A 72,089-nucleotide genomic window follows, 5' to 3' on the forward strand; every position below is an offset into this window, starting at 1 on the left:
GTGGCACATAATGTACAAGACTTTGTCAGCAAGTTGGAGAGATATTTTATTTTATAACACCCCTTACAAGTATTCTGTCTGCTCATTGGTTAAGAGGGCGTCACACGACATGTCTTAGTTTTGCTAGACGACGGCCGTGTGATAGTGCGTCGGTTTGCCGTGCGCTAGTCCAACGACTAGCACACGGCGTGCAGTACCCAGACGTCCCTTGTGTGTACGAGGATGATAAATTAATAGTCTGTAACCAATTCGGATTGCACGACACTACATGCAGCACAGTAAAGTTTTTGCAATCTGTATTCACGTCGTCCGTGGATTGTAGCATTCAGGTCTGTAACTTAATAATATTAGTACAGTATTAAGAAATGTTTGGGGTGTTATAAAACAAATATTGACTGATTTTACTCGTGCAATGGTTAAAACTATGACTCCCTCGGTGATCCCCGTAGCGTTCTATTTTCCCTCGGCTTAGCCTCGGGAAAATAGAACGCTCCGGGGATCACCTCGGGAGTCATAGTTGTAACCATAGCACTTGATGCAGTCAATATTTGTAAAATGCTCTACCAGCCAGGCTCCCAATGTCATCCTTTAGTAGGTGTTACCCATGTTTCCTTATTGAGTGTGAAGGGGGTAACCCTGTTTCAGCCCCAGGAGTAGATGGCAACGTGCCCCCTGGTCGCAGTTGATTTGGATGGATAGCCCAAATCAGTAAAGTGTAGCCGTCACCTTAAAGTGGCCGTCCGTGGCCTTGCGATCTCTCATAAAAAAACTAAAGATAAATACATTTAAAAAAATTCTGTAAATATGCCTTTGTTTTTGGCACAGAACAAATGTTTTGGTACCGTTATTAGTTGATGGAACAACTGCAAATGTAACCTTGATCTTGTAAGTTGCAAAAAAAGTGGGAGAGATTATGTTAATTTGCAGGTATTTTTGGACACTGGTATTGAGATATGATCAACTGTTGGTTTGTTTGTTTCATGCGAGGCACTCAAGAGTCTCATCTGGCCTGTGAAAATTCATTTTCTGTGCGTCAGTATTTTTTAGCATACACGTCCCCCGTCACCAATAAATCTGAGATATTATTCACACATGGCGTCTCTGGGAAGGAGAGTGTTTCGCAATACCGGATTATCCACCCTAGGTGACCCTGACACTGGATTCAGAGGTCTGGCCTCAGACTACCCGCAGGGTCATCTTTTGACATTATCAGCATCCGCGGCGGTACCAATCTCCTTAGAGTCGTAGGGGGGCGATCGCGATCACTCTGTTCTTTCTGCGAGGATCCCTCTTTCTCTGCATGCTCTGACTTCAGGGATTGCTGACGCGGTGAAATGGAATGCCCCAACGGTGGGCTCTCCTCAGACGACGAGGGGAGAAGTGGGTTAATGCATTCTGGGAGATTTTCTCGTGATAATTGGAGACGAGTCAATCCAGCTCTCGGTGACGTCAAATTGTAAACCCAACTGACTCTATCTCTCTCTCTAGCTAATTTTGTTGAAATATTGCTTTATAAATGTTAGAGTCCTTTTTTTTCTCTACGATAATCCAAAAGAATTTGATGCGGTTGTTTCCAGATGACGCAGGTTTCTACAAGAAGAAAAAAAAAAACTGCATTATTTACAGACTGTGAAATTACTGCAAACAAAATGTGAGGCCAGTAAGACTTTTCTACAATTGTAGGCTTTGGTAGTTAATTGAACCAAAGTGACTAAAATTTTTTAACAAAAGTGTAATTTTTGTTTTGCTAGTTTTGTGTTATTTGGTTGCTACTTTGCTATATATTCTACTACCACGGAGTAGATTTTTTGATTTTTTAGAGACTTTTCAGTTCTGAATTAACTGTCCTGCTGTTTAATTACTACCATGGTGGAAGGTAGAAAATCGTCTGGAAAAACTAGTTTTGTGTTTGTTTCTTTGTTTATTTGTTGGTTTTGATAAATTGCAAAAGTAAACAAAAGCCACTCAAATGTAAACTGCAAGAGCTGGTAAACATTAGAGATGCTATGTCAGATTTTTGGCCGATTTGACCCACAAATTTTGATTTAAAATTCAATAGGTATTTTGATGGGGTCGAGAAAGTTACAAGCTTTCATTTGAGCCATTGCTCGAAAAAGTCCGCCAATTATTAGTAGCAGTGAAATAAAGTGCTCAAAATTAGTTTTTGTCGGGATACCGACAATATATCACGTGACCAATTCTTATGTGTTTGATAAGAAACGTTTTAAATTTTTGTCATGGTTCCTGACCATTAAAATTAAAAGTTAAACTTTTTTTCGTTAGAGCGGGTGATACTCTTTGAAATACCATTCACTCAAAAAAATCTATTTTTTAATGTTTGGGGCCAAAAATCTGACATAGCATCTTTAAAGTTTTTTAATATATATGATATTTCGTCTTCAGATAACGGTAGAGAACTTCTGCCTTGCCTCCTTCTCATGATCATTTTGTTTTTGCGTAAATCCTATAACCATACGGCCAGACATGTTAATATCTCAAAACAAAAAAGCAACTGCCGTCGAATCTTGAAGCAGGTACTCCATCAAACGCTCTGGCAGTTCATGTTATTTCTACCTCTATGGTTATATTAAACAATGGTTTGAGGTTCATCATGCTCTCAGCAGGCATTGTCTTTGTTATTTCCTGTCTCGTTTTTCCAAACGACTGCAAACGTAGAATTTTATCAAATTCGGTTGTGTAGCGTCACAGAATTTGTCTAAGTGTTTTTCGGAAAAACACTTTTGAATTTGGGTGGTATGCCTGATCCAGTGTAAAGCACCACTGCAGTCTTAAAGTCCAACAGAATCAAACAAAACTTGCAGTTGGAATTTGAGCTGGGTGTATGATTAGGGTTAGGAAATACCACTACCAGGCATGTCATTTCATCGTTGAGAGGGCAAGGCCATTTTCATTTTGTAAATTTTCATAATGTGTTTGTCTTTTGAATTCCGTCCAGGTATTTATCAGGGACAATGGGTCGGCGGAATGCGCCATGGCTGTGGAATACGCAACAGTGTGCCTTATGGGATGGCGTCCATCGTACGACCGGCCCTCCGTACCTCTCTCACCTCACTGCGAAGTGAACACGAGAATGGATCAATTGCTTCCGTCCCGGATAACTTCGGCCAAAGAGGGGGTTTCGTTCTGGACATCTCCGACGACGGGACAACGGACACGGAGTCTCGAGGCGGAACATTTAAACGCACAGACGCTGCGCGCGTGAGTAAGGCCTTGATTGGGCTAAGAACCAAACGCAAGAAGGACAAGAATGGCTCCTCGAGTCATCATAAGGATAGCTCCGACAGCACGCAGGGGAGCGTGGCGTCCTTCCGTCCGCGACTCAACCATCAGGACTCGTTGAAGAGCAACGAGAGCGAGAGTCGGATGAGCTCCAGCTCGCTGCAGTCCTCTGTCATGGACAGCGACTTCAGTCATCCGAGTCACCTGCACGACGAGGAGGCCACGGGAGACATCACCGAGGTGTTCCTCGGTGAGTGGAAACAGGACAAACGCTCCGGGGTTGGGATCAGCCAGCGCTCGGACGCCTTCCAGTATGCCGGGGAGTGGCACCAGAACAAACGGCACGGCTACGGCTGCCTCACGTACCCCGACGGCCACAAGGAGGAAGGGAAGTGGAAGAACAATATCCTGGTGGCCTCGGGAAAGAAGAAACTATTTGTGATCGGATCCAAGAGAATCAGCGACAGGGTGGAGCGGGCGGTGGAAGCTGCGAATCAAGCGGCGAATATTGCCAGACAAAAAGCTGACCTCGCTATATCAAGGTAGGTCAACCAGAGCCGAAAAAAGGCGGTATCTGAAATCAAAGTTTCTCTATATCCTTATCATCTTTAAAGGGTCTCTGTATACACTTGGTAATGAATCTGAAAATTAATGGCAATAAAAGCTTACTCGGTTAGAAGTACAGTAGCTTTGGATGGTATAATGCATCTTGAGAAACTTTTCACATGGAAGCACTGCAGTTATTAGAAAAGATATCAGATTTTATCCCCCAAAATTTGAATCTGAGTAGCGTTTACCGTGGTTGTGTTCTCAGATGGAGTATTCCAATTGCAGAATCTTCCTACGTGGACATAACCAATTCCAGATTTTCAGCAATATCTCGAAAAAAAACATGGGTGCGTTCGATTAGCTTCCCCGGTTAGACCCGATCTGCCCCGGTACGTTTGAACAGCTTTGACATCGTTCCAGGGGCTCACCCCGGTCAGCCCCAAGTGCTCCGCTTGTGGAACGGGACACTGGGGGCTGGCCCGGTCACCACGAGAGGGTAAATGATCGTTCGATTAGCTCTTGTCAGGGGGTCACCCGAATGAGCACCGCAGGGTGGACCCGGGGAAGCTTATTGAACGCACCCAATATAGGATTGAAACAAGCACTGGGTTCCAATTACCAAATGCATGCAATCTCTTTAAACTTGAATTTGGTAATTATCCAGTCCTTTTGCTTATATTCCAGTGCTTATGCTTCTCTCCAAATAAAGAGGCAAGGTACTTTTTTCCTCAGTCAGGGAAAAAGTACTCCTCTTTGAGGGATTATATCAAATTCTACTGAAAAATCCCCCAGGGGACTTTGGCAACAACCAGGGACTTTGGGGCCAAATGCTTCCATGCGGCTGCGATAAGTACAATGTATCAATCGTGACTATAAAAAAAAATTATAAAGATAAAAGGCTCCCACCAGTCTGCAGAAAATCCTAAAATGGTGACTTGAGTCAAACATGTAAAAAATATCACAAAATATTTTGATATCAATATAAACCACAAGGGAAACTGACTGGGTAAATTTTGAAATGATTTTTGGGGTTGAACAAAGAATCACTAGAGTGGAATTCAAACCAACGACCTCCGGCACGTTAATCCGGAGGTCGTTGGTTCGAATCCCACTCTAGTCAATTCTTTGTTCAACCACAAAAAAATTAAAAATTTGAGCTACAAGTCCTGCAATCTTGCTGATTTTACCTTCCAAATTAGAGGGAGCTCATACCCCGAAATTGATAATAATACACTTTATCACTGATGCAATTAGTAAGTGTATTTAGTCACTTTTTTGCCAGGGATTTCAGTTGTGGCAGTCAAGTGATCATCCATGGTTGGAGGAGGGTCTGAAAATGCTTTCTCCTCAAACTTAAACTGTATTGCAGTCAGATGTTCACTTTGTACGAACTTTAAAAAAAAGTGAGCTTTTAGATTACACATAATCTTTTTGTAAATTACTTGTTTAAAAAAAAAAAAAAAATCATTGCAAGACTCAATTACCTTTTCCTTAAGGCTTCTGGCCCGGGCTGTCCATCTTCGATTATATCGTTTACTGCACCCCCCCCCCCCCCAAAGCCTTGGTTAGAATAAATGTAACAACTACGTGCTCTGTGCCTTCGTTGGTTACTCGCGTCGTTGGACGAGCGGTTCATCCCCCTGGGGTTACAGGGTGAGGGCGGGAGGGACGGTTTCAGAAATTTGATTTTGAGTGGCAGAAGAAGCCTGGGTTGATTAAATCGATGATGCGATAACCGTTTATGTATCGTGCCTTCCTGATTTTGCATGTGAAAGTCTTTAGTGAAAGCGTGCACGCTGTTTTCGTGGGCGTTGCGGGTTTGTAGAATTCTCATGGTCACAATTAATGAAAATGTAAATAACAGTAAAGACAGTGGACACTATTGGTATTTGTCAAAGACTATAGTCTTCTCACTTGGTGTATCTCAACATATGCATAAAATAACAAACCTGTATAAATTTGAGCTCAATCAGTCGTCGCAGTTGCGAGATAAATAGTAAAAGAAAAAACACCTATGTCACATGGAGTTTTGTGCTTTAAGATGCTTGATTTCGAGACCTCACAAATTCTAAATCTGAGGTCTCGAATTCAAATTCGTGGAAAATTACTTCTTTCACGAAACTACATTACATATTCTTCAGAGGGAGCCATTTCTCAGAATGTTTTATACTATGATCAACCTCTCCCCATTATCTCGTTACCAAAAGTAAGGTCTTATGCGAATAATTAATTTGAGTAATAGTGTCCACTGCCTTTAAAACTGCTTGAGGAGTTTGAGCTGTGTTGAGTTGGGGAATGTTGATTTTTCTTATGTGTGTGTGTAAGATTGACAGTAGGTATCAATGCTGTGTGTGGTATATTTCCAGACATGGAAATCAATTGACATTTATTCAAATTCAGACATTTTTGTTGTCTGCATGATTTGGTGAACAAAAACTGTTGTTGTTTTCGGCAGATGTAACGGAATTCTGCTCTTTGTATTTCTCTAGCGTTGAGGATGATATTTTCAGTAGTTATCAATGCCCTGTGTTGTACTTTGGGAAAAGGGAAATTTCAGTTTTTTTTATTCGAATTCAGACCTTTTTATGTCTGCATTTAATTCGAGCTGAAAAAAAAATGTTCATTGTTTTCGTCAGATGTAAATTTAAAGGAATTCTGCTCTTTGTGTTTCTCTAGTGTTGAGTTTATAATGTTTTCAGTAGGTCTCAATGCTCTGTGTTGTATTTCCAGAGATGCCAAATTTCAGATGTTTTATCCGAACTCAGACCTTTTTGTTGTCTGCATAAAGTGGTGAACCAAAAGAACCAATGTTTTTTTTCTCCAGATGTAAAGGAATTCTGCTGTTTGTATTTCTGCTCTTTGTTTACTCCAGCGCTGGGATATTATTTTCAGTAGTTATCAATGCTCTCTGTGTTGTATTTTCAGAGATGGGAAATTTCAGACATTTATCCATGCACAGACCTTTTTATGTCTGCTTTTTAAGCTGAACACAAATGTTCGTTGAATCCTGCTCTTTGTGTTTCCCTTAGCGCTGAGGATATTGTTGTTCTCAGTAAGCCATGTAGGGGGTTACTCTAGGTAGAAAGTCCATCATTTTACCATACCTCCTTAAAATCTGGGTCCTAGCTTCATCATAAATTTTTATCCGAATTTCCAAGCAGTCAAATTTAATAGATTTTACAAAAATAACCAGAGACCCAAATACTGGCAAGCTTAAAGGGTCTATGTACTTTTTGTAGGACAAAAACCACAATGTCCATAGATTTACATTAAACTTACACAGTTTGAAGATAATGATGGTACAAAGCTTCCCTGAAAATATTACTTGCTGAGGTGCTGTAGTTTTTAAAATTTGAGTAAAACAATGTCATGAAAATAATTTCGTCTCAGTGATCATGAGACGAAAATGATTTTAGAATGTAAAAACATATTTTCATTACATGGTTTTACTCATTTCTCAAAAACTACATGTACTGCACCTCAGCAACTAATATTTTAAGGTTCGCTTTCTACTATCATTATCTTCAAACGGTGAAGTTTAATTTTATATCTGTTAACATTGTGTTTTGTGTTACAAAAAGTACCCGAACCCTTTAAACCAAAATGTATGATGTAGTGTCTGTTGGTTTGGTAGCCCAAATAAGTTAAGTAGAACCCTCACCTTAAAGGCAGTGGACAATATTGGTAATTGTCAAAGACTAGCCTTCACATGTGGTGTATCTCAACATATGCATAAAATAACAAACCTGTGAAAATTTGAGCTCAATCGGTCATCGAACTTGCGAGATACAATGTAATAATGAAAGAAAAAACCACCCTTGACACACGAAGTTGTGTGCGTTTAGATGGTTGATTTCGAGACCTCAAGTTCTGAATCTGAGGTCTCGAAATGAAATTCGTGGAAAATTACTTCTTTCTCGAAAACTATGGCACTTCAGAGGGAGCCGTTTCTCACAATGTTTTATACCATCAACCTCTCCCCATTACTCGTAATCAAGTAAGGTTTTATGCTAATAATTATTTTGAGTAATTACCAATAGTGTCCACTGCCTTTAAAGAAACCAAGATATAATCTTCTTTGACAAGGCTGAATGTCACGAAAGCATAAAATCCCCCCTCCATCCAAGTAAAGGCAAGAACGTCACACGCTCGTAACCCTTCAATGGAAACATTTTTCACCAGTGCCATGTTTTTTAGACAATCATTCTCAACATGTCTAGTCAGTACAGATTACGGAAAACCCTCGCCAGCGACGGAGGTCACGGTTCTAGCCAATCGTCAGCTTGTCGTGGGTTTAAACGTCATCCTCAATTAGCAGATAGAGCTCAGCCAAAGAACATAACTGTCAATTGTTATCGCTTCATCACGCCCTGTCAATAGATCCCGTACGGTTTAGGGTTATTGCCCTACTCTTTATAATAGTGTCATCGTTTGTCATCATCTGGCTCTTCCCTCGGTCCATCGGAGAGACAGAAATGCCACCCTCCTCTGGAAACCCCCTCGACAAGGCCACATGGTTTTTTTTACCTTGTTGCCATGGTTACTGATGTATTCGATTCTACTACACTTGAGTAGGTATCATGTCGTCAAGCCGTCTGCATCAACCCATGTTTTTGTCATGCCGTCGTGTCGGTCGTACACATGCCTTCATGTGGTGATGTGCTAAAAAAAAAGTCTGGAACGTTTTTTTTTATTTAATGCAGCCATCCTGTTTCCATAGCAACCGGTCTGATTTGCATCGTGTGAAGAGAAGGATAAAGACAAAAAAATCTGCATGTTGCACAAATGCCATGGGCACTGTATCCCATCTGCGCAGCTACAAAGCACGGTGATCTTTAGCCGCCGACACGCTTTGACATTTTCACAAGTGGCTGGTCATGTGTACTCAGCCATGTTTGAATCTTTCTTTCTTTTCTCTTCTTTTTTTTCTTCTCATGTCTGTGTCGTTCCATCATGTACTCTGTGTGTCGATATTATACATATATAAGGACGTTGAGTCGTGTAGACTGCCCAATTACAAGGCTGCCTTGGCACGTAATTGATTCCCGTTCATTGGGGCTTGGGTGTTTTTCTTTTGATGGACGCCCCGCTGTGGTTGTACATTACGAGCCGGCTCGGGTTTATGTATTGGAAAATACCTCCATCCTAACTGTGCGCTGCTTTGTCTGGCTCCCTGCCTCCACACAGACCAAGAATAGCTCTAAACTATCAACCCCTATGGAGAGGGACCAGGCTAACTTCCCATGAGCCTTGGTTTGGTTACATATTAAAAAACAAGATGGATGCCATGATTATGGAACAATTTATGTACTTCTTAACATTTGTCAATAGGCATCATCTTTTGAATCCTTCAAAGCCATGTTAACAACTCAGTTGCTTTTTTATGCCAAGATATTTTGTAGATTCTCTTGTACAGGGCTTTGAAACTTTTGTAAAAGGCACCTTTTAGATATTTTTTATTTGTATAGGTTGTATGGATCCTGATCCTGGTACTCCAAACAAAGATATTGACAAATATAGGGAGACCTCCAACATATAGGGCTACTGTAGCTCAATTCCTAAAGCGCCGGCATGTTAATCCAGATGTCGTTGGTTTGAGTCCCACTCTAGTAAATTCTTCTTTGTTCAAACCCAAAATTATTATTATTATTATTATTATTATTATTAAGATCGTCATTTTTGTGATGCTGGAAACATTTTTATATATTTAGTTTGTGGTAACACCATGTTTGTATCTACTTGCCAGGTAGAGTTTGTTCTTAGAGAACTGTCTTGTTAATTCTACTACCGTGTAGTAGATTGTTCAGGTGTCAGGAGACTTCTCAGTTCTGAAAAGAACTGTCCTGCTTATTAACTATTACCTGGGCGGATGGTAAAGAAATAGGCTGGGACTACTACTTTAGCTTATATGATCGTAATTAACTGTACTACTGCGGAGTCAATTCTTGGGTTGGTCTCAAGCGATACATAGTATGGCATTTTGGCTGGTAATTTTTTGTTTACGATTCAACCCAATTTTTGGGGGTTTTTTTTCGCTTTAAAGTTGATGTGCTAAAGAGCTTCTTTGATTTAAAAGGCACTGGGCCTGTATATGTTTCTGAAACGAATGTATGTTCTTAAAAAAAAAAAAAATCAATAAATGTATTTGAAGAAAATGGGGGGGGGGGTCTGGTGTGGACCGACGATGTATATTGTGACCTAATTTAACTGGTCACCTCTATTATCATGCTAACCCCCACCCCCTCCAGCAGTAACACATATGAGAACATGTTATATTTCATCACTTTACACTTAGAATTCCCTATTATTCAAACTGTCGTAAACAGTGGTCACCAACTTGCTTAGTACATTCATTGTGAGTCCAAAAAGGAAGCCGAGTTCGTAGCGTTGTCTCTTGTAGAAGCAACCATTTTCTATGAACTCTAGGAGTCTACGTAAACATTTCAAGGACATGCTTACTTTGTTGGTTTGTTTGTTTGTTTTGAACACAGTGTATGCTGCAAGTGCTGTTTGTGAATTTATCTTACGTCATCCGTTCTCATTCAATATCCACCTCGCTGATTGTTAATGCTACTTCCGATAATTGAATAAACCTCAGCAATTTTTTCTTTTTTGGGAGAGGGTGACGAGGATATTTTTTGTCTCTCCTCGATCACGTTGCTGGTTACCATGGTTACTGTCAATAGTCCAAGGCAATTTCTCGTTTTGAAGATCGTGGGATGTAAACACGATGAACAATTTGTCGTCCACACAATCAGACACATGGCTGGCATCAAACGAAATGCAATTTGTGCGCCATTGTCATGCCACGAAACCTGACGTCTGACGTTACAGACCAAATAGACATTGCTCAGGGGGTCAACGTATTTTTAGAATCTTCCGTTTGCAATTGATGGATGAACAGACAGAACCTTCAGTTTGCCGATCCCTCTCCTGTGCTGAATTATGCACTGAAAGCATACCTGTGATGTTTTATGTGAAAAATTCACCATAGTAGGCCTACATCATGTCTACCAAGGGGGGGGGGGCTTGGAGGGGGCCTAGAACTTCCACTTAAAGGCAGTGGACACTATTGGTAATTACTCAAAATAATTATTGGCATAAAACCTTTCTTAGTGACGAGTAATGGGGAGAGGTTGATGGTATAAAACATTGTGAGAAACGGCTCCCTCTGAAGTGCCATAGTTTTCGAGAAAGAAGTAATTTTCCACAAATTTGATTTCGAGACCTCAATTTGAGGTCTCGAAATCAACCATCTAATCGCACACAACTTCTTGTGAAAAGGGTTATTTTTCTTTCATTGTTATCTCGCAATTTCGATGACAGATTGAGCTCAAATTTTCAAAGGTATGTTATTTTATGCATATGTTGAGATACACCAACTGTGAAGGCTAGTCTTTGACAATTACCAATAGTGTCCACCGCCTTTAAAAGCAAAGTTTATGTGGTTGTTTTTTAACTGCTCAATTATATACTGTTACATTGTACCATAAAACTAACCTGTGAAAATTCATTTCAAAAGGTGGTAGCGTTTCTCAGATTAAAGATGCTAACTATGTCAGATTTTTTGCCCCAAACATTAAAAAATTGATATTTTTTTTTAGTGAATGGTATTTCATTGAGTATCACCTGCTCTAACGAAAAAAGTTTAACTTTTACTTTTTATGGTCAGGGACCATGACAAAAATTTAAAACGTTTCTTTTAAAACACTTAAGAATTGGTCACATGATATATTGTTGGGATCCCGACAAAAACTAATTTTGAGCACTTTATCTCACTGCTTCAAGCAATGGCTCAAATGAAAGCTTGTAACTTTCTCGACCCCCATCAAAATACCTATTTTAAATAAAAATCTTTGGGTCAAATCGGCCAAAATCTGACTTAGCATCTTTAAATTGTTTTTAATCCCTTTCTCGCTTAGTGGTTGCTTTAGCGGAAGCTGTAGCCATACATGTAACTGTAGCTATAGCCACCAGTTCATACAGCCTACCATTATATATAAAGACCTCCAAAAATCACTGTCTTCTAGTTGTATTGCAGCAATCAAAGGTATGCTCACACAAACAAATATTACTCAAGAAACAAAGTACACGCGATCCATGCCGCAGTGGCTCTATAAACCGTTTGTCATTGTTTTTCAATTCAGCAAAAATCACAGAATTCAATTTCACAGGTCGGTTCAAGTATGATTTGATTGTTGATAACTTAATATAAGGATGGAGGGGAAAAGAATTACTCTTTCAAACTCCAATAATGTAAAGAGAAAAAAAACCTTTGTTCGGAGTCTGGTAATTTCTGTGATCACCAGGGCAACGGTTGAAAAACTGACAAATGTACAAAGGAAGTGCACATACCATGTGAATCAATGCTTCATTGTGAGTAGCCTTGTCCAAGGCCTGATCCGGCCTCGTTTTGTAACCTCGTTGATACCTCGTAAGCCATGCTTCGACCCCGCGGTATCAAGTACTGTTATGTGCCGTGCGGTATAGTATCTATGCATTTCGTGAAGTCAGAGCGGGCCGGTGCTCGCGTAAAGAGCCTTGGACAAGGCTACATTGTGAGCAGCGTGTGTGAGTTGAAACCAAGGACTGGAGATTTTGCCATTCAGTGTGATGTGTAATTGTTGAGGTGATCAGCGCAATGTAATATGGAGTCCCTGCGAGATCAATTGTAATGAAGGCAGTTGTGAGTTTGAACAACACTGTAGCGCTGTGTCTTCGCCAAAAGTGAAGAGTTTAGCTTTATCTCTTCGTATGAAATGTTGCCTTCGTTTAATATGTTCCAAACCCTTGAGAAAACATATTACCACATCACTTTGGGAACTTCACTGGCAACCAATTATGGACTAAATACATTTGAAGATTGCTCTTCTTGTTTTTAAATGCTTTAACAAAACTACTCCTCATTATATTACCACTTGACTGTCACATTACACTCCTCCACGATTTCTTCGGTCCACACTTGACATCACTAGCTTGAATGTTCCCTGAGCAAACAAAATTCTAGGTCAAAAGGCTTTATAACAAACGGTTACAAACGCTTTTTATAGACCAACTCGTCCGATCCAAGGCAATGTGTTCCTTTAATACCCGTATCACACATAGACGCCGCTTCTAGTACGATGGAAAAGTGGCTGATAACTTGGTCAATCTTTGGCCAAACGTGGGAGAATCTCTGGCGTGGTTTTTGTCGGGGGAGATCTCCTACATGTAGGTCGGGAAGCTGCATTCTCTTCCAGCACTTATTTTGGACGTGTTCAAAATAAGCGTAACTGGGCTGCTTTAAGCACAAAAGTGGGGCAAAGTCGTAGTGGGAACACCATTATCGTACAAACAGCATTGTGGTTCTAGCTTCATGATGAGATCTCTGTGGTTGTAATTAAAGTAGAAACAACAGCTTGGGCGGTTTTGGTCACAGTGTAATCGTAGTGACATCAAGTCAGCAACACTTACATGTGCATGTATAACGTGGAAACAGTTCAGTTGTGTGGAGTATTTAATTTGCCAAATTGCTGATACTGACGGTGATTGTGTCCCGACTAGGGTCGGGGTGATCAGCATGGTCTTCGTAATGTCATAGAGCTGTGTGATTTGGGTTTTAACTTGGAAAGAAAAATATTTAATAACACCAGTTTAAAATAAAATGTAATAAGTACGACAGAGTTTATATCTCTCAAAATGAACGAGGGAGAACTCACAAACACTCACTTCCTAACATCATATTGAAGAGGGCATGGGGCCTTGTGCTATGATACTAGGGCCTTGTGTGGTGATATCCTTTCAAGATGTGAGATGAATCCACTAGCGGAGAATGTCTGTTTATACAATAAGATAGCTGTTTATTTGATGCAGGCTTTACATTTGTTGATGATGGAGCCTTTAGACAAGCCCATTACAAATGTAATTACATGTGCATCGTGTATTTACGTCTGTCTGGCGTCCCGTCCGACCCCAAAGGCCGTACATTATATTTATATAGATTATCAATAGAAAGATTGGTTTCGTTGGTATGTGCGGAATGCAGGCGTGATGTCCGCTGCTGGAGTGATATTTCTGGACCCAATAACCTACCCCGGTGGTGCGAGGAATGAAGATGGGTCTTGTGTACAGAGCATTCAGCATATATGTCTCCTGAATCATGAGGAAAGTGTACCAAGAATTCAGCCAGGGTCAAATTTAAGGACTCTGCAGTTGTTGGACCCCATTCAAAGTTTTAGACATGATTTCGTAAAAGGGTTTTCGAAGTTGCTGGAAATTAAAAAACTGGGTGTCTAATTAAATTGTGTGTCTAAATTTAGGTGTGAAAGACTTCATCTTGATCAGTTATCACTGCTCCACAATAAGTAGTAATCACATTTACAAGCACATGTACATGCATTAAAAATATTTAAGAAAACAAAGTAAAACAACAGTGGGGTGCCCAGGAGAGCATACAAGTTTTAAAAAATAACTAAAAAATAACTATCGCCAAAAGGCGTATGTCTCCTAAATCCCCAAACAACATTAAGACATGTGCATGTAAATGACAGAAAAAAATGCGTCCAAATTTAAAGACACTGGACACTAATGGTTATTGTCAAAGACCAGTCTTCTTACTTGGTGTATCTCAACATATGCATAAACAAACCTGTGAAAATTTGAGCTCAATCGGTCATCAAAGTTGCGAGATAATAATGAAAGAAGAAACACCCTTGTCGCTTGAAGTTGTGTGCTTTCAGATGCTTGATTTCGAGACCTCAAATTCTAAATCTGAGGTCTCAAAATCAAATTCGTGGAAAATAACTTCTTTCTCGAAAAACTATGTTACTTCAGAGGGAGCTGTTTCTCACAATGTTTTATACTATCAACAGCTCCCCGTCGCTTGTTACCAAGTAATATTTTATGCAAATAATTATTCTGAGTAATTACCAATAGTGTCCACTGGCTTTAAGACAGGGTGTCTAAAGGACGCCCCTTCGGCTAAACTAAAACACCATCTTCTTCATGCCAGGAATATTTAAAAAAAACTTCAAAAAATCCTGAAGTGTTCCAATATGGTTAGAGAATTATATCAAAATTGCGATGTGCTTTCTCTCTATATAATTATAAAGCTATTTTGCAGAAAATAGTCACCGATGTTGCCTATAAATACAGGGCTTAGGAGATGAGTTATTCATCTGATAGAGTTTTACAATCTGCTTAAAATGCAAAAAGGCTGACGTAAACCAGACATTCATGATGAGGTTTTGATTTTAGAGTTTGGAATTTCTTAATCAGACATTTAATATACTTGTTTAAAGCCATTGGACACTTTCGGTACAGAAAACAAAATAAAAGTTCACAGATTTACAAATAATTTACAGGGTTTACAGAAGGTAATGGTGAAAGACTTCTCTTGAAATATTATTTCATGAAATACTTTACTTTTTGAGAAAACATTAAATCAATATTCTCGATAGCGAGAATTACGGATTTATTTTTAAACACATGTCATGACATGGCGAAACGTGCGAAAACAAGGGTGGGTTTTCCCGATATTTTCTCCCGACTCCGATGACCGATTGAGCCTAAATCTTCACAGGTTTGTTATTTTATATATAAGTTGTGTTACACGAAGTGTGGGCCTTGGACAATACTGTTTACCGAAAGTGTCTAATGGCTTTAAAATAACATGTAGAATTTAAACGCATTTTAAGATCTGCCTGATTATCAAAACCAAGGCACAAATCTTATGAGAGATCGCCTGACATCACAAGCTACCCAAATCAACTGCCACCAGGGGCACGTAACCTGCCACCTACACTCCATGGGCTGAAACAGGGTAACCCCCTTCACATAGTCTGTAAGGATTTAGACATGCGTATCATCCACTAGGAGCCTTGTCCAAGGCTCTTTACGCAAGCACCGGCTCTGAATTCAAGAACTGCATATATAGATACTGTATCGCAGAGACATACGATACTTGATACTGTGGGGTGGAAGCATGGCTTGCCGAGGTAACAACGAGGTTGTACGAGGTACAACAACCTCGAAAAAACACGCTTCGACCCCACGGTATCAAGTACTGTTATGTACCGTGCAGTATAGTATCTATGCAGTTCGTTAATTCAGAGCTGCAGGCCGGTGCTTGCGTAAAAAGCCTTGGACAAGGCTACTTAGTAGCCAGCTGTCGATTTCACAAAACTCTTCCAAACTTAAGACTAATCGTAGGACTTAGGATGATTCCCAACCCTGCACTGAGTTACCAGTCCTAACTCGAGATTAGACGAGTCCTAATTCTTTGTGAAATCAACCCCTGGCTGGTAGAGCAGAATGCACAATACCTTCCCAACTTTTTATGAAGCAATTATGGTTCACAAGGGCACAATTAGTGTCATGACACAGGGATTCAATCCCACACTGTGCCCAGGCACCCTCAAACAAAGATATTGACAAAATAGGGAGATGCCAACATGGGCTAACTAGCTCACTTGGTCGGCAGTACATTAATCTGGAGGTTGTTGGCTCAAATCCCGCTCTAGTCAATTTTTCTTTGTTTGTTTAAAATCTACCCAGTCAGTTTCCCTTGTGGGTTTTTTATTTGATAAAATTTAACTACACCAAAGCAAATGTGTGCTGAAAGACTTTCACAAGAAGATCAAATCCATATTAAGCGAAGGGACAGCCGGTACCAACCGCATATCTTGGCTGCAGCACTCGCGAATGGACATCCCTCAGAAGTATTCATGCATGAATTATTTCTCGGGTTCAAATATTTTTGGGTTTGGAACATTATCTGAACCATATCGCTTCAAAGGGAGTCCTTTATAAAATAAATTATACTATCAATAGAAGCAGTGCTCTATTTCTACATTCCAATTGTTCTCGCCAAGTAAGTTTTTATGGTCATTAAAGCCATTGGACACTTTCGGTAAACAGTATTGTCAAAAGGCCCACACTTTGTGTATCACAACTTATATATTGAATAAAAAACCTGTGAAAATTTAGGCTCAATCGGTCATCAGAGTCGGGAGAAAATAATTGGAAAACCCACCCTTGTTTCAGCACGTTTCGCCGTGTCATGACATGTGTTTACTATAAATCCGTAATTCTTGCTGTTGAGAATTGATAATTGTTTTAATGTTTTCTCAAAAAGTAAAGCATTTCATGGAATAATATTTCAAGAGAAGTCTTTTACCATTACCTTCTGTAAACCCTGTAAATTATTTGTAAATCTGTGATTATTTTTTTTTCTGTTCCGAAAGTGTATAATGGCTTTAATGTGTGGAGTGTGTACCAATCTACATGTATGGCTACATGTACCTGTACCTGTAAAACTACCAGTGCTTCAAGTCTAAAAACAACATTTTTCATGAGCCATATTTTATCAGTTACAGTTTAACTGCGCACTGCTGGCAAGATTTAGATTGATCGGTAAAACTCAATTTGATTTAGGATTTGATTACTATTAGTACACGGCGTGTTCGCTCATACATGTATGCAAATATGGTATAAAGCAGTGCGTGTAAATCCTTGAGTGAAAGATGTCACAATCTCCGCCACAAGAGGGGGCTATGTAAGTTTGCTACTGCCTGCCCTGTTATTTAGCCCTTTATGGTGGACTCTGTAGGAGTGCACCATTTGGTTTGGGTGTATACAGACAGATTTACCAAACCCAATAGTGCCATATGAATGGCTACAGGGTTCACTCCACTCAATAAACCCCCTAGCATACAGTGCAAAATGCCAACTTAAAAAATATATATATAAATACTTAGAAGTCTCAGGGCATTTTCAAAAAAGGGGAAATTATCCATCGCCTCTTAAAACTTTTATCCTCTGCTCATTTTGATATGGGAAGTCCCAAGCCCGGGATGCTGACATTTGTGGCGCTTTCTTAAGTTACGTTTGTTACGTTAAGATAGTGTGGCATTTTTACTGTCATGCGCCCTCGAACAGGCTGGTCCTGGAGAGAGCGCAAGATAAATTCAATGAATGATTATTGTATTGTTATTTATAACTGTAATTCAAATTGTGTGGTCTCCTTTCAGGGCGTCATATGCCAGAGAGAAGTCCGAGATGGCAGAGGAAGCAGCCTCAGAGTCTCGAGACGAGGGCAGCAAGGCGAGACAACGATCCAAAGAACTTATTGCTTCACTCCCACCAAGAGGTAGGTGTGTCCAATCAAGTCTATAAGCTGTGCTTTCCTTTGTACTGTAGTGCCTTGTCACAGGAGGAAACAGGCCTGTGTGCTTCTTTTATGAAAGGGCAAGGGCACCAAGGCATTTTCGCTCCATGGTAAAAGGCACCCTATGAGGAAATTGTTAATTTCCATAAGAGCACTTTAAGGGCACCAAGGCAATGACCAGGGGGGCATGAAGGCAATCATCGCCTTTATTGCCTTCGTGTAATGTAGTATCAGGCCTGAGTCAACTTTTTTCAGGCAACTTGGAGTCAACCAATTTTCAGTGCATGCTACAGAACCACTTTGGTACCAGATGTGTAATGTTTTGAACATTGTCTTACGATTCCCAAGTATAGAACGTGAACGCGTGAATCATTCTTCTTGCCTGGACCAGGTTGTTTGTAAATTGCCTCGTATGACATGGCCCTATGACTTAAGAACATCCCAAAGTTCAGAGGTGAAAACGTAATCATTTTCTTTGTTTCCTTCGTGTTTTGGGGTTTTTTTTCGGAGGGGGGGGGTTTGGGGGGAGGGGTTAGTTATTCTTGTATGAGGTTTTATTGTTCACCTGTTACATTTTAGTTAACATTGTTCACATGATGTTATTGTTAACGTAACCTCCATTTAAATTTAAAAAAATAATCATAACAGCCAGGCGTTCTCAAAATTTAGTTACAAATTGTTTCATATTCCACATTTTTGTCTTTTAAACCGTAATAACTTTGACAATCTTACTCGCAATTTCTCCAAAATGTTGGGTTGAAAGTAAAAGAGATCTGGACCCAAATTCATGACTCTGCTTCCCTTAAGCCGATAATCGGCGCTTACAGAAGCAGGGAATTCCGAGCTTGCATCAAGTAGATTTCAGGAGTTAGCGGGAAATTTTTGTTGTGTGTACTCCGAACTGCTTGGAAACCTTTGCTCACACAGTTAGCCCAGAAAAATTTGATGTTTGCCCAGTAATGTTGATCGCAAGCGCAGAATTTGGCGGTAAGCAGAGCCATGATGGAATTGGGCCATGTATTGAACTGGTTGCAGACATTGCCGTCAGCTCTTGTCAGTTCCCTGTATACCCAGTGATAAGACTATTTAAGTTTCATTTGATAAAATGGTACCAGACTGATTCACTTTGACACAGGTCTAAAGAAATGAATTGCAATTTAGAAAAAAATAAAGTGAGCTGTTATACAGTGGCAGTGGACTTAGATTTCTAACACCCCTTTCAGACGGGCACGCAAGAGTCACGCCAAACCAAATAGGTTAGAAGTAACTCCAGGTCGACCCAAATAACTATTTGTTTCAGACAGGCGAACTTAACATGACGTTTACAATGGCTCGACTCATGACAAGATTGACGTCTGAAACCAAGGCGCTTCAGAGTTGTTTGCCGGCGTCCAGTCACTCCAAATTGTTTCAGGTGTCAAACTTTTCATGGACTTAATTCAGAATTTGGTTTGGCGCGACTCTGGAGCGCCTGTCTGAAACAAGTGTTAGTTTACTTTGTCAAAATTACTTTCACTATGTGAGTAATTAACTCAAAGCATTGCAATTCTATTCAGGCATAATTGGCTAGCTTAAAGACACTAGACACTATTGGTAATTGTCAAAGACTAGTCCTCACAGTTGGTGTATCTCAATATATGTATAAAAAAACAAACCTGTGAAAATTTGAGCTCAATCGGTCGTCGAAGTTGTGAGATAATAATGAAAGAAAAAACACCCTTGTCGCACCATGGTCACACGAAGTTGTGTGCTTTCAGATGCTTGATTTCGAGACCTCAAATTCTAAACTTGATGTCTCGAAATCAAATGCGTGGGAAATTACTTATTTCTCGAAAACTACGTCACTTCAGAGGGAGCTGTTTCTCACAATGTTTTTTACTACATGTATCTACTCCTCCCCATTACTCGTCACCAAGTGAGGTTTTATGCTAATAATTATTTTGAGTAATTACCAATAGTGTCCACTCGCCACTGCCTTTAATCACACCATACAGAGAAATGACCACACAAAGTCAATAGTCAATCTTGCACACTTTCTGTTGAGCCTGTAGCCAAGTTTGAAAGTTTTTAACTTTTTTTTTCTCTGCCATGGCTGCTTTGACATCATCCGTAATGTGTACTCAAGATATTCCGCATCCCATGCTTCCAGCATTGCATTTTCAAAGCACATTGCAAAGAAGTAAAGAACTAAATTAACACAGAGCTGCTTTGCCTCCGGTTTGGTGATGAAATCAGGCATGATTTTCTTCTACTTAAAGTTAATTTCCTATTTTTGTTTGCCCTTTTTGAAACAAAAACTTTTTTTTCTTCTTTTTCAAAGCCTGAAAGTCTCCTAAGGCATACATAGTATGTTTATGTAGGTCGGCTCTTGTACTCAACGAAATACTCCTACTGTGTTTCCCATGACCCAAATATCACGTCTGTATTAACTTGCCACCAAGGACCACATACATGTATCTAGTAAAACATGTTATGACAATGAACTAGCTGATCATGCTCTACTTGTATGATCGTCTCGAGGTGTGAATTAATTGCACTGATTATTTGTTGGTTGAATGTCTTTAGTCGATCCTCTATTTAGCATTGCTTTGCAATCTGCTGCTTTCTCTTTGTTTCTAGCAGCAAGGTTGTTCCAAGTATTGACAACACTGTAACGGTTTATTGTATTCTTAAAGGCACTGGACAAATTTGGTAATTGTCAAAAACTGGTTTTCACACATGGTGTATCTCAACATACATGTATGTGTAAAATAACCAACCAATATGCAAATGTGGGACCTACATATTGGTCACAAAGTTGCAAGAAAACAATTATTATTTTCAAGGCACTGGACACTATTGATAATTAACTCAGAGTAATTATCTGCATAAAAACTTACTTGACAACAAGCAACGGAGAGCTGTTCATCGTATAAAACATTGTGAGAAACGGCTCAAACGTAGTTTAAAAAAGAACAAAAAATTTGTGCAACAAGGGTGTTTTTTGTTTCATTATTTTCTTGCAACTGCAATGACCAATTAATCCCAAATTTTCACTATTTTGATATCTTATTCATATATATGTTGGGATACACCAAGTGAGAATACTGGTCTTTGAAAATAACCAGTAGTGTCCAGTGCCTTTAAGATGGGTTGTCAGTATTGCCATAGGGATTTGTATTCTGAAGACACTTTGCTTAGCAATTTAGACTAATGCGCAGTTAGGCTATAGAACAATCTTAATTCTCAAATTTGCCCAAGGCCTATAAAAATTAACTGTCTTCCCGACACATTAAAACAAATTAAATTTTGAGAGAAAAAGCACCTCATGGTGGCATGAAAATCTCACATTAGGCCCTCAGGCTCAATTGTTGACCTTTCCATAGTAAAATTCTGAGAATTTTCTGATAGTGCCAGAGCTGCTAGTCTCATATATTAGTCTTGTCCCAAGATGTCAGTGATTGACAGTGGATAGTGTACTGCCCTTGGTTGTAAACCGCTATAGTGCGCCTTCTTAGGGCATGTTTTAAACAGCCAATAAAGGATGATCTCATATATATAGGTATTACAGTTTTCTAACAGCTGCAGTCCATCCAGGAAACATAAAAAATATAACGAGTCTCTTACTTACCTCACGTTAAAACATGGTAAAAATGGGTTTTCTCCAGAGCGCTCCAAGCCAAACAAACCCGCACGACAAAGGAATCGACGCGCTATTACGATTTACAACCGAGCTCAGTACACTATCCACTATCGATCACTGGCGTCTTGGGCAAAGACTAGTCTCATATTGGTGGTATATTTATATTGCCTTTTAAATATCTTCCAATAGGTCAAGAGGTAATCGATGTATTTATGGTCATTACGGTTGAAATCAAATCATTTGTTTCTTGATGGGATGCTTTAATTTCACACAAAAATGCTCTGAGAAGTTTGAGGTTTTACCAGAGCTACAATGTATTCTCATATTGGTGGTATCTTTAACATATCGTCCAATAGGTCATGAGGTAGAGATTATTTAATAGTCAGAAAGGTAAAAGATCAAATCATCTTGTTTCTTGATGGTCATGCTAGAATTTGCATCACAAAGAAGTTTCTGGTTTTGCCAGAGCTATTCTCATATTGGTGGTATAATATTACCTTTAAAATATATCCAAATGGGTTACAAGGTAATGATGAATTTAGTAGTTTAGATCAATTAAAATTTGAAACTTTGCATGGTGGAAATACTTTATGGAAAGGTTTGCGGTAACACCATGTAATGACTATCTCTAAATGAGTTGAGGTGGTTCTGATTCTGAAAAGAACTGTTGGTTTCAACTCGACATTTCGATCAGTATGCTCTGATCGTCTTCTGGAGAAAATTTAGATCAAAGAGTCATTTCTGGATGGTCATGCTATAATTTGCACCACAACAAATGCTCAAAGAAGTCTTCCTGCTGCATGCTTCTTTTCTCTTTCTCTTTTTTGGTTGCCTTCTTTATTTTCTTCTCCACCAACATCTCCCAGGCCTGATTTTAAACTGTTGATGTTCTGATTGCATTTTTTTATTTTTACTGCCTTTCTCCGTTGATGACAAAATGTTATCGCACGTATAGGTAATGTGTCAAGAGTAGCCGGCTTTGGGTGCAGGACCGCCAACGTTCGCTTTGCCAACTCTCTGTCGCCAGATGGTATTTATGGTGGGCTCCAATACTCCTCTACCTCGTTCTTTTTCTTTTCTTTCCCCTTGCCCTCGCCCACCCCTTCCATCTTGGCCCCCGACCCCTACTGCTTCAATTTTGCAAAAGTACTCTCATTAGGAAGGTACAGCATTGTAGTTATTAGTCAATTCATAATCAGTACAAAATTTGGTATCCGTAATAAATGGATAGTTTGCAGGGCGTATTTGAAGCACTCGTGTTTTGAAAAACAATAAAAGTTGTGGCAAACAGCTAAAAAGAAAACTTACATTTCATATCAATAAGTTCCAAATTTGTACAGTAACAGTAAATGCTGGTTGGTTTGCATTTAAAGCACCTGTATTTAACAAGAAAATGTTTTGATAAACGTCAAAAAGAAAACTTCCTTTTTGCATAATCTGGTTACAATTTCAGAAAGCTGTTTAAGCGGATTTCATTGCTGAGTTATGTTATCAGCTAATTATAAGTGAATTGAGACAGGGGACAAGTCACTTATGTGTGGCGTATTGGTTGGTATGGTATCGTAGTTTTGTTCAGCAAGATACTTTTTTTTTTGCTATGAAAATATCTGCTCTTTGACAAACACTTGATGAGCTGAGCTTTGATGAAGTATTTTGTTAGATTTACAAGGTGCTTATTTAAAACTTGAGGGTTTTGGAAGAATAATTCATTGTTGAAGAAAGACTTAGACAATGCTGTGCCTTCTTTGTTTAAGAGATGGTCTACACACCTTAAATCTCAGATCTGGATTTTTGATTGGTTGAACCTCCTTGAACAGTTGGTGGCAGCAGACACATTGGTCCTTTTCTCTCTGCCGTTATTATGTTCACTGTAGCTTGCACATGCACAAATTGTAGAGATTGAGTGGAAATGAACCAATATGTCTGATGCCATGCTTTTGTAATAAAAACAACTTATATAGAAAATCCATACAATCAAACCAACTAGATTGATTATTTGCAAGTTGGGAATCATCTGTTTCGCAAAATAATTATGCTTGCACCTTTACTCTTTCAGTGCCAATTTTAACCTGAAATGCTCAGCTTTATAAGTTTTGTTTTTTGTTTTTTTAAACCCCAGTAAGGCTTTCTCACCAAACAAAATGTATCTTGCTGATTGGTGTTGCCATGGTACATCCAAAAGTCAATAGTATTTCTTGAGTGATAATGCCCTCTTGTGATAGCATGGGTCATACATTAACATTTGAAGACACATTTTTTTTAGCACCGTACATAAAAAAGATTGTACATGTACAATAATGTCGCTTTCGGAATGCAAAAATAGATTGTACATTGGCACTGAAAGAGTTTAAAAGAATTCAAATTTCAAATGAAAACTGTGGTGTAGGACTCAACCTCAAGTGTTCAGTTCATACATATTCTTTGATAGTATTGTTCATTTTGGCACCACTAAATCACTGTGCCATAGACAGTCAATCACCTTTGTCAGAAGTCGGAGAAGTTTTATGACTCTTTGAAAAGTCATAACCGTGGCTTATTTTTTTGATGAAAGAAAATCATCATCTTTGTTGTTGCTAATCTCCTGTTCTCATTTGGAGTTTGCCTTTTTTAAAGTTTTCTTTTCAATGAAGCCAGATCTGAGATTTAGGGTTGTGGCCATGTGACCCTGATGAAATGCTTTGCATGTGGCTTGCATAGTTTCAGACAACTTTAGGACTAAGTAGGAATCATAGAGCTAAATATATTGACTAGAGCGCTAACTTGCTCTGCGTTTTGATGCCACCCTGAGCGCAGAAATTTTTGATGTGTTGTGTGACTACGGAACGATTTTAATTTTAAGAAAACACACATTACCGCGATTTCAAATTCGGCATGTGCGCTTTCGTACGCGACCGCCCATTCGCGCACGTCTGCACTACGAAAACCTTAAGTTCGACTTGATTGACGTACTAAAAAAAGTATACGCGCCTTTTAAACATGACGCACATGACGCTCGCAGTTTTGTACGCTCATCAGCAGATTGTGCGTTCACATTTGCTGCATATTTTGGTTCGATGACACATAGAAAAGAACAAACGCACTATCATGCACTATCAAAAAATGTCAAGCTTTTGTATTGGTTTGTACATAAACATGGTTGCGCCCACACGGCTTCAAAACCTTAGTGCGTGTATAACGGGGAGTTAGTGCTCTAGTCAATATATATAGCTCTATGGTAGGAATAATTCTAGGGCTGTCAAGTGCAGCGTTTGCACTTATGTACTATTACTTTTTTAGGTTAGATGAGACGAGTGGCAAAGGATTGTTTGATAGGATTTACAATGATGCATCGAATGGCAACCAACATTTTTCAGGAAATAATAGACCTTTGTTTTTGAGCAGCCATTTTTGTGTTTTTAGGGGGTACTGCCTTTAACCATCATGGTTATCATGCGTCAAAGCCAATGTTGAATAAAGTTCATTCCTAATTTCTTTTTTATATTTTCCAAAAAGAGGAGGCATATATATAATACAGAAAAGGTCATTTTCATTTTTTGGTTAGAAATGAAAAGGTTATAATTTTATCCCCTTCTTTGAGAAGAAAGTGAATTTAATGTTTCTATAATTTGTTATTTTTGATACTTTTTTTTTTTTTTTTTTTTTTTACAAAAAAGAAACTTTTGATGAAAGTATTGATGAAGATAGCTTACTTAATTTGTTAGTCGTTTGGCCAAAATGTCATGATAACTTATTAAGATTTAAAAGAGAGAAATTATTAAAGTATTCATTTCGGCAGGAATTATTCCAGTTTGTTTCTCATAAATGACCAACCATCTAGCAGAGCAAATGAACAATAATCTTTCTCTCCTGCATTTACATGTATTTTGTACAAGTACTTGCAACAAAAAAAAGCATTTAAAACCAGTTCAACTTTTCATCCAACCGTTTTCTTATACATCCATTCACTCAGCTTTAAACAAGTAAGACAAGTTTCATTCTTCACTTCTAATTCTTTAACACACCTAGATCTTTTGTAAATAGTATGTGTGAATTTGTTGTTTACATTGTATAATTATATGTACTTTTCTGCTAATTTTCTTACACCAAGCTAGCATCCACTTTTTACTACTATCCTAACAGTCAGGCATGCAACTTAACAGCTTTCATACATATTTTAATAGATTTTGGTTTTACCCTAACTTTGATTGTGTGTATAGCACTGTATTCTCAGTTCTTTTCCAAGTTCTGTAAAAAAACAATTCACTGGCAAATCCCTCGAGTGGGATTCAAACCCAGGACCTTTGCATTGCTGGAATAGATTTCTTACCACTTATTCACCGAGCTAGCCCGATTGCTAGAGCATAATATGCTAGAGGCAGTTCAAGTCCTGAATGCTGCGTAACAAATTTACAGGTATTGACTTTATAGTCAACATCTTTAAATCGTTGGGGTACCCACCGCTAAGACATGGGATTCAAACTGCACCAAGCTTCCAGGCAACCTCGGTTGTCTAGTTTAAAAAGACATCTGCTCTAGAATTGCAAAGGTTGTGGGTTCGAATCCCACCTGACTAATATGCCTGTGGATTTTGGTTTTCACGGAGCTTAGTAAAGTACTGAGTTAAGCCCGGCTCATACTTCCTGCGAATGCGAATGCAAAGCAAATTTTGGTGACGCAACAATCGGTACACGCTCATTTTCCCATTTTCCCTGTAACGAAATTCGCATTGCACGAAGCATTCGCAGGAAGTATGAACCGGGCTTAAACAGTGCCTTCCACACATCAATGTATTGGTAAACCCAAATAATAAACCTCTTCAGCTGTTTGGCTGATTTCCTCCTCTTGGGTTCCACAGCAGCTGTACCTTTAACGGCAATAAAAAGCACCACACAAAAAAACTGTGCCTGGCACTTGTTGTTTTGATGACAAACTGTAGTTGCATGCCTGCGTGTGACACCGTAACTAATCTCTGCGGTATACACACCGCGAAGGACGGCACTAAATTATGATTTTGTTATTACTAACTAATAACACTTTTATTAATTTTAGCTGTTCCTAAGTAGGAGTTGAAACTTAGCATGGGGGGAATATGATATGGACAAGTTTGCGGTAACACCATGTAAGGAATCACTCTAACATGTCCCTGTTCAATTATACGAGGAGAGCCACTCTCTGCATAGGGTTCGAACTGCCTCAAGCTACCGGGCAGCCTCGGTAGTCTAGTTGGTAAGACACTGCTCTAGAATTGCAAGGGTCATGGGTTTGAATCCCACCCGAGTAACATGCCTGTGATATTTGTTCACAGGACTCGGGAAAGTACTCAGTGTACAGCGCTAACACACATTGGTCTATGGGTAAAAACCAAGATTAAAATTAATAGAGCCACTCTCCTTGCATAACGGTCAATGCTGAGGTCATACGCTCCCTTTTTATGCACCAGTTTACAAAACATGGTTTGAGGGTGAACAGTCGATTTTAGGCGAAGACAAGGGAACTTAGGTTGTCAACTACCAATACACCGAGGGGAACCGAAATTGACTGTTCACCTGAAATAAACCATTTTTGTTTTACTATACTTCATACATATTCAGTTACCAATGGTTAATGTGGAATAAAATGCATCCAATATAAGTTTTCCTTCAGTTGGATGTCGCTTGGGCGATGTTCGCGTATGCGTTCCACACCTGGGGAACAGTTCCATAGTCGTAAAGCGCACTTGGTAGACAGCAAAGATAGCCACTTGCACGTGATGTTGAATTGACCAGTGAGAATTTGACTCTGCGTCATGAATATGTATGAGATATAGTAAAAGCAGCCAATAATATGCCTCCTTTGGCACTGCTTGAGAGTGTGGTGTCACTGTCAACTAGCATTTTTGCAGAAGTCGTATAAAAGCTGCATGTGTGCATGGTACAATTTATTCCTAAAAATCATCAAAATTTGAAATGATGTAGTTCCACGACTAACAGCTGTTCCCATTCACTGCAAAGTTTTCTTGGTATATTTTAAACCTTACTACTAACGATTTTTTTTTCTGAATCATCTAAAAAACTCAACTGTTTCCTTTTGAATGTGTACTGTATTAAAGTCTAATCTGTAAACTTTCCACCAACAGTTATGTGGACTGTGGGATAACAGTAGGTCAACAAGTGAACGCAACGTATCGGATAACACAAAGTTGATTTGTCACTAAATTTTGAAGACAAATAGACCGTGCAAGTCTTGCGCGTATTCTTTGGACCACTTCGGTCCTATTAACATCGCTTGAACACATCGAAAGACACAAATTCACAGATTTTTTATGGGACCCAATGTTTGAACATCACAAGACGTGCACAGTCTATTTTTAATAGTTTGTTTTAAAAGACGGAGAGTTCTCCACGTTCACCCTTCAGTGCAATTTGGCATTCTGGAAAGAAAATAGCGAATTTCCCTCTTCACATGTTTAGGGTTTTTATTGAAAGTCAACTTTCTATAACCAAGTCCTCTGTTCTTGGTACAGACAGAACCAGCTTTTCAATATTATGCATTGTTTCATTATTAGTTGTCTCAAAACACCACTGTTTTGTTTACAGAATGTTTGTGTGTCTGTTGTTATTCCTGATTGAGTCAATGTCGTTGATCCTGCTCCTTAAAAAGGCAGCCAGCTCTAGCATTTAACCCCTCCATACAAAGATTGTTTTCTTTCCAAAGCAACTGTTTCAAATTTTAACTTTTGTACGTTTTTGTCCTTCAAACACAGGTGGAACTGGAGACATTAAGCTGGATCGGAAAAAGAGTTTCTTCGGCCGACACCTAGGTGGCTTTGATAGGAAGAGCCACATGCGCGGCACTATTATTGAAGTCAAGCAAGAGCCCAGCTTCCAGACGCCAACTCACTCGACGGACAGTAAAAACCATCCAAGCAGACTCGCCAACGAATGGGATGGGCGAGGTTCAAATCCTTCATACGAGTCGTCGACAATGCGGGAAGCCCGCTCGACCGGTAATCTATTTGATGGAAGCCCGGTACCGAGGCGAAGGGTGCAGTCATCAGAGCATCCAAGTAATGGGAACCATTCCTCGTTCAACCCGAGAAACCACCACCCCCAGGGTGAAGTCGGGGTGCGGTTCAATGGTTACCATGACAGCGAGTACAGCGGCTCGGAAGGTTACTACGATGATAGGCAACACCGGAACCTCCCCGAAAAGCGCTATGGCGAGAGAGGCTCCGCAGAACTCACCCCAGACTCGGGGATAAGCACGACGTCCGACTCGGACCGACTCCGCCGCGCATTGTCGGAGCGGAAGCACGGGCTCGCTAATAAGCGTCAACTGTCGCGACAAGAGGGGATGGAAGACGACGTGTATGACCATCACCAGGGCCAAAGTAGGGGTAAGGGCCATGGCCCGAATGTGAGCCACGGGCATGGTCAGTATGACGACTACGATAATTACAATGTTGACGAGCTCGAGGAGGAGCTGCTCTCACAAGCTGCCTACGCCAATGCAAGATTCGATGAGGAGGAGGAGGAAGAAAAACTCAAACAGCAAAAACAGAAACAAAAGAGCAAATTTAACAAGGAAGTGAACCTTATATCGGACATGCCGCCGGGGCATGTTCGCACATTCGATGGGAAGTTTCCGGCGCGTTGTAGCATCCGGTATCTACCAAAGTCCTGCAGCCGAGACGAGGATTGGACCGATCCTGATCTGGATGCTGATGGTGCTCTTGCTGTTCAGTCAGGGAAAGTGGTATGTCAATAAAAAAATTCAAAAGAGAAGAGACTTGGTCTCGACGTTTCAACTGGTATACTCTGCTAGTCTTCAGGAGAGCAGTGTACAAAAACGCTTCACCCCCATACATGCATTGGAAATCTGGGCCCATTTTCATAGAGCTGCTAAGCACAACAATTTGCTAAGCATGAAATTTTTGCCTTCATAAAAACAGGTTTTCCAACCAAATTTCCATGTGGTTTTCAGGATAAGCCAACAACAGCTGATAACCAGTAACAGGCAATATTCATCAAATGGAAATTTTGTTGGTAATCCTGTTTTTATCGAGGAAGAAATTTCATGCTGAGCAAATTTTAGTGCTTAGCAGCTCTTTGAAATTGGGTCCTGGTGTGGTTGTTCACTGTGATTTATGTAACTAACCAGTGCCCATTATAAGTAACCAATATTGCTTAGAAATTTTCTGTTAAAGGAGTATAAACACAATTTGTAATCCACCATATACATAAACTGACAAATCTGTAGAAGTTGCTTGATCGGCCATCTTGGACACGAGAGAATAGTGAAAAACAAAATGCAATTTTGTATTGCATCGATGCCAAAACAAAATGAATAAAACGCTCACTGAGCGATTAACTCCAAACGCGAAATTAGATTATTTATTTCCCATCAAATATGTCATTTCAAACAAAAATATTTCAAGGAATGTTTTCTACTATCATCATCATTGGACCGTGTATGTTTTATGTAAATCTGTGATCTTCACGATTTTTGTTTCTTACCAATTCTGTAACGTTCCTTTAAGCAAAACTAAACAGGACACCAGTAATGTGGGCATGCTCAGAACTACCTAAACAATAGAACTTTTTTGCAAATACCCATTTCGCAAGCGTTAATTGTTGAGTGAAGTGCATGCTGGTCTAGCTAGGGATCAAACTTGAGCCCTAGCTAGACCAGCATGCACCTCATTCAACACCTACAGCGTGCGTATTGGAGCAAGTTGGAGTGCGCACATTTAGTCCACCAGTGGTCGACCACAGACTAGCAACGCACATGCGCAGTGACGTACTCACCCGAACGAGTCTAGTCAACCTTCCACCTTTTTGCTAAAGTGTCACTGGTTCCCCTCTGCGGTTAACACATGTAGAATGGAACATACTGTTGGGACCAGTTAAGAAACCATGGGCTCGAGGCTGGTTCCAAATGGTCGACCACAGTAGTCAACCAATGGTCGACCAGCCTGGGTTCGAGTCAAAATTGTCAAACTTTTGTTAACCATTGTGCACACTCGAACTTGCTCTTGGTATTTGCAATAAGGTCTATGGAAATTTACCTGGAAGCTGCTGCCACCTGGCATTCCAAAGTTCCCATTGATAATAATAAACTAATGCTGTTTTTTTTCCAGAGCTGGTCTGCAAGTCGTGGGCTTGTCCTTTTGGTGCTAATTCTCAACATCGGCTTTGCTATTCTGTTCACCAACCTCTTCCTTCAAATGGAGGAGGAAGAGGACACCTGGGAAGGCTGGCCTTGAGCGAACAACCCTTAACCAACCGCCTGATTGGATGCCGCCAAGCATGATGTCACTGTGGAGCAATGTGATTGGACGACGAAATACCCTGCTCCTGTCGTCGTCCGTGCTCCTATAGCTGGTCAGTGGTTTTGATTGGTCAGGATCAGCTGGGAACAGATCGAGCAACGGGCATCATCAATTGCTGCACTGTGATTGGACAACTTTACACCTGGTCCTCACCATGGGAGAGCAACAGAGGGCGACATTTTTCATATAAATATTTGTATTCTTGGTTGCCGTGCAGGTTTAAAACAGAGATGTATGTAGATGACTTCAATGCCATTTGGGGCTGCATTTGAATTTTTTTTGTTATAAAACCTGAGTGTTTATCAATGTGTGTGAGATGGTGTGGCTTCGAGAATTTGTGTTCAATTTCTTCAACGTTAAAGCAAGTTCGAGTGTGTACCATGGTTAACTAAAGGCCGGTTTATAGTCGGTCGAGCGATGGTCGCGCGATGGAAATCTTGCGGGCAATCCTAAGACTGGGGCCTTAAAACTGTGTCTTTTTATGATCGCGCGTCAAGATTTCCATCGCGCGACCGACTTTAAACCGGCCTTAAAGGTTGACTATTTTTACTTGAACCCAGGTTGGTCGACTCTTGGTTGACTACTGTGGTCGACCAATTGGAACCAGCCTCATGACCATGGTTTCTTCACTGGTCCTAATAGCCTGTTCCATGCTAACATGTGTAAAGCGCAGAGGGGAACCAGTGACACTATAGCGAAAACGCGGAAGGCAATGGAGTGTTGAATACAGCGGTAACGATGGTGACTAGGCTTCCAATCGAGTCGTTCAGGTGAGTGTGTCACCGCAAATGTACGTTGCTGGTCAATAGTCGACTAAATGTGCACACTCAAACTTGCTTATGTTGGTTCTCTTTTTTACCTCCTTATACAGATTCTCTTCGCGACAAATATGGCTCTTCTTTGTCAAAAAAAAGAGAAGTCAATACATTTGACTTTTAGTAGAAGTGAGGTTTGTCGTGCGTAGAAATAACTAACAAAGCATTGGAGAGACGGGTTTTATATATCTTAAATGAAAAGAAGACAACAAAAAAACGATAAAGGGAATTACTTTGAGTGAACATGGGATCTTTTATCATGTAGCCACCATTTTGTATTACTCCCATTCAAAATGTACCCAAACAGAAGCTGGAAATGCAAATGGTCAGGTTCCTTATGATCTTATGATATCTTGCCATCGGAAAGTCAATGGGTAGTCAGGGAGTCATAACTATTATGGCTGCCGTGGGAGTTTATGATTTCTAGTTCCTTCCCCTGTGTGTCTTTTTTCTTAATTATTTTCAATCAAATGTTTAAAACACAATACAAAATACTTTAAAAAAATCAAGAAGCCATTCTTTATATCAGATGTAAAATAATTGCATATAAAATCAGTAGTCAAATTTTTAACAACTCAAAGGTATATTCTACCCACTCTTCAACTCAAAATTGGCCGTGGGCAGTATTCGTTTATTCTTGCGCTTCTCCTTGGGCGTATATTTATATAGTAAGGCTTTAGACATAATATTTTCCTAGTGTGGCTTGGGGCAATATGTATTTTGTTTTTTTAATCATAGGTTGGCAGGGTGCAATATATTTATGTTTGAAGGATTGTCTAACTTTAGAGAACTTAATTTGTCTCTTTATTCCCGTATTCCGGTTTGAGTCATATCTATTCGAGCACTCAACTATTCTGCTCACTGTTTAGACATTTTCTCTGGTTGTTTCTACAGAACAAAAAAGACAAGTTCCGTCTTTTTCAACTTCATCCCCCCTCCCCTTCCCTTCCAATCAAAGAACTCATACTGTACCTGGGGATTTTGGAAGCACTTTCTTACATGGTTTGTCATTGGTCTATGGATCATTACTATCAGAAGGCAATGTATAGTGGCATGATGAAGAGCACAAAAAAAAAAAAAAATTCCGTCAATTAAGAAATTTATTGACAAGTTTTCACTGATAGATTTTAGTATAAATATATACATATGTGTGTATTAATAACAAAACACTTTTTGGACATATTTTTATCGATGTATATGTTTTGTCCGTTGTGTAGAATTAGGCGTGGTTTAAGTCTGCCAAATTTGATTGATTCGTTACTGCAATAGCTTATTATAGTGTTATATCTTTAACAAAAGACGGGTTGAAAATCTGATTCAATGCAAACTCATGGGTTGTGCACATTTTAAACCCACATTGAAAATTATGTGTGAGTTAAATTTGAATAAAGTCTGGTACCTTGACTTGCTATGCAACAATAAATCTGACCATTACAGGGTTGCTTTATCAAGTGGTTTTCAGTAAGCTTTTGCATAGCAACTACTTGTTGAACAAAGACTGGTACCCTTGTGATTTCATATATTCACCGCCTTTATTAAGACCAAGAATAAAATAGAAAAGGGAAACACAAAAGGTCTCCATAGGAGAGTTCTGAAAGGCCGGGGTGCTCCTTAAGGAAATTTGTCAACAAAGTTAGAGATTCTTAACTACAGGACCAAAGGAAAGAGCAAAAGTTACCGAGATGCAAAAAATAGAACATAATTTGTACATTTATGTATGTTGGTCACCATGCAACTATGCAAAAGCTTTCCCTGGACATCCGACATAGAGTTATGGTACTGAACCATGTGGCGGAGGGTTGCAACACTACCTATGGGATTCAAATTTCAGCGTGTATCTGTGACACACCAAGTCATTAGATCAGACATTATTCAAATTGAATAGCGTATTCATAGTATTTTTGTACAGCAATATTATTTTTCCCATTAAGATTATAATAAATCATACTTTTGTTGTCTGCATGGTGGCCCAAGCCCTATATAGACCTTTCTTTTGTTGATAAACAAACCGCCTGGTTGGCATGGTCGGCCGAATGTTAGTAACCAAATTGTTTTAACCAAATTCAGCATTTTCTGCAAACTTTCAATTAAATAAAATACCTCTCATAATTATTTGTTTTGTTTTTAACAAAATCAACAAATTTAGTTACATTGTTACCAAAAATAGCGATCTTTTCTTAATTTGCACTTACGGCTTTCAATAGTTTTCCAATCTGGTTTGGCAAAAAACTCGGGCTGTGACGCTGCAAAAGAAAGGCCTATAATGTGGAGATGAGGCTGGAGTGTATCTCCTCTCAGAGTTTCTGCTTATAATTCCCATCATGGGAACCAGACAAGATGGCTGCAGTGTGAGAGCATTTTACTGGTAAATACATTGTACATGCTAAAATTGTTTTACCCATTTCTCAAAAACTACAGCACCTCAGTAAGTAATATTTTAATGGAAGTTTTCTACCATCAACCGTTAATGTAAATCTGTGGACATAACGTGTCCTACAAAATGTACCCAAAAACCTTAAAGTGGTCAGGATCAAGAGTTTGGGGAAACACAAGTTGTTGTTTTTCACCTAAGCAATTTTGTGTTTATTTTGTTGAGTTGTCACTGTACTACACTATTTGATGAGATGTGATTTATTTTTCTGCTGCACCTTAGAATGCGCAAGCCCCTACAAGTCCTTCAACTCAGCGTTGCTAAATTCTATAGAAAAAAGACAAACTTCACAGCCAGGAACTAGAATCCAAGATAACCTACAAGTATGTAGGTATTCATTTTATTTTGCAAAAATTTTGTCAATGTTGCTTACTTTCACAGTTGGAATCTAATCGTGTTCTTTGCCAAAAATGATGAGTGTGTTATCCATGCACATCATCATCTTCGAAAGCCAAATTATTTTGCAAATCTGAAAACTACCCACTGAGAAATGGTTTGAGATAAGTATTTAAACATTGGAGGTTTACGTTGGCCTCGGTTGATATCAAATCTTTACCAAGGCTGATGGACAAGGACAGGGGTGGGTGAGACGGAGGGCCAAATCAAAACCACCCAAATATCCTCCAAAATGCTTATATAAACAATGGGAAGCGTTGGTACAACCATGGAGAAATACACAACATGAATCTCTTATTAAGGTGTTCATTTGGGTCTTTTATTGTCTATGGGCAAAGATTATAGAGCGCCGGATGCGGAACTGAAGCTTTATCTATTGTTGGAACGTGAAATACGCATGGGCGCCATTTCAGCAAGTGAATGTTTTGTTTCCCATTGATATGAATGGTCATTGTCTGCACTGATCTACTGTTGTATCAAAGGAGTTACTTGCCGAAATGGCGTCCAGTGGGATTTAACATTCCAGCCCGAGTTCCGCATCTTGCGCGCTATATAATCTTTGCTCTGTGCCTGGGTTTTAGTATGCTCTTGCAACCCGTGGCTTAAGTTTGGTTTCTATCAGTCGCTGAAGGATTTGGAAGGATCGAGTGACTGGGTGGTTTTGGTTGATGATGAGAACGTTTTTATGGAGAAGTGAAATGGGTAGGCCTATGGTTAAAACCATGTCATTGAACTGATTGTTTTGACAAACCATAAAAATGTACTACTGGGGCCAATTTTATAGAGCTGCTTAAGCAAAAAATTTGCTTAAGCACGAAAATATCTCGCTTATTTTACACATGTTACTGGCCAAAATTTCATGCCATATACATTGCTTGTGACTGGTATTTAGCTGTTGTTTACTTAGCATAACAATTGAGTGGAGTCTTGGCAGGTAATCTGATTTTACTAAGCAAGGATTTTTTCGCTTAAGCAAAATTTTGTGCTTTAAGCAGCTCTATGAAATTGGGCCCTGGATATAATATAGTTCTTACACACATCGGTGTAAGGGTAAACCAAATAATATTCTCTATCCCCGATCCAAGTTTTAACATCTATGAAGTCGTTGTGGTACCCGCGTGTTAAATGTAGGATCCTGCCTCTAGTTGAAACTGCCTCTAGCTACAGGGCAATGTCGGCGGTCTAGATGGTAGGACATCTGGGATGGATTTCACAAAGAGTTAAGACTAGTCTTATCTCGAGTTAGGACGAGTTACGAGTCCTAACTTAGGACTAGCTGTACGTTTTTGATATCTCTAAGGACTAGTTCTAAGTTAGGACTAGTCCTAACTCTTTGTGAAATCGACCCCAGCTCGAATATGCCTGTGTTTTTTTGTCCACAGAACTACAAGTGCTTACACACATTGGTGTAGGGGTATGAGCAAATAATAATTGTTACCCCTGTTGCAAACTTTACATCCATAAAGATATAACTCATTAAAGCAGTGACCCTTTTATGAAATCAAATATCAGGAAACGTGCATCTAAAAAAGAAAAAAAGAGAATTCATGGCCCAGGGATATGATGCAATTTCTGATAAAAAAAAATAAAAAATGAGGTGGACATTTTCCGAGCAACCAGGGCCAGGTTTCGTGAAGCAGTTATAACGCTGAGAATGTCTCAACAAATATCTGTTTTAGTTGCCAACATGAACAGGGGACCTACCAGGCACAAACAAGAACTTGATAAGGTGTTTCAACTGGTAACCCTTTTCTGGTAAGCAGGTTATGTTGGGCTACTTTTTCTGCTGCATGAAATTGTGCCCGGGGATCGAGTGTCAAAACTACACTTATCCATTACAGTGGTTTAGTTATAATTAAAAAAAAACACTTTAAAAAAACTTAGACAGTTTATATGAAGTTATATTGAGTATAAATATATAATATATGAAGTATATATTTGGCCCGAATTGAATATTCTCTGTAAAGAATACAAAATAGTTTAAGTTTGCTGTGCGGTTTACAAAGGATATTTTGGTTGTATTTATGACTGTGTGCTTATTTAAGGCAAAGTATACCTTTGGTTTTTGGAAACATTTGATGTTTTAACCCTAGGTTGTTGTAGGTATACTCAATAAAACTAACTTATGAAAATTTCATTTTAAAACCGCGTTATGGAGATACTGCTGAAAGTGTGGAGCAGTTACGTCCACCCAGGAAGAATAATCCGTAATTGGAAAACACAATCTGAAAAAAAAGTTTCATGTTTTTGAATATATATCTAAAACCACGTTCCTTTTAAGGGAATCGTTTATCTAAAGGTTCAACATTTTCAACCGGTGCAGTGCTTTTTACCTAGCAAGTTTCTGTGGTCACTAATGTTTGGAGTAATTACCAAAGGTATACCCTCCCTTTAAAGTTTTGGTGTATCAAATGACAATAATAATATCAGGTAAAAACCAAAATTGGTATTCTTTATCCCCGATGCAAATTTAACATCTCTTATTATCGTTGCGGTACCCGCTGCCAAAACATAGGATGCAAACTGCCTCTAGCTACCGGGCAACCTCGGTAGTCAAAATGGTAAGACACACTCTAGAATTGCAAGGGTCATGGGTTCGAATCCCACCCGAGTATGATGCCAATGATATTTTTTTCACAGGACTCTGGGAAAGTACTAAGTATACAGTGCTTACACACATCGGTGTATGGGTAAAAAACCAAAATTAATAATATCACTGTTATCACTATGGCGGGATCTATACTGCAGGAGTGAATTTTCAGGTTTAAACAAAAAAAAGTGGAAAATGTTTCGGACATGGACAACAAAAAGTTGACACAGAAGAACCATAATTGGTACAAGGGGCAGGAGCCTTCACTGGTGCAATGTCTAAATGCTAAAATTGGGATGTGAGCAATTAAACACACCTCCACCATAGTACTTCAAATTTAAGTGATTATACATCAAAACAAATACAATGTTGTTAATTTAATACTTGAAGTTAAATATCTGGTGTTAATTTCCCCACATTTTTTTTTTTTTTCACAGAGATTTGCAGCTTTAAAAACCGTTGCTTCGCTTTTTGCAACTCACAGTTCTGTTCAGCGAACAAACTTTGCAAGGCTATACTAATTTTGTAAGACGCTGGTTGTGTGTTTTATGTGAGAAGGGTGTGTTTGAGTGCACCATTGATCTTTACCTTCAGTTATTAACAAGCGAAAAGTGTACACTGCTTACACCGTTAGTGTGCTTGCTGCTTCGAAATCACTAAGAGCACTTTTTTTTTCTTTCTGTCCGCTAGAAAAGTAGATTTCTCTGAACTTTTATCTTGTTGCAGCCATCTTGGGATTTTGTTTCGTCTCCCAGCATTCAAATCGGTGAACACTTTTGAACACCTTTGACCTGCCAGATGTACCTTTGACCTGTCACCCCATTCACACGTGTGTACACACTACACTTGATTGCATGCATACACACATTGACACCATTAGTTGTTGTCCGACACTAATATTGAACAGAGAATCAACATTAAAGACAGTGGACATTATTGGTAATTGTCAAAGACCAGTCTTGTCACTTGGTGTCTCAACATATGCATAAAATAATAAACATGTGAAAATTTGAACTCATTTGGTCATCAAAAGTGCGAGATGGTAATGGAAGAAAAAAACACCCTTGTCACACGAAGTTGTGTGCTTTCAGATGCTTGATTTCGGGACTTCAAAATCTAATTCTGAGGTCTCGAAATCAAAATCGCGGAAAACTACTCGTTTCTCGAAAACTACGTCACTTCAGAGGGAGCCGTTTCTCACAATGTTTTATACTATCAGCCTCTCCCCATTACTTGTTACCAATTAAGGTTTTATGCTAATAACTGTTTTGAGTAATTTCTTATAGTTTCCACTGCCTTTAATACATTTCCATGAATGTGTCTGTGTTTCGCCCTTATTCCAGCTTGGCCTTACCTGTTCCACTTTTCGCAAATTGAACAAGATACTGTCGTATGTAATTTACTCCAATTGGGTTACATAAACAAAATTACTAACATGCACTTGTCAGCTCCAAGCTGTATTGCTCACACCATTGGCATCAAACCCTCTGCCCTCCGTTTATGTTTTGCTTCCATTGTACTAACTCATTACAAATACTGATAATTGTTACGATCCCCTTGCACAAATCAACGTTTTGTTTTGCCAATAATGCACTTCGAATCTCCCAAATGACTTCTCATGATGAGCTTTATTTTAACTCCACCAGAGTGAAATCCTTTCCAACCTCGCCACCATTTTACCGCCATGTTTCTTTCATTGTACCTGAAAAAGTCGTACTACTGCAGTGTGGCCTCCTCCATGGTTTTTACCCTATTGACCCATTTCACCTGACGTCATCATCAGAATAATCTTGGATGCGCCATTGTGGTGGTCAATGTCAACGTGTGTTATTCAGAGCATTCTTTCTCTATATGTTCAGTGAAGTGCGCATTTTAGGCCACGCGACACGTAAACCTATTGACCACCAACATGGTGAGCGTGGCATCAGTTGCCGCGTGTGACGCGCGTGCAAGGGGGTCAATAATGCATTATAATGCCCCATTATCATACCATAATTAACATACCCCTGATTTTCAAGTAAAATGTGGCCCGTTGCCAACAAATTTCCGGATTTTTTTGTTTACTTCAATATACCAATATTTCTTGAATGCTGTCCCACACTTAAGGACACAATGCTGAAGTACTGACACACTTTCGAATATTGTTTTCCTGTGTTATGGGATTTGTGTGACGTGTTTGCCAAGTTTTTTTGTAGAAATATTTTATGGGGGCAGGTCACACAATTGTTTTTGTATGGACATAATGTTTGAAATGATCATAATGAGACGATAGATTTTTTTTTTTAATCCAATCTTGGTTTTGAATGTTTTACTTTAAACCCCAAGTTGTTGAAACGTTGTCTTGTTGCCTTGAAAAGTTTTCTCAAGTTCTCAATTTCAAATTGCTTTGTTGCATTCTGCTGGAAGATTCTAGAAGAATCATCGATGCATTGAAGCTGTCAAAGCACCAACAATAATGCTTTGCTCAGAACAAATTTGCTAAGCGAAAACAGTTTACTAGCCAAAATGTCATATTAATGTACATTATAGATTTCCGCTGGTTCCTTGTGATTTGTGCATCAGTTTGTCACTGGGTGCGTTCGTTTACCTTCCCTGGGTCGACCCCGGTGTGTGGCGTGTTTTTTTTTCCAGGACGAACGTGGGTAATTATCTGCATACGTTCGTCCAGGAAAAAAAAACGTACGCACCGTGCATTACCTCAGAGAGGGCGCTGTTTGGGGGCTTGTGATGTCTTAGGCAAGGGGTCTTTTTGATAAAGCAACTTTATCTGTGGACATCATTGTCAGTTTAAACATTGTATATGGTTTTTGAATTGCAGAAACATACAGACATGCAACTTTTCAGATGATTTCCTTTTTTCTTTTTTCTTTTCTTAAAACAGTGCCATAGAAAACTGAAAAACACTACAAAAGTTTAGTGTGATCGGCCATTTCCTATTTTCGTGCAATTAGAAAGTTGTGTGAACATATCAATTTCATGCCTTGTGCTTAGCTTTAGAAAGTCGGGTCAAACTCTGTTCAAACTGTGCTCATTCATGGATTACTGTACTTGTATTTATTGTATAACAAGAAATTGTTTTTTATATTTAATGTTTGTAATTTATTAAAATTCTGATGATGGTGTTGTAAACATAATTGTTGAGAATGCTGGTCATAGATGTGCCTTTCAACAAAAGAACCAAAACTATAAACTCAAGTGTGAAGCTTTATCATTTTTCTTTCCAGTGATTTTCGAAGGGCACACTTACATAGAGCTTTTCAGGTTATCACTCAAAATTATTCACTCGCTTAGCATAACGGATCAGGATACCAGTCACAATGTTGTACACGTATCATGGCATTTTGACTGGTCAACCCTTTCCAGTGCTAAGCACGTTCTTGTGTTATAAGCAACTCTGTAGGTAGGATCCCAGGAATCATGCCTCCAGCGTCACTATTACACTCTAAAATTAACCCGGGTTTGGGTCCAAGGGGGCCAGACCAATTTCTGGGTCAGGTTGACCCGGAATCCGTGTCAATGTGTCCCGGAATCGGAGTCGAAAACCCCGCCTTTAACCAAATTTCTGGCCACAATGACATGGATTCCGGGTCACATTGACTCGGATCCGTGTCTGGACCCGTGGGACCCAAATCCGGGTTAATTCTGACCCGGGAGTTTTTAGAGTGCACGATCTAGCTATAACTCTTAAAGTTTTCTCTGAAAATGATATATATTTTTGTATGTTTTGGGGTTGCTATTGCCTCACAAAATGGTCTTGTCTGTTTGTTTTTCGGTGTGTGCTTGTTTCTTTGTTTCTTTGTTTCTTTGTTTCTTTGTTTCTTTGTTTCTTTGTTTCTTTGTTGCTTTGCTGCTTTGTTTCTTTGTTTCTTTGTTTCTTTGTTTCTCTGTTTCTTTGTTTCTTTGTTCCTTTGTTCCTTAGTTTTGGTTTTGGTTTCGAACAAAGTGACGAAACACCTGAATCGCCACTGTTGCTAAGAGGCCATGTATATGGTAGTAAAACGTGTTCCATCTACTATTTTAAGCACTTTGGTTGAATAGATTTTCTAGATGGCATATAGGATGCACCGTATCGTCTCTTCTTGAAATCAAATTGACTCTTCACTTGTTCTTATGAATGTCAATGTGTATACTTCAGGCGGTCAATAAGGAGTGAACTGGCCGCTTTTCACATTTTCCCGCGTTTTTTGTAGGCCTTTGTTAGCTTTTGGTACTGCAGAGTTGTTATAATCGGTATGCCTCTCTTTTACCATTTTCTATACCACCCAGTTGTGCACATTATTTGAACCGTAGTTGAATTTTAATATTTGATTTTAAATTTGATTTTAATATCTTGACAGAAGTTTGAGCATTGATGGGAATTTGAGGGTTTCCATTATCCGCCTGCAATTCAAAAAACAGATTACCCTAACTACTGAGTTTGCATCATCAATATTTTGAAAACATAACATGCCATAACACACCCCAATTTGATTTAAAATGAATAAATTGGTATCTGGGCCCGATTTCATAGAGCTGTTAAAGCACAAAACGTAGCTAAGCACATCAAAATTATGCTTACCAGAATAAGGTTACCAGCCAAACTACCATGTCACATGTACAATTTGTGACTGGTATCCTGCTTATTTTTGTTTATAGCAGAAACGTGTTGAGCACAATTCTCTGCTCAAGCAGCTCTATTTGATCCCACTCTCTAAAACTTCCGGATCAAATTGACCGGATTCTGGGGGGGGGGGGGGAGTGGGGTCTGATCCGTTTCTGTGTCTGGATGACCCGGATACTGGCCAGAATCCGGGTCAAATGACCCATAATGTGTCTTTATTCTGTTCGGGGTCTGGATGGCCTATAAACTGATCTAGAGGGTGATTTTGACCCAAAGTTTGCAACCCATTTTCACTACTTCTGGGTCACAGATTCTGGGTCAAAATTACCCAAAATGGGTTCTATTCTGTTCTGTTCTTGGTCTGGGTGACCTGGCTGATCCGAAAGGCGATTGGATAACAGATTCCTGGTCATAAAGACAAAAAATGGGTCTATTTCTGTGTTTAAGTGTGTAAGGGTTTTCAACAATTATTGTGTGCTAAAGTTCACAGTGAATTGGTGACTTTGGAACGCTAGGTGGCAGCAGACTTACCAATTAAATTGCCATTGCTCATGTAAGTTAAAAGCACAACACACATAACTAAGAACCATGGATTTTATCTGGTGAGTCGACTGCCACCTAGTGTCCCAAAAGGTCTCCCATATTTTGTCATTAATATTTGGGGAATTGCTTTATACACAGCGTTAAAACTGTTTATCAAGAAGATTATTTTGTATCTAGGCCTTCTGCTATTATATAGAGACTTTAGAGTAAAGAACTCCATTGTATTTATTAACATTTTTTAAGATATACCAAAATGAACTTCATGTGTGGATTGTTTAATATAGTGACACGCTTTGCTTGTTCATTAAATTTTGTGGCGGATTTGAAATGCATTCATGGCTCACTGTGTGCGTTTCTTGTTCTCTTTTCCCCCAGTCGTATTCAGTTTATAATTGGGGTTTTGTTTTTGCTAACAAAACAGGTGCTGGTAGTGTAAGCACTTTATGTAGTCCACCGTATTATACATTTATGTACATAAACTGACAAACCCGTAGAAATTTGATATCAGTCGGCCGTCTTGGCCACGCGAAAAAACGTGTCAAACCCGATTACACATTTTGAATGACTTAAAGGCACCTGGAAAAAGGATTGTTTTCTTCTTTTAAACATAAGAGTATATGTTTATTAACAATAAAACAATTTTTTGAGTAATTGTTTGTCACGATTTATATGTTAAAAAAATTAATTAAGTGCTTGGGGGGTTGACTCCGCCTACCCCTTTTGTGACGTAGGAAAAGGAAGACTTTGCCTCGATCAAACATAAACCCCCCTCGATGCGTAGATAAACACACGTGCAAAAGTACATGTAATTCTAAGACGTGAGTTTGTACGCTGCGAAAAGGTTTTTTTTCTGGCATTTTCCCGGCAATGCCGACCAGGTGTATTGCTGCTGGATGCAGCAAAACAACTAAAGATGGGGTCAGTCTTCATCTGTTTCCTGCAGATCCCAAGTATAGGCGGTTGTGGGCTGCGAAAGTCAGATTAACTAGAGCAAAGTGGTCCGATCCGACGTCTTTTTCAGCGCTATGCAGCGAACACTTCGAGCCGTCGTGCTTCGAATCCGGGATACACCACTCATTTGACATGACGAGAAGAGCCATTCTCAAACACGACGCCGTCCCAACACTTTTTCCAGCTAGTGGGAAGTCGAAGAAGGTATCTGAAAGACGTGACGAACCCAGAGGAGCATTTGCTAAACGTGAAAAAATTCGGGTAAGTTTGAACTTTGAGGGTATGTTTTTAGCTTTTGCCAAGTGACACGATTTTTTGTTGGTACCGCATGCGATTCACCGTGCGTGCAGGTCCTATGTGACCGTCCGCACATTATACAGTGCGTGCGTGCAGTGTGCTCCGTGGCCGTATTTCTATAATAATACGTAGACAGACCCACATCTTACAACCCATTTGGTCACTAAAAAGTCGCATAGTTCAATAAAAACAGCAGCAATAGCTTTTGTAAAAACCACTAGGCGTTCAACATGTTCAAGTTTCAATGTACGTATGTGTGTAAAATCGTGTCTAAATTTGTTTTGATGTGCCATGTTCCCAGACGTAATGTACGGGAGCCTGACTACAAATTTTCTCTTCAAATATCGTGCCTTGAATTACGTCACGAACAGCGCCCTCTCGGGTCGGGGCCTACTCGTAAATTTGTAAATACAATCAAAACTAATATTTTTAAACCTTAGTTAACTTTTTATTCACATTCCTCTCATAAAAACACATATTTTAGTGACAAAAGCTTTATTTCAAAAAAATACCACTTCCAGGTGACTTTAAGCCCGGTTCATACTTCCTGCAAATGCGAATGCGAAGCGAATCTTGACGTCACAAATTCGCAACGAATAATTCGCAGCAGTTGAGCTCTGCTCTACTCCCTTGTGAATAATCGCTGCGAAAGGAGGGTGTGACGTCAAATTCACGTCAAATTCGCGTTTGCATGAAGTATGAACCGGGCGAAAGGTTAATATATCAAATATATTACATTTCAGACAGAAATATTTCAAGGGATGTTTCTACTATTATGCCTAACCAGACTGGAGTGTGGCTGACGAAATAATATTTCCTGAAAAGTTTTTCAATTTTTTCCTTTTTTTTTATATTTAAGAATTCCCTTTTTAAAATATCTTTTAGAAAAATAATAACCCACTAAAAGCACTACGACAGTGGCAATTTCGACGACAGAATAAAATCTAGAGACGAAGCCGTTTCGAAAAGGGTCAAATTGCAAGTATTTGCCATCACCTGCGATGATATTTGCCATCACCTGCGATAGTAACCACTATACGTCACGTGATGACGTGTAACAAATGGTTGTGCAATCGGTGCATTGGGTGGGAAATCCTCGTGACACGATTTTGTACGTTCTCTCACGTGGTTATTCTTTCCATGGTATTTTTTAATCCACGGTTTTTGTTCCGGCTCTGGATAAATGCACCGTCGCCGTACGTTTCAAAGACTTCGATGGAGCATTTTAGTTTCGAAAAGGGCCTAACATAAGAGAAACATGTAATGCGGTGTTTTGGGTCCTTAGTTATAATTAAACTACATGTAGTAATATCAAGGACACCAGCACCGTGCGCTCAGACGTAGTTGGCCTACTAAGCGCGGTTAGGTAAAATTATTGTTACTATTATAATGTTTTCGAGTAGCTTTAGCATTTTGCTACTCAACTCAGAACCAGACAAAGCCGGCGGTCGTGTGTTTTAGCAGTAGCTTTGTGTGTAATATTATCTTTCAGGGATTTGCTAAGGTAGTTTCTGCTTAATGAGCCAATAAAGGATGATCTAAATATTTTAATTATTACCTTTTTATGGCCAAATAGACATCGTAGATACCGGTTAATAACCATTTTTTTGCATTTAGTAACAAATAACTCGAGTCAAAAATGCATCCGGCCGCGCGGCTTTTTCAGCCGAGAGTCAAAAACGGTTTATCTATTATAATGACCTCATGACGCCAGTGACGATATTCCCCTAATTGGTGTGAACACAGTTCTCCAGTTTTTTTTGTTATGTTTCCTATGGACTCCAGCTATTAGAAAACTGTAATATCTATATATTTGAGATCATCCTTTATTGGCTGTTCAACATCTTTATCAAATTGGGCCCATGTGAAAGTCTCCATGTTTTCGAGGCCCGGCTGTGACACTTTGTCATTTTGTCCACTACTTTGTCTTCATAAAATATCAAAGGATTTGCTAAGCAGTATTTTCTGCTGAATAGCTTTATGAATTTTGGCCTAGGTTAAAATCTCCATGTTTGGGGTTACATTCCGTTGTCTTACTCCGTCTTTGGCTCTTGTTGAAAGCCTCCACGTGGTTTTAAAACGTGCATCACTCTGCATTACGGGTAAAAAAGAAGTGGAACGACCAAACTTAATGAATACTGTATTGCTACATTCAGAATTTAAAGGCCTGACACTATTGGTAGCCTAATTACTCAGAATAATTTTTATCATAAAAACTTACTTGGTAACGAGTAATGGAGAGCTGTTAATAATATCAAAACATTGGGAGAATCGGCTCCCTTTGAAGTAACATACAGTTTTTGAAAAAGAGGTAATTTCTCACTCAAATAATTAAAGCCAGTGGACACTGCAGTATTGGTAGATACTCAAAATAATTATTAGCATAAAACCTTACTTGGTAACGAGTGAGGAGAGGTTGGTAGTATAAACCATTGTGACAAACGGCTCCCTCTGAAGTGGAGTAGTTTTCGAGAAATAAAGTAATTTCCCAATAATTTGATTTCGACACCTCAGATTTAGAATTTGAGGTATCGAAATCAAGCATCTGAAAGCACACATCTTCGTGTGACAAGGGTGTTTTTTCTTTCATTATTATCTCGCAACTTCGATGACCGATTGAGCTCAAATTTTCACGGGTTTGTTATTTTATGCATATGTTGAGATACAATAAGTGAGAAGACTGGTCTTTGACAATTACCAATAGTGCCCAGTGTCTTTAAAGACTTCAACCGACGTCTTTTTTATGCATCTGAAAGCACACGATTTTGTGCAACAAGGTTTTTGTCACTATTCTCTTTTAACTTTGATGGCCTTGTTTATACGGTTGGGGTTTTCCAGGCTTGTGAGCTACATTGATCAAGTTCACTTATGAGGCATTATTCGTTTCATTCCCAGAAATTACATACTATAACAAACATCTTTACTCACACTGTTGGTATGGCTACCAAAGCCCCAAGTAGCGTCATAACGTAGAATACGACTGTAGCTTGCCCCAGTTTAATTGCTTGTGCATATGCATAACTCTGAATGGTGAGGGAGCAAGCAGCTGTGATGGTGTACACCAGCGTGTAAAGTGAAAACAAAGCTCCTACAGAAAATGAAAACATTCGAGTAAAAAAGAAGTACCAGTTTGTTGACGCCTGACGTTAGTGGCGATTTGTTTCTTCATATTTCGGTTTGTTTTTTAACACTTAAAGGGACACGTTGCCTTGGATCGGGCGAGTCTATGAAAAGCATTTGAAACCGTTTGTTATGAAATACATTACGGTTAGAGAGTTGTTATACAAATAGAATGTAACGATCCACACAAAATATGCCTCAAAATTGCACGGTTTTCCTTATACGTAGTGAAATAACATAGCACGCCAATTTTGTGGAGTCAACAAAATTACCGACTGTGTTAGTTTGCAGTCAGATCATTAGTACTTTTAAAACATATTTCTAACCATATGCGTTTTATAACAAACGGTTACAAACGCTTTTCGTATAGACAAACTCGACCGATCCAAGGCAACGGGTGAAACAAATAAAATGTGCCAGCACTCACTAAATTAAAGGAAATATATTTACCATGTTTATTACTATCAATAAGTCTGGTGAGTAGAGCAAGGTAGACTGGCTGCGACACGCTGTTGAAAATACCTGCAAGGGAAGCTAAACAAGAAAGGTCGAGACACAGTGTTATGGCAACCAGTCAACTCGCCCCCAAGCAAAGTCGCCAACTACAAAGTCGCCCCAGCAAAGTCGCCCACTACAAAGTCACCCCCAGCAAAGTCACCCCAGCAAAGTCGCCGACTACAAAGTCACCCCCTCACTTACAAAGTCGCCCCTTTCAAAGTTGCCCCTGAAAATACCGCCCCCTGACAGAGTCGCCCAAAACAAAGTCGCCCTCGACACTGTCGCCCCCTAACAAAGTCGCACATGGTTGAGGAAGCCCAGAAGGTTAACACGCAGGTCCGACTGATACAGGAGTAGAGGCTCACGAACTTTGTGGACGACTGCTGGGGGCGAGTTGACTAGTATTCAGTGTTATCACCCATTCATGTTGATGATTGATTGAATTGTTTTTGCGATGCTGTTTTATTCTTTGTTGACATTTCAAGTGTGTTTGCTGAAAACGCAATTGACATGCGGGACCCCAATCCTAGGCGTGATTTGAACCCTGGATCACTGAATACAGAGTGAGGTGAAATGCCGGTGGGGCAGAAGTTTCTGTCCCCCGTAGGCCTACGGCAAACTGTGTACAGACTACTTCTGCTTTTGCCCTCTTTAAAAACATCCCCTTTAGCCCATGTTAATTTTCCATGGGGGAACAGAATCTCCGGGGACAGTTTTCCCTGTGAAACCGGCCAAGATACCTCTATGTTACTTAGCTTGAGAGCCCAAAATGTTTACACGCAGGGCTCTATTTCATAAAGACTCTTTATTTTTTGCATAACAACTTGCTAACCACAGAAATATCTTGCTTAACAGAAACAGGTTACCGTGATCCATATTAAATACGAAATCTAAAGTTCCCCCCATCCCCACCCCCACCCACCAAAAAACCTTTAACTTTAAACTTTTCAACATAAACCAACCACTTAAAACTGAAAGCCATATCAGTCAACAGAATCCAAAAACCATCGTGGACAATCTTTAGCCAGTCAGCTAGCCAGCACGTAGCCTGAACATCTGACGTCACACTTCGGGCTTGTGAATTACGTCAGAGCATTTAGCCCACGTCAACTTCATCCATAATCACCTTTCGCCTAGATAAACGCTGCATGCAGCAGGCGACCGAGAGCGCACTTGCCAAGCAAAACATTGGACCAATCAAAACACAGATATGGAAAGCTTACATCACTGCCCGCTTATCCCATAAAGTCACTGTATCCAATTACTGGTTCTTTAAAACCAATAGTCTAGCCAGCATGCACACTCCGACAGACACGAGCCTTTAATAATATATAAAACATGTTATATTTGTTTTATTATACTTCATACATAAATCAGTTGAAATAAATTTAAATAAAATGAGCCATGACATGTTTGTTCATGCGATGGATGTCGCTAGAGCGATGTGTGCGTCAGTACCACGATCGTAAAGCGAATAGCGCCCGGGGATGACGTCGCACAATAGTAATGCGCATGACAAGTAGTAGAGCTCCCGGGGAGCTACTACTTGTCATGCGCATTTAACACTTGCGTGAATACTCACTTGCGCTTGGTAATTAGCAAAATTAACACCCGGCACGTGATGATGAATTGACCAATGAGAACTCGACTCTCAGTCATGAAAATGTATGAGGTACTATAGTAAAGACAATAGACCCTTCCCATGAAATATGTAAATTGCATAAAAAATTGCACAAAGCGCGTGCGCACTTACGTTTTGGTTGGCAAAATGAGGGAACATCGCGCTGTTTTGTACACGGCTAATGGGTGCGTGACGCAGACGCGATTGCGCGTCTGCTTAGTGCACAACTCTATGGCGTTTGCCAACCAACGGGGTCTGTACGCATGCGTGAATGTAATTAGCATCATGGGAAGGGTCCATTAGTTGTCGGCTCATAGGCCGTATCCGAATTGGCGGCTACAGCTACGGCTTCGGCTTTTGCTTTAGTGTGCATCCAAGGACGTCATACACTTCAACGCACGATGACCCGGAAATCTAGCCGTATACGCCGCTCTTCATATTATGCATGAGGTACGTCACAATGCTTACTCAAAACGAGGCGATGGGCGCAGCCACTGCAAGTGATGGGGAACGTGCGCCTATAGCCCAATTTTGGGAAGGAATTATGACGTCATGCATAAGTATTAAGAGAGGCGTATAGCCGTAGCTAGCGGTAGCAAGTACAGACACGACTCCCCTCTTACCTCCATATATCAAAACTGCATTTGTTGTAGCGAGTGCCGTCATCAGAATCTGCGCTGTTCCAGAAATAATGCTAAGGTAAATTGCCCAGTAGTCGGACAAGCATAGCCCCAGGAGCCACACAATAATAGGGCACGCTGGGAATAAAGAAGATTAAATAACTTTGGTTAATGTTATACTTGATGTTTAAGCACTGGACATGCACCTCTGGTATACCTATAAATGTCACAGACCAGTATTCAGATTTAGTGTATCCCAACATCTGTGAAGATTTGCACTCAATTTGTCATTGAAGTTGCGATGGAATAAAGAACATTGTCTGTTCGTCTTCAGGAGCAGAGTATAATGTATGAACGGACTCTCGAGACCACACCGGCTCTTCTCAGAGCCAGACTCACACACAAGAGATTTACAAAATGGTGATATTATGCCCACAAATTTACTTGTCTGAAGTTTCTTCCTATTTGTCCACACCATGCAAAGCTTCAAACACTACTGTTCATTATGGTGTTCTAAAGACGACAGTGAATGTGCGTCGTCTTTAGAACACCATACTTTACCAAGTAAGTTTGTAAGCTTACAATTACTTTGAGTAATTAGTGTCCAGTGCACTCGAAACAACTTTTTACGGCTATTACGTAAGCATTCAATTAAGACACTTCGTCCATTTTGATTGGAAACAAGCAATAGTTGGCAGGCAGCAGACTTACCGATTGAGCTCGGGACCTGATACACGGCCGCAAAGATTCCTACAAGAGCGGGAGACCAGCAAAACGGCTCCCCAAGCCCGTAAAGATTCACCGTGTTTTGGAATCCGAAGATATTCAAAGTAACTAAAGCGTAACAGCCGAAGATCACTACAATCCTCCAGCGCCGACCATCGGTGACAGTGTCTGAGAAAAGAGAGCGGACTCCGAGAATGCTGTCCCTGACGACGTCTTTGACGATGGGTTTCTTTAGCGCGGATTCACAGACGAGATTCGGAGGTAACATCCACAGGCACGACGCCATGCTGAAGCACGTGGTAATGAGATACACCACAGTGAACGAGGTTTTCTGTAGCACGAATTCAATTACCAGAGGAGCCACGCCTATGACGAGGTACTGCATCCCGTAAATGCCAGCTAAGGCAACCTCCCTGTACCTCAGAGGAACAATATCAGTCGTATAAAGCATGATGATGGAGTGCAAAAACACAAACCCACCACAAGCACCACTAAATGCACTCCCAAACAGTGCATAGTAGACAGACACCCCAGAGTAAGCGGTGAATAAAAAAGTTCCCTCCATAATACAGGAACCCACGCATCGTAGAAGCATCAATGGCCGCCGCCCGGTGAAATCTGACAGGATGACCAATGGGAGTCCAGTTATAACGGGGATAAAGTACAGTAAGGTGTTCTCGTAGGTGGAAAAGATCGCCGTTTGCGACTGGATTTCCCGGAGTTCTGTGTTGCTGTGGTTAGAGAGAGCGCAGGCGTTCACCCCAACCGGGAACGTGAAATTGCGCTCGGCGGCAAACTTGGCGCGTGCGAATTGAACATCCAAGGTCATTGTCATGCTCTCTGGAGTAAAGATGAGCAACTGCAGCACCAGTAACGATGTCATACTACTAGCCCAGGTAGATCCTGTGTGCTCCTCGTCGGGTATAGAGGTGCCCTGAAGAAGATTAGTGTCCTCTCTATAAGTTGATGGGGATTTCATCTTTCAGCGCTGGCCTAGTGTAATGTTCCAGCAATAAAAATGGCATCAATGTCACTTGGGTTAGCGGTTGCAATGGGACGGTGTGGTGTTTGTGTTTTCCAAAGTACACTTCAAAGTAGCGCGTGATATAATTACAATAGCTCTATGCATTGTATAGTGCTAGGAATTATCGATTTCTACCACCAGTATTCCAGATCATTGCATTTACTGCAGAGGGGGAAAAATGAATAATTGGTGAATGACACAACCACGGAAGCTACCGCCACCGTACAATACGCTTCCGTACAAAAATAAGCACAGTGGCAGCCTCGCTATGTGCAGCGCGCCGTATCGATACCTCTCTCATTGAAATGTGCTAGCATAATTATAGCATGTTATTAGCACATTTAAATTTGCCATTTCCAGGGGTAATGTTCGAGCAAGGGATGCTGGGGGAAAAATGGCGCGGTGAGATCGATCACCCATGGGAACGAGGTTGGCACAATGGTTATTAAAATAAATTCAACTGGTTGCGTCTGCCATGTAACAGTACATAAGTTGCAGTAAAAAAAAAAAAAACAAGCTACCACCTGTTTTTACTTCCCGTGGCTTTGGTTTGATTTCCGATTTATTCGTTTGTTTGCCCTTGGGGAAAACTCACAAACAACTTTGATTAAGCCTACATTATACTAAAAAGTCTATTCCTAGCTTAAACCACATCATGTAGGTCAGCCATTCCTTGTATTCAATTTCTTGTTTAAACCAGAAGTAAAATTGACTCAAATGAGATATTCTATTTGGTTAAAATTCGTGAAAAAGTGGTGGCAGGATACGGAAATCTGCCCAATTTCTACTCTTTTCCAAATGGCAAATAATCATGCCTGCAACAAACAAAATACACAGAATATGTATCGAATGTTTTTGCACTTTATGCCCGATAATTTCTAATCCATTGGTTTTTTTTAACCGTTCTATTGTTTTATTTATATACACTAAAAAATAACATGTGGGAATTTCGTTCACGTTTTTGATACAGCGCCGAAAATCCGGAAACAATAGTAGTCAGGCAAACTAATATTTACTAAGATTACATAATCTAAACAGCGTTACTGCAGTAACGCCCCAGAATCTAATTTGGGGCCATACCAACTGAAACATATAATTATCCACTTGGGGTGAAATATTATCAACCTGCATGCATTTATACAACCTTTAGAGTATTTGTTAAACGATACCTTCCATTTTGTAAACTATTGAAGACACGATATGAGGGGGACTTTGAATGCAATAGAATGCAGGACTTGCAGTCACACGGTTGTAGGTTCGAATCCTACCGAGCTAACCGCTGGTTTTACAATGACTGTATAGACAAAGAAGCAAATTGTCGTCTACAGAATACTGAATCACATTTCTTGATTGTTGGAACTTATGCCACATAAAAAAATTGTTGATCGTCCTTTTTTTGTTGCGGATGGGGGATGGAGGGAGTTTTTTATATGTTTTTTTTTTAAGTTTTGTTGACATGCCAAATATGAAATCAAGAATAAAGAAATCATCACAATCACTATAAAGCAGAGGGTTTGTTTGTTTGTTTGTTTGTTTTTGATGTTTTCAATAGTTTTGTCAAACAAATTTAACTCCTAAATGGCATTTTCTTTAAACTTTTTCAAACAACTAAGCACAGTGTAGCCCAAGTAAACATTTGAAGAATTGTTCTTGCTTTGCCAACATGGATAAAAACCTTCTTTAAACATCTTTTCAAACCTGTACATTTTGAAAAAAAATATCAGCTGAAAATTCTGGGCAGTAAAAGTATAAAGAGATATAGGCCTACAGACATTGGGGGGGGGGAAGGGGAAAAATGGGGAAATGGGGTCGGGGGGTTTTGAACGGTCGGGCGGGGACGATCAACAATTTTTTTGTATGTGGTCTTATAATTATTGCAATATCATTATAATCACTGCAAAAAGATTTTATATTTTCTTCAATTGAGCTGTGTGGAAACACCCAGTGGTTGAACCATTGAGGAAGAAATGGTTGAACTGAATGACTTGCAATCACAAGGCTGTGGAGTTGCCCCCATTGTCAATCTAACCACCGGTTTCACAATGACTAGAATAAGTTTGTCGTCAAGTTACTGAATCACGATTGATGGACTTGTCAAATTCATAATCATATACGAAATCACTGTTTGTAAGCAAAAGATTTGCTGTTGCCAGCCCCACCCCATAAATCACACCGAACTATACATTGTAGTTCTTACCTCGTTCTGAAAAAAATGTAGTCTTGGTGCAAGACGTTGTTATATTCACACTATCACTCAATCTCGATCCCCCGCTCGCTACCTCCTCACCGTGCACATTACTATCGTCGTGCAACAAGCCTACATTTCAGAATGTAATGAGAACGATTTCGGTGTGATGGGTATTGGTGTTTGTATCCCCTTTCGAGAGCCCTTAACGAGAAACTCATACTATAAACAAACCGAGAAACAAACCATGATCAAAAAGACTGACTTACTCAGCTACTGTGCAGACGTTTGCGAGTACAGATCATGGGGCCAACTTGAAAATCTCTGACAAAAATTCGCCCATGTGGCTGTATATAGGCCGCTCCAATGCGCTTACCGCGCACCCAAGAGTGATTAAAGTATTCCTCCAAACAAATCCACAGTGGTTGTTTAAAAAGACTACGCTTATGTACACGATAGCGCAGCAACCAACAGTGTAGAAATGTAAACGTGGCTAGACCTTGTCCCCCCCCCCTTTATAGAGGAATATTTACCATCGGACATGTACACAATTTGTCGTGTTGAACGAGCTTTCCTTTTTACGTCAAGGCTGCGCTAACGGGAGTCATTGTAAAACGTCAGTGGTGCAGGATAAATCCTAGCCTGTTGTTGGTGTTGTAGACTGAAGCTATGCACTGGCCGTTCGTTCGTTTAGCTTCCCTGGGTCGACCTCTCGTGGTGATGGCATGCTCCCTCAGGTCACCCCAAGTGACCTACTCCACAAACAGGGCACTGGGGGCTGACCCGGGTGAGCCCCGTCAAAGCTATACCGGGGCAGACCGGGGTCGACCCAGGGGAGCTAAACGAACGCATCCACACAGTGATCATGGTTCCATCTTCAATAGTCTACCGCAGCTAACATGTTTTTCCATCCCTGATGAGCAACCCGATCCACTGTTGTTGAGATAAAAGTAAATATTTCAATATTGCCAGCAGTCGATTTCACCAAACTAACTTATTAGGACTAACCTTATATGGACTTAATGCAAGTTAAGTTCCGTATCCATAGAAGTTGGGACGCATTGAACCTAGGACTCGTCCAAACTCGAGATATAAGATTAATCATAGCGTTTCGTGAAATCAGCTGCACGACTGTTGTGTGATACTAGCTGAAGTTTCACAAAGCTGTCGAGTTGGGTTACAGGGTGTCGGAACATGGGTGTCGGAAGGTTGAGTTGTCGGAACACAGGGGTGTCGGAACATAGGGGTGTCGGAACATAGGGGTGTCGGAACATAGGGATGTCGGAATATAGAGCAGTCACCGTCGAGTTGGCTATGAATAAGTATACTCGATTGGTTCTGCGGCAGCCGCGGTCCAGCACATCAAAATGTCGATACTTTTTTTCCCCATAACCCTTATGGCACACATAGCTTAATAATTTACTTAAAGGCGCTGGACACTATTGGTAATTGCTATAAACAAACAATTACCATAAAAACTTACTTGGTAATGAGCAAATGGGGAGCTGTTGATATAGTAGAAAACATTATGAGAAACGGTTTCCTCTGAGGAAATGTTGTTTTTTGAGAAAGAGGGAATTTTTCACTCAAATAATGAACGACTTCAGTCGATTAAGTCTTGTATAATGCATCTTAAAGCAGACAACAGGTGTGTTTCACATATATTCAAATATTCTATTGCAACTACTCGATGAACAATTGGGTCCAAATGTTGACAGGTTTGCTACTTTGTTGGGAAACATCAAGTGTGAATACTGGTATATGACAATTACCAAAATGTGTCCAGTGGCTTTAATGCTAATTCTTTAAACAAAATCACTAAACAAAGTAATTTGTTTCCTGCGTTTTATTGGCTATCCATCTACATGCCCCTTGAGCCACGCCCGTAACAAATAAGAACAACACTCAATTGAAAAGTGCCAAATTGTATAACTGGTACAAGCAGAAATAACTTTATTGTTCTTGGCTCTGTAGGTCAAAAAGTATAAAGGTAAAAGGAAGAATTAAAGGAAACATTTTTGGCATCCTACCTTTTTGAAAAGAGCGAGGATGTGTGGTCTTTTCTGGTTGATCCATTTTTTTGTACAAAATTTGCTGCCAGGCACTTTTATGGAATTTTAATGAATTTTCTATAGATTTATAAATATTTGTATTTGATATGGTATTTGATGTGCTATTTTCCTTTGTTTATGACGTTTTTGTCCTTGTAACCCTTTTGTGCCTTAGTTATTTTTATTGTCTGAATTGCCTTTAGATAGTGATTATTTTCGCTTTTTGGTTATCCGCAGGCTTGTTCTCTGTGTAGTCATATTTGTGTTGCCTATTCTTCGTATGTACCGTTTGACTGGAAATAAATTAACAAATAAATAAAAAGCGGCTATCCCGGTTTACAAACTTAGGCCCTGTGTGCCTATTACTTTGACTGTTTTCAAGGTATTTTACCCACTACCAAAAGTTCAGAGTCAGTAACCCCAATAAACAAATAGGACACTCCACAATCCCTTAAAGACACTGGACACTATTGGTGACACTATTGGTAATTGTCAAAGACAAGTCTCCCCACTTGGTGTATCTCAACATTATGCATAAAACAACCAACCTGTTAATGTCAGCTTAATTGGTCATCCAACCAAGTTGTGAGATAACACCCTTGTCACACCAAGTCGTGTGTTTTCAGATGCTTAATTTCGAGACCTCAAATTATAAATCTGAGGTCTCGATATCAAATTCGTGGAAAATTACTTCTTTCTCGAAAACTACTTCACTTCAGAGGGTGCCGTTTCTCACAATGTTTTATATTACATCCTCTCCCCAGTTCTCGTTACCAAGTTAGGTTTTATGGTAATAATTATATTGAGTAATTACCAATAGCGTCCACTGCCTTTAAAGTAATGACTCTCAAATCTGTCTAAAACATAAGTGAGGCTTGTTCCGGGACACGGTGTGCTGCAGTTCCTCCAAACATCATCTTAGAGAACAGAAGATCAAGCCGACACAACCAGACAAATCAACATAGCCACACCTACAGGCAACCATTCGCCAGAGTTGACTGCTATCTCTACAGCCCTTTCCCAAGAGCTGTTAGGATTTGGAACAGGCTACCAGTGGCTGCAGTCACTGCAACCACTCTGAACAGGTTCCAAAGAGAAGCACTGCCAGCTATAAGAGGGATGGAGCTACCAATCCCTCTTAGGGCAAATTGACATTATCACCACCTTATAAGCACTATCCTGAAAGCACAAGCACAGAGCACAAATGGAAATTGCAACCCACCCTCTCCAGGACAGCAGCAATGCTTATGGGAGAGTACAACAATACAAGATGCAAGATGCAAGATGTATACAAAATGAACACGATAAAACATTTGTATTGTTTTCTTACAACACAAAACATGAACTCCACTGCCCTCTTGTTTAGTTTTATACACCTTTTATGAGCAGCAATAAAAGACACTGGACACTTTTGGTTATTACTAAAAAATAATTATTAGCATAAAAACGTATGAGAGCTGTTGATAGTATAAACAACATTGTGAGAAACGGCTACCTCTGAAGTTACATTAGATTTTGGGGAAACTGGTAATTTCTCACAAAAAAAAAAATGTTTTCAGCTAAAGCCTTTAATATGCATCTGAAAGAACACAAATGCAACAAGGTGTTTTTTCGTTCATTGTTTTCTTGCAACTTCGAATAACCATTCAGTTCAAATTTTCACAGGTTTGTTATTTTGTGCATATTATATAAGATACACCAAGTGTGAAGACTGAGAAGGTAAGTTTTGGTAATTACACTTTTGGTAGTTTCTCATAATATAATTGTTAGCATAAAAACTTATTTGTCAATGGAGAACTGTTTATAGTATAACACATTATGAGAAAAGGCTCGGAAGTAACTTAGTTTTCGGGAAAGAAGTAACATTACACTAAAATATTTGAATTTGATTTTGAGGTCTCCAAATCGTGCATCTGAAAGCACACACAAATTAATTCGTGCGACAAGGGTGTTTTTCTTCCATTATTATCCCTAAACTTCGACAATTACAAAATCATAACTTCTGAATGCAGGTGTTGTGTTATGTTTTACTTTATCCATTCAAACGTCTGATTAAGTAGTTTAACTAGACTTCGATTGTATGGTTCGTAAAACTTCTTAAGTTTTTGAAGGACGTCTTCTGGGATCGTTGGGTGGGGCGGTCGTTTGACGCTCTTCCAGCACGTCCTGACGGGCTTAGCCAGGCAGCGGAACCCACGATTCTCTTCGGTGAAGAATGAATCCTCATCAAAGAAACTCTGGACTCCCAAGAAGTGTTCAGTTTCTTTGAGGGCCGGCAGGGGGTCTTTGACGAATGCATCCCCATCGATGGCGAGAAGACTACTCCGCGGGAAAAAGGATAACCAGTGAGCTAAAGAGTTATTGTAGACTGAGAGGGACACGAATTTACTTTGTGGGTTCACCTTACCGCCTGCCGCAGTCAAAACTGACTTCTCAAAGGTATCCCCGAGATCGTATCCGTGTAAGGGTTCAAGTCTTTTCGGTGAGAGCTTCCCGCCCGATGCCAATAAATACCTGGTCTCCATGAAGTAGTCTGAGATGGCTCTTTTGATGGGATCCCTGAGTATGATGATGAGCTTAGCACGCGGTAGTAACCTGTGAACTCGACGGTGGACGCCCAGTGGGTGGTAAGCATAGTAGATGGGGGTCTTTTCAAGAGTGATCTGCTGCTTGGAGCTAAGCGGCATCATCTTCTTGTAGAATGTTTCTCCGTAGTGGTACACCGGCCTGTTGAAGAAATGTGGCTCCCCGTCTGCTGCGGCAATCTCCGGGTGGAAGCCCAAGAACTTCTGCAGTGCCGACGTCCCGGACTTTTTCGTGCCGATAATGATGGCCCCGGGCAGCCGACGCTTGCACTGCCGTTTTACAATTTCGTCATACGGCAAGTTAGCTTTGACAAATGTGTTGTTACCGCATTCAGTGGAGTTCAAACAGTGAATGTACCGATAGCAACAAGTAACACAGGAGGGGAGGGGTGCAACTAAATCAGACGTCACCTGGAGACCTCGCTGCAGCCCTTGAAGACGAGTTTTTATAGACACCAATATATTATGATTGGGAATCACATCGGCTGAGAGAAAAGGTACAGTCACCAACGCTATGTTTGCAAAGACGGCTATTGCTGCTAACCGTTTTGCTAAATATTTCACACGCATCTTCTTCTTATATTTATAATAATAGGGGGTTGGGTGAAACCTCAATGCAATGGTATGTTGACTTTCCGGTCTTCTTAAAGGCTTTGGAAACCACTCATCCGTCTAGGTGAATCAGCCTCTGCTATGCACTGCGTCACTTTGTCCGGTGTTTGAGTATCTGCGAAACGGATGGTAACAATAATTTTTAGGGACTGAAACTGTCAATCAGAATGTACCACAGCAGAAAATTAACTTTAAAAGGGGGGTGTAGTGGCATCAAGAACAAATACTTGCTGTATAAAGTACATTTATTTATTTATTTTGTAGGGACAAGATGTATCACAAAGTATGCCCCTGCCAGGATATTCTGATGGCCTACTCGTTATACTACGGACAAGACTGCTCGTCTTAGTACATTTACACTACTTTTCTTTTAAAGGCAGTAGACACTATGGGTAATTACTAAAAATAATTACAAGCATGAAACCCTACTAGGTAACGAGTAATGTATATATATGATGATTTTAAAAATAGGTATGAGGGACCTGTGGAAAAAAGGGGGGGGGGGGTATAATATATATCAAATAATAAACCACAAGGGAAACTGAATAGGGTAGATGGCCTTAGCTTTCGATCCAATCCGGACCTTCTTCAGAGGCATAAAACAAGTACAAACAAATACATATCCATTTATAGAAAAAGAGAGGGGGAAAGGGATTAAGGAAAGGATCCAGAAAGAAGCGGGAAAATAACAGCCAATCAAAGTTTCTATTTCAGAGACAATATTGGTGGCTATGAACCAATAGGAGTGAAGTGGCGAGGACAAAGGATGTTAAGAATGAAAGGATGGGTTACTGGACCATAAAAGTGGTAGAAGTATTGTATACATGTATATATATAATTGTTTTTTAAAAAATGTCATAAGCAGCCACATGCTGAATTACAACAATTTACAATAAAAAGGGTAAACAATACAAACTTAGATTAAAAAGTGGGAGAGGTTGATAGTATAAAACATTTTCCACGAATTCGATTTCGAGACCTCAGATTTAGAATTTGAGGTCTCGAAATCAAGCATCTGAAAGCACGCAACTTGGTGTGACAAGGGTGTTTTTTTTTTTAAATATACTCGCAACTTCGACGACCAAATGAGCTCAAATTTTCACAGGTTTGTTATTGTGTGCACAAGATGAGATACACCAAGTGAGAAGACTGGTATTTGACAGTTACCAATAGTGTCCAATAGTGTCAGGACCAGTGTCTTTGTATGTGGTTTAACAGGGTGTAAAACGGCCCCAAATCCACTGGTGTGTATCACTATCAATGAGGAACGTGTACCTGATCTCAGCTTGCGTCCTGTCGGTCTTTGGTATTGGTGTCCGAGAAAGAATTCCCACGGTGTTTTTCCTCAATATTTTTGTGTAATCACAAAACCACCAAAGCTATCGGGTATGCCTATACCAAAGGGAAATCCGTGTAGTCATGTGTTGAAGTTTCATAAAAGTGTTTGGATTGGGTCCGGATGGACTCTGTTGTTCAAACCATGGAGCTATACAAATAAAAAATAAATAGTTTCATGGTTTAGTTTGTTCCGTTTTACACGGTCATTCATGCGTTATGTTTAGGTGGAAAACACTTCAGTTGAGGTGCAGTCATGCATGGAATGTATATCTAGTGTTGTATTTTGACGTTATTATACCATAATATGTATTTGACCTTTTATACAATAAGCTTTATCTCATATCTCTTCAGTCCCCCGACGGTGACTAGGGATAGAGCAAGCTATACTAGAAACGTTGAAACCAATTTAAGGACTCACTCCGCGGTAGTACAGTTTATAAAACGATATTAGCTATAGTAGTACCTTCCGCCCGGGTAGTAGTTAAAAAGCAGGCTGAGAAGTCACCCAAACAATCCGAAAAATATACTCTGCTGTTGTAGAATATATAGCAGGACAGTTCTCTAAAGAACAAACTCTACCTCATGGCAAGTAGATACACTCAATGGTGTTACCGCAAACCAAATATAATGAGTATGACCTTGTACATTCCAGGACCCAATTTCATGGCTCTGCTTACCGCCGAATTCTGCGCTTACGATGACGATTCCCCGCTTACGTACAAGCGCCGAATTTCTGCGCTAGCCTTGAAAGCGTAGAATGCCTAGTAACGTGGAGTACGCACGCACAGAATCCAAAATTCGCCGCTAACCCGTGAAATACGCTTGCCGAATTCCGTGCATCCGTAAGCGCCGATTCTGTGCTTACAGTAAGCAGAGCCATGAAATTGGGCCCTGGTCTCATGCACAAAAATCCAAGAGTTATAAAAAAGGTACCAGCTGAACTTATTTTTTAGATGTGCTCCCTTTATCGTTTATAGAGAATTTGATAACACACTAGACAGTACAACGTCCATTAATAAATAAGGGAATCAATGTGTGGTGAAGAGGTTTTCAGTTAGTGGTTTAAACCCAACGAGGCCTGGTTTTTGATAATTTTACCGAGACGAAGTCGATGTAAATTATCAAGAACAAGGCCTCGAATTCAAGGCATCTAAAAGCACACAAGGGTGTTTTGTCGTCCACGATTCTATTGCAACTTTGACGACCAATTGTGTTCAAATTTGCATAGGTTTGTTATTTCATGCATAATGGTGAGACACCAAGTGAACCGCCTTTAAAGGCAGTGGACACTAATGGTAATTACTCAAAATAATTATTAGCATAACAAGTTTTTTTGGTGACGAGTAATGGGACGAGGTTTATGGTATAAAACATTGTGAGAAAAGGCTCCCTCTGAAGTGCCATAGTTTTCGAGAAAGAAGTAATTTTCCACGAATTTGATTTCGAGACCTCAGATTTAGAACTTGAGGTCTCGAATTTAACCATCTAAACGCACACAACTTCGTGTGACAAGGTTTTTTTCCTTTCATTATTATCTCGCAACTTCGATGCACGATTGAGCTCAAATTTTCACAGGTTCGTGATTTTATGCATATGTTGAGATACACTAACTGTGAAGGCTGGTCTTTCACAATTACCAATAGTGTCCACTGCCTTTAACAATGGAGGTCTATTTCTACCTCCATGCTTTTAACAAAACATACCTATGAAGTTTGATTGTGTTTCGTTGTTCGTGAATGCTTGGCGCCATAACTTCAGACCGGTGCAATCATCCATGGGGTAGTTCTACAATAGGGTGCCCAACAGAGGACTCCAACAACAATTTTTATGATTTTTGTTGTAGAATGTTTTATGAGGCAATGAATAAAAAACAATCACATACATTTGAAGTATTTGACTCACATCATTAAACAATTATTATCGTCAATACAATAAAATAAATATGCAAAGTTTATACACAATAAGTACAATAAAAGAAATATATATAGATAAAATAATAAAAAATACTACATAGTGCATGAAAAATTCCCATTAAAAAAACGCGCACAGCAGATGGTATAAAATTGTTTTTGAAGCTCCTTGTATAGGCTTACATGAAGAAAATTCCCGGCCCAAAAATATGTAAACTATGCAATAAAGTATGCGACAAAGAGCGAGTTCGAGCGAGGCACCATAGTCGACCATTGGTTGATTTTGCCTGGAACCCAGGATGTATTTGATTTTAAAACAAAATTATCATTCTACACAAGAACAATTAACCCAGGGCCCAATTTCTTGGAGCTGCTTAAGCAGAGAATTTTGCTTAACATGTTTCTGATAAGCAAAAATAAGCAGGATACCAGTCACAAATTGTACATATATGACATGGAAGTTTGGTTGGTAACCTTATTCTGCGGAGCATAATTTTGATGTGCTTTCTTTGTGTGCTTAAGCGGCTATATGAAATTGGGCCATGGAACCATCTACGGCTTATCCATGCATTCCAACAGGTTGCCTTTTTTTTTAATTTTTTTTTAATCAAGGCTAGAAGCCACTTTTGTTCTTCTTTTTTTCTTTTTTATCAAGGCTAGAAGCCACTCTAGGTTAAGGGCTACAAGAAAACATAGACATGCAGAAACTCAGTGGAGCTGAAGGTGGGAATTGACATTCCTCTTAAAAGATGGAAGATCAAAGGATGAAGGGCGGAAACATTCACCAGGCAAGGAGTTCCAAAGAGGTACTGGAGTTTGGTAGCTCTTTGTTCTACATCTCGGCACAGCCACAGCATAAGGATGAGAACAAGCAGAAAGCCTGGTCTCGCGCTCAAACACCCTGACATGAGGAACAAGGTTGGATAGACTGGTGGAACATTTACCATGGAAATATCTGTAAAACAGGCAGAGGCTGATGGCTACAGACCTTCGGTGAGAAAGGGGTTGAAGTGTAGATCCTAACTCTTGCCCTGCCATCAATTAGAGTCCTACGACCTCTGGCTGGCTCGGGATTCTGTGAGCCCAGTCTAGCTCTCACCATCACAGTGTAAAAACCAAAAAAATGTTGTATTAACTCTTTCTTTTCGTTTTCAAATAGTTCTCTCGCACATTGCACCGTCGACCAATGACGTCACCAACGCACCATCCAAGTTTAAGCCGTATCCGAATTGGCGGTATACGGCTGTTGCATGAGTGTCCCATACTTCAACGCATGATGACGTAGAAATCCAGCCGTAGCCTTTAGCCGCTGCCGGCCTTAGCTTCCTACGTGAGCTGTAGGCCTATAGGGATTATTCTCCTTTTAAACTATTTCTGTGACGTCACTCTATTGTTGAAGATTATTTTTGTTACGAATATACACTTAAGTGTAGATTCGTAACATAATCTACAGCTGAGTGTAATTTCATTATAGTAGTTCCACTTGAAAATTACTGTCTTTCTAAACTAAAAGATAGGATGAAGTGCAACAAACATTGGCTAGCTGAATATGTCTTTCATTTTACAAAAAACTGGTTTCCCAGTTTAGAAAAAAACACATTAGTAACACAATTTATTGTTAGCTGAGCAACTGACTTTTTTTTTTTTTTTCTTTTTTTTTCTTTTTTTTTAAATTTATTTTATTGATATCCAACAGCGGAAAGCCGCCACTTACAGGAATCGTTGTACCCGATAATGTTGCATAATGTTAAAATACACCAAGTGGGAACGACTGGTCTTTGACAATTACCAATTGTGTCCACTGTATTTAAAGTATACGAAATTAGATAGACCATAGAGTAAGGATAGACCAACTATTGTTGTTACAATAGGGCAATAGACTCGTGCATACTATACGAATCTACACGTCTATCGTCCATTCTCCTTCACCTATTAAGAGACCCAGAACCCTGGAATGTCCTTGTATATACGATGGTACTCCCCTAGAGCTCTATGGTACTCCATGCATGATTGCACCTCCACATAAGTTTCTCCGTCGCCTGAGCTCCTTTGGAACTATCCTCTTAAAGCTTCATGGTTGAACAGAAGACAACACCCGAATCAAATCCCCCACCTCTGTTATTTCTACCTCCATGGTTTATCATTATGCCTTCAACCTTCACCATACGCGTTCAGTGCATGGGTGCAGTATATAGGCATACCCGATATAGCTTTGGCGGTTGGCAGTGATTAAAAACAATTAATGAAAAACCACCTTTTCTCGTATACCAATATACCAGAGACCGACAGGACGCAAGCTGAGATCAGGTAAGCCTACAAGTGTTTTTGTTGATATATACACCAGTGGCTAGTTTGGGGCCGTTATAAATACACCCTCTAACGTTTAGTGTTAAAGGCACTGGCCACATCTGGCAATTGTCAAAGACTATCAAACCACCTACATATATGTTTTAATAGAAAAGTTCATGTGGGGTCAATGTACTGTCAAGACGAGCAGTCTTGTCCGTAAACGAGTATCTGAGAATATATTGAATGGGGCATATTTTATGGTACTTCCCCCCCCCCCCAAAAAAAGAAAGAAATGTACTTTATTCAGCAAGTAGTTGTTCATGATGCCAAAATGATGTTAGTAGTGCATTCTGATTGACAGTTTCAGCCTGATATTATTTGTACCCTTCGTATGCAGATAAAATACTCCAGCACCGGACAAAGTGACGCAGTGCGGCCGAGGATGATCTAACAAGACCGATGAGTAGTATCCAAAGACTGTAAGAAGACCGGACCGTCATAATACCGTTGAAGTTTTTAGCCCAACCCCCAAAACAAAACAAAAAGAAGAACAAGAACAAGATGCGTGTGAAATATATAGCAAAACGGTTAGCAGCAATAGCCGTCTTTGCATACATAGCATTGGTGACTGTACTTTTGCTCTCAGCTGATGTGATTCCCAATTATATGGTGTCTATAAAAACTCGTCTTCAAGGGCTGCAGCGAGGGCTGCAGCGAGGTCTCCAGTCGACGTCTGATCTAGTTGCACCCCTCCCCTCCTGTGTTACTTGTTGCTATCGGTACATTCACTGTTTGAACTCCACTAAATGCGGTAACAACACATTTGTCAAGGCTAACTTGCCGGATGACGAATTTAAAAAACGACAGTGCATGCGTCGGCTGCCCGGGGCCATCATTATCGGCACGAAAAAGTCCGGGACGTCGGCACTGCAGAAGTTCTTGGGCTTCCACCCGGAGATTGCCGCAGCAGACGGGGAGCCACATTTCTTCAACAGGCCGGTGTACCACTACGGAGAAACATTCTACAAGAAGATGATGCCGCTTAGCTCCAAGCAGCAGATCACTCTTGAAAAGACCCCCATCTACTATGCTTACCACCCACTGGGCGTCCACCGTCGAGTTCACAGGTTACTACCGCATGCTAAGCTCATCATCATACTCAGGGATCCCATCAAAAGAGCCATCTCAGATTACTTCATGGAGACCAGGTATTTATTGGCATCGGGCGGGAAGCTCTCACCGAAAAGACTTGAACCCTTACACGGATACGATCTCGGGGATACCTTCGAGAAGTCAGTTTTGACTGCAGCAGGCGGTAAGGTGAACCCACAAAGTAAATTCGTGTCCCTCTCAGTCTACAATAACTATTTAGCTCACTGGTTATCCGTTTTCCCGCGGAGTAGTCTTCTCGCCATCGATGGGGATGCATTCGTCAAAGATCCCCTGCCGGTCCTCAAAGAAACTGAACGCTTCTTGGGAGTCCAGAGTTTCTTTGATGAGGATTCATTCTTCACCGAAGAGAATCGTGGGTTCCGCTGCCTGGCTAAGCCCGTCAGGACGTGCTGGAAGAGCGTCAAACGACCGCCCCACCCAACGATCCCAGAAGACGTCCTTCAAAAACTTAAGAAGTTTTACGAACCATACAATCGAAGTCTAGTTAAACTACTTAATCAGACGTTTGAATGGGCTAAGTAGCCCATTATGTCATGGGTTTCCTTGAAATTATATTTAAAACAAATGTGTTGCTACTTTTATGCCATTTACCTCAAGACGGTCACGTCTATGTCTTTGTATTCCATACAAACATTTTTTAGTTCAATTTAGAAATTCATTTTTTGAGTGACGTATTCAAATTGTGATTGAATGAGTTGGTGACGTAATTTCAAATGTCTCAGGGGTTAGATTGTTTTTGAACCATGCATTCGAAGTATATTTAAATTAGTAATCAGACGGTCAAATTGGTAAAGTATAACCCGGCTTATCTAGATTTGAAATAATTAATAAAAAATATTGCCCCAAAATATCCAATGCAACTATAAAAATATTTGATGCCAAACACAAGACGGCCATGTTTGCCTTTGTATTCCCAGTATTGGTTAATGTACATTTGGTTTGCGGTAACACCATGTGTGTATCTACTTGCAAGGTAGAGAACTGTTTTGCTTAAAGGCAGTGGATACTATTGGTAATTACTCAAAATAATTATTAGCATAAAACCTTTCTTGATGACGAGTAATGGGGATAGGTTGATGGTATAAAACATTGTGAGAAACGGCTCCCTCTGAAGTGCCATAGTTTTCGAGAAAGAAGTAATTTTCCACGAATTTGATTTCGAGACCTCAAGTTCTAAACGCACACAACTTCGTGTGACAAGGGTATTTTTTCTTTCGTTATTATCTCGCAAGTTCGATGACCGATTAAGCTCAAATTTTCACAGGTTTGTTATTTTATCCATAGATATGTTGAGATACACCAACTGTGAAGGTTTAGTCTTTGACAATTACCAATAGTGTCCACTGGCTTTAATTATACTATCGCGGAGTAGATTGTTCGGGTGTTCGGGAGACTTCTCAGTTCTGAAAAGAACTGTCCTGCTTTTATTAACTATTTCTGTTAACTATTCAAGCAGTAGGCTTGTGTCTCGGGATGACTGGAAGTGGGTTCCAGAGTGAATGTTTATCTGATAAGAGTCACAGTGAAACCGGTGAGTAAAATTAAGAAATTTTGACTAATTGGAAAATTATTGTCATGCATTCATTTAGATGTGTCGTGTCATTTGAGCTAAAATTACAAGGGACTTATCAAGTTTAGGAAAAGTATTGACGAAAGAAAAATTACAAGAGGAAAGTCCAGCCTTTCCACATTGCTGTGCTTTCCTCGTATGTTTTTCTTAATTGATGGAACAAATAAAAATGCTGGAATTAGGCTTACCCCTTGCGTTTTGTTTTAATTTGGGGCTAAAATTGGATAAAAATGCTGTACTTTAACCCAACTGAACAACAATTAAAACAAACATTGAAAGGGGGCAGGTGGTTCACAACGAGTTTTTGCCCGTTTCGCATGCAATTATGTCCTCTATGCACTACTATCCGGGGGACATTATTGCATATGCAATAATGTCCGCCGGACGGTTTTGCATATGCAATCGTGTCCGCCCAGACGCTGCTGCATAATGCAATTGTGTTCGCGCGGACACATTTGCATATGCGATTGTTTCCGGCCCGTGCAAAACCGTCCTTGCAGTAAACTAAACGCCCTTGGTCGACGGAACACGTTCACCATTTTTTTTACAAGCTAAGTGCATGTCATGAATGACATGGGAAATGTTTGGCCGTTTGGTATTCGCTGCAATCATAAAATACGTGAATATTCATGCTGCATATACATAGGTTCAGTGCATGCACGCTCGCTTAAGGCCGGTTTATAGTCCGGTCGCGCGATGGTCGCTCGGCCTTTAGGGTGCGTTCGTTTAGCTTCCCTGGGTCGACCCCGGTGTGTGAATGGGTTTTTTTCCAGGACGAACGTGTGCAGATTACCCACGTTCGTCCTGGAAACAAAAAACGCCACACACCGGGTCCGACCCAGGGAAGCTAAACGAACGCACCCTATAACTCGGCCTTTACGCGTGCAAATACATGTACAGTCATGTACATGTCCGCCGGACGGTTTTTGCATAGCCCGGACACGATTGCATATGCAAAAGTGTTGCCCGGAGCGGACAGTATTGCATGGCGGGCACAATCGCACAATCACGCTGAAATTGTTCAGCGTGATTTTTTACACACCCATTCAAGCGCAGTGAGCGTTCATTTTTCTGTATCGGGTACGAAAAACGCCCCCACAGATAAGCTACCCTGGGCCAATCTTACAAGGGTGCTATTTGGGGCAATAATGAATTGGCTATATCAAGTAAACTATTAACAGACAAGATGGAAGGCTTTGAAACAAGTCTACATGTACACGGTTCATCGTAGTAGATTAAATAAGGAGATTCACAAAATGTCTTTTCTATTTTGGTGTTGAGGGTTAAGTGGGTACACTGTGCGACTGATGCGCCACAGTCAGGGAGACAAATTAGTGCACATCACAATGGAAAAAGTTATATTATAAGATACACGCTTTGTACCGTACACGTGAGGACCTTTTCTATCTGGTGATATGTACACGTTGCATGGTTACGTATCGTCTGAAATGTTAGGCATTACGCGGGTACAGTGAACGAGAAGTCTCTCCATCTAGGGACGTAACCCCTCAACCCAGAAATGTTTCTCTTATTTGTTTATTTTTATCCGGTATTGCCAATGGGTGGTATTGATTGGCTTTTTAATATTATTATTATTTGCCTTTTTATAAATTTTTGTTTGTCAATTTATTACTGAAAAGTCTGTCAGTTTTCGCGAAAGAAGTAATTTTCCACGATATTTGATTTTGAGACCTCAGATTTAGAACTTGAGGTCTCGAAATCAAGCATCTGAAAGAACACAACCTACGTGTGACAATGATGTTTTTTTATCTCATTGTTGTTATCTCGCAACTCCGACGACCAATCGAGCTCAAATTTTCAAAGGTTTGTTATTTTGTATGCATAGTTTGAGATACATCAAACGAGAAGACTGGTCTTTGACAAAATTACCAATAGTGTCCACTGTCCAGTGTCTTTACCCCCCCCCCCCTCCCCCTCCCCTGTCATCGGCTACATGACACGACGAGTGTAGTCGGTCGGTCACACACATTGCCTAAAATCGACTCGCACACTTTGAACCATTTAAATGAGGAATTTTTCTACAGGTGTGTTTGTACATGTTGTATGGTCACACAATGCCTCAAATAACCGTCATTATGCGGGTACACTCCACGACTAAACGCACAGCAGGTAAGGGGACAAATCTGTGCACATCACAATGGGAAAGTTTATATACGCAAAATACACACGTTGTACCGTACAAGTGTGGACCTTGTAAACAGGTAATGTTGTGCACGTTGTATGGTCACTCAGCGCCTAAAAAAACACTCATTGTGCCGGTACACGATACTGTAGTTTGACTACAGTGTGCGGAGACAACTTTGTGCACATCATAACGGAAAAGCAAAATTCTCAACATCCACACGCTGTACCGTACAAGTGTGGACCTTTTTAACAGGTAATTTTGTGCACGTTGTATGGTCAGTCAGCGCCTAAAATAAAACCCATTGTGCCGGTACACGATACTGTAGTTTTAGTACAGTGTGCGGAGACAACATTGTGCACATCATAACGGAAAAGCAAAATTCTCAACATCCACACGCTGTACCGTACAAGTAAGGACCTTTTTAACAGGTAATTTTGTGCACGTTGTATGGTCACTCAGCGCCTAAAAAACACTCATTGTGCCGGTACACGATACTGTAGTTTGACTACAGTGTGCAGAGTAGACTTGTGGACAAGTCGTTAAATCGGCCCCACTCGTTGAGATAGTGGTCTCGCGAGATCACTGCTCTCGCGCGAACTGATGGCTCCCCGATTTCGACTCCTCATTGTGAGGAGTCAAAATCGGAGTCGAAATCGGGAAGCCATCAGTTCGCGCGAGAGCAGTGATCTCGCGAGACCACTACCTCAGCGCGTGGGGCCGATTTAACGACTTGTCCACAAGTCTATGTGCAGAGACAAATTAAAGGGACACGTTGGCTTCGGGTTGCGCTTTATTGGGCGTTTTTGGGCTATGACAAGCGTTTGATGTAAAATGATTACGGTTGGAAAGATGTTAAAAAAGTAGAATATAATGATCTACACAAACATGCCTTAGAAATGCTTCGCTTTTGCTAACTTTCTCGAAACAAAACGCTCCGCCATTTATGGGGGTCAAGATTTTGACTCCCATAAATGGCCGCCAAATTCACTAGTCTTATTTCCAGTCGCAGCCTTTGAACTATACGACTGAGCAATTATTAACCATTTTACGAACCCCATTTGTATCTATCTCTTCCTCCATGGTTACCAACAACAAAAAACAGTTCATGAACAAAAATAAAAGGGCCTACCTTGAATTAACTTTTTATAAATCTATCTAAGCAGCAAGTTCAGCCCACGTCCCGGGGCCGAGCGGCTGCCGTCCAGCGGGCCATCATCCCCCGCGGCCAGACCTCCCCAGACGCACTGAACTCCCCGTTCTTGCTCGTACGATGTAGGATTTTAGCGGGGCCAGTCTAGTAATGCGAATACTTTGTACACGAAAGAATGTCTAGTACCCGTTTTACTAATACTAATAGTGCATGTGATTCTGTAGTCGTGTGTCTCTTTTTGCCTCGGGCCTTTGCAGCAAAAAGACGAGATTATTTAATACCAACTAGCGAGTGGAGTTGGAACAAAACTACAGCTAGAGAATTCATCCTCTCATAAAACATCTGCTCAGACATGTCGGAGAGGCGTTTACCGTGTTTACCGCGTAAGTATAGTATGCAATTGCGAGTCACATATACCCCACAGTTCGTTTTTAGATACAAAATTACAGGGACTTTACTTATCTGTCCTTTCTCTATGCTGTTTGCATGTACATGTAGAGTCACAGGGCAACAGGACAGTGGTGTCTATCTAATACTAGTCCATCGCCATAGGATAGATGTCACTTGTCTTATTTGCCAACATGATCCTTTCTTCGGGGTATACATTCATTGTTTTATAAAATAATGTTTATGTCTATTATGGGGATGTAATTCCTTGACCTTGGTCTTGGACGGTACTATTTGAGGTAGCTCCTGTTTACATTGCTCAGAATCATTTGACAGCAAAATTTACTGTGCGATGCATCTGAACAGGGAGCACATACTGCAAATGGTAGTTGGCAAGGAAAGCTAAAATAAAGTAATACTCTTGTCCACAAAAATGAAGCTTCCATAGGCCCTTTTCGAAACCACGGCTTCGGCTTTGGATTCGGCTTCAGTGTCTGAATCCCTACGCAAAGCACGCTCAGTATTGTCCAAACATCTGCGGGGCCAAGCTAGCCCGAGCTGAATCCAAAGCCAAAGCCATGGTTTCAAAAAGGGCCATAGTCTAGAAGAACTCTTCTCAAAAATTACAAAACAAAATCAGAAACGGGGAACAATTTTATTATTTTGTAACATTTTTGTATTGATACTTGATTGCCAGGTCACAGTGAAAGTTGGGTGGTGATGTGATTATTGAAGCCGGTATGGACAAGAAAGAGTACACGTACATCAAAGAAGTTTTCCAAGCACGGTTAGATGACAACCAGCTTCTTCACAGGACAGGAAAACTCTGCTAATTAGGCCTGGGCGACCAGTGAAAATTACTAATCGACTAGTCGCACCTCCATCCAATAGTTGCGACTACGACACTAGTCGCGACAAATTTTTAATTATCACGATGCACTGTGGCAATGTGTGCCGCAAGCACAATATAGTCTAATTCAAGCGGAAAAGATTGAAGATTTGTGTCACTGATGTCTGACTGTGTTCTGTAAGTAAATTATGTTGTCATGAATAGTAATGAGCGACTAAATTGGTTCACCAAACAGGTAGACACAATTTTTTTAAAACTATTTTTGTAGCACGTTTAACCGGATAGTTGAAAACAATAGGCCCGACTCGACTAAGGATTCAATAGTTGGAGTCCGGCACTAGTCGCCCAGGCTTACCGCTAATGGTGCAAGGATGGCTTCTACCCACAGCCGCCATCCCCCCCCCCCCCCCTAACACCACCACCACTACTACCAACAGAAGAACTTGTAGCAAAACACAAATCCAGATTTTCCACTTCTTAAATTTAATTTCCACAATTTGGCTACAAAAATGTCTGTACAGGTGTGCATAAGACATAAGGTCAGTGCATTATTAGCATTATTGGCAAGTTCTAGAGTTTGTATGTAATCAATTAGAATCTTTGTCACAAATTTATAGGAACTTTATAAAACAATATGGTCAATTTATTGAGACATGTTTTTACAATTCACAGCAGTACACGATGTATTTGCAAACATTAATTAAACTTGTCCTTTGTCAAAGAACACTACAGTCCCATGCAGTATCCTTAGTAATAGTTGGTGTA

At 40.1% G+C, this 72,089-nt stretch overlaps 4 protein-coding genes across 5 annotated transcripts; 2 read left to right on the forward strand and 2 right to left on the reverse strand.

Moving 5' to 3' along the window:
• The first annotated feature begins 2,895 nt into the window (after positions 1 to 2,895).
• LOC117289416 (junctophilin-1-like) lies at positions 2,896 to 31,486 on the forward strand. 2 transcript variants are annotated; one of them, XM_033770534.1, is made up of 5 exons: positions 2,896 to 3,782; positions 17,799 to 17,917; positions 22,513 to 22,596; positions 28,279 to 29,270; positions 30,655 to 31,486. In XM_033770534.1, exons 1-5 carry the CDS (start codon positions 2,929 to 2,931, stop codon positions 30,778 to 30,780), a joined length of 2,175 nt encoding a protein of 724 aa, XP_033626425.1. In that variant the 5' UTR covers positions 2,896 to 2,928; the 3' UTR covers positions 30,781 to 31,486. The 2 variants fall into 2 exon arrangements, with proteins under 2 accessions (XP_033626425.1, XP_033626426.1); XM_033770535.1 differs by lacking the exon at positions 22,513 to 22,596.
• A 13,776-nt stretch (positions 31,487 to 45,262) lies between these two features.
• On the reverse strand, positions 45,263 to 51,157 carry LOC117289707 (proton-coupled folate transporter-like). Its single transcript, XM_033770960.1, has 5 exons — positions 50,040 to 51,157; positions 49,332 to 49,466; positions 47,040 to 47,123; positions 46,398 to 46,557; positions 45,263 to 45,560 (listed from the first exon to the last, which is right to left on the reverse strand). The coding sequence occupies exons 1-5, from the start codon at positions 51,031 to 51,033 to the stop codon at positions 45,503 to 45,505; spliced, it is 1,431 nt and encodes a 476-aa protein (XP_033626851.1). The 5' UTR covers positions 51,034 to 51,157; the 3' UTR covers positions 45,263 to 45,502.
• Positions 51,158 to 57,217: 6,060 nt separating this feature from the next.
• On the reverse strand, positions 57,218 to 59,984 carry LOC117289708 (heparan sulfate glucosamine 3-O-sulfotransferase 1-like). The gene is made up of 2 exons (XM_033770962.1): positions 59,787 to 59,984; positions 57,218 to 58,626 (listed from the first exon to the last, which is right to left on the reverse strand). The coding sequence occupies exon 2, from the start codon at positions 58,467 to 58,469 to the stop codon at positions 57,342 to 57,344; it is 1,128 nt and encodes a 375-aa protein (XP_033626853.1). The 5' UTR covers positions 58,470 to 58,626; positions 59,787 to 59,984; the 3' UTR covers positions 57,218 to 57,341.
• A 3,730-nt stretch (positions 59,985 to 63,714) lies between these two features.
• Positions 63,715 to 66,212, forward strand: LOC117289524 (heparan sulfate glucosamine 3-O-sulfotransferase 1-like). The gene is made up of 2 exons (XM_033770668.1): positions 63,715 to 64,066; positions 64,446 to 66,212. The coding sequence occupies exon 2, from the start codon at positions 64,610 to 64,612 to the stop codon at positions 65,741 to 65,743; it is 1,134 nt and encodes a 377-aa protein (XP_033626559.1). The 5' UTR covers positions 63,715 to 64,066; positions 64,446 to 64,609; the 3' UTR covers positions 65,744 to 66,212.
• The last annotated feature ends 5,877 nt before the right edge of the window (positions 66,213 to 72,089 follow it).

The sequence above is a fragment of the Asterias rubens genome, chromosome 4 (genome assembly GCF_902459465.1).
Source record: "Asterias rubens chromosome 4, eAstRub1.3, whole genome shotgun sequence".
In the NCBI taxonomy this organism is placed as follows: Eukaryota; Metazoa; Echinodermata; class Asteroidea; order Forcipulatida; family Asteriidae; genus Asterias; species Asterias rubens.

Coding starts and splice junctions, on each gene's coding strand:
- LOC117289416 (XM_033770534.1), top strand. CDS start 2,929: ATGTGTTTGTCTTTTGAATTCCGTCCAGGTATTTATCAGGGACAATGG. Junction 3,783..17,798: donor GCTGACCTCGCTATATCAAG/GTAGGTCAACCA, acceptor GTCTCCTTTCAG/GGCGTCATATGCCAGAGAGA. Junction 17,918..22,512: donor TGCTTCACTCCCACCAAGAG/GTAGGTGTGTCC, acceptor TCGCACGTATAG/GTAATGTGTCAAGAGTAGCC.
- LOC117289707 (XM_033770960.1), bottom strand. CDS start 51,033: ATGAAATCCCCATCAACTTATAGAGAGGACACTAATCTTCTTCAGGGC. Junction 49,467..50,039: donor TCAGGTCCCGAGCTCAATCG/GTAAGTCTGCTG, acceptor CTTTATTCCCAG/CGTGCCCTATTATTGTGTGG. Junction 45,561..46,397: donor TTGGTAGCCATACCAACAGT/GTGAGTAAAGAT, acceptor CCCGTAATGCAG/AGTGATGCACGTTTTAAAAC.
- LOC117289708 (XM_033770962.1), bottom strand. CDS start 58,469: ATGCGTGTGAAATATTTAGCAAAACGGTTAGCAGCAATAGCCGTCTTT.
- LOC117289524 (XM_033770668.1), top strand. CDS start 64,610: ATGCGTGTGAAATATATAGCAAAACGGTTAGCAGCAATAGCCGTCTTT.